Below are 68940 nucleotides of genomic sequence, written 5' to 3'. Positions count from 1 at the left end.
CTGCGCGGAGCTCCATGACCCTGGGTAGAAGGTGCGACTTCATCCCCTTGAAGCCTAACACCTACAAATGTCACAAGTATCAGTAAAACTGGTGCCAGGATGCTGGAAGTAGGCCCAAGGCCTTGCAGGCCTTATTCTGATACTGTAAAGTAGCTAAATACACTTTCCTGAGTATGTGAAGTGTTTTATTTTCACAGCTCAAGCCTGGGGTGGTCCCTGAAATCTTACCCTGCGTGGAGCTCCATGACCCTGGGCAGAAGGTGCGACTTCATGCCCTTGAAGCCTAACACCTACAAATGTCACAAGTATCAGTAAAACTGGTGCCAGGAGGCTGGAAGTAGGCCCAAGGCCTTGCAGGCCTTATTCTGATACTGTAAAGGAGTTAAATACACTTTCCTGAGTGTGTGAAGTGTTTTATTTTCACTCCTCCAGCCTGGGGTGAACCCTGAAATCTTACCCTGCGCGGAGCTCCATGACCCTGGGTAGAAGGTGCGACTTCATGCCCTTGAAGCCTAACACCTACAAATGTCACAAGTATCAGTAAAACTGGTGCCAGGAGGCTGGAAGTAGGCCCAAGGCCTTGCAGGCCTTATTCTGATACTGTAAAGTAGCTAAATACACTTTCCTGAGTATTTGAAGTGTTTTATGTTCACACTTCCATCCAGGGGTGAACCCTGAAATCTCACCCTGCGCGGAGTTCCATAACCCTGGGTAGAAGGTGCGACTTCATCCCCTTGAAGCCTAACACCTGCAAATGTCACAAGTATCAGTAAAACTGGTGCCAGGAGGCTGGAAGTAGGCCCAAGGCCTTGCAGGCCTTATTCTGATACTGTAAAGCAGCTAAATACACTTTCCTGAGTATGTGAAGTGTTTTATGTTCACACTTCCATCCAGGGGTGAACCCTGAAATCTCACCCTGCGCGGAGTTCCATAACCCTGGGTAGAAGGTGCGACTTCATCCCCTTGAAGCCTAACACCTGCAAATGTCACAAGTATCAGTAAAACTGGTGCCAGGAGGCTGGAAGTAGGCCCAAGGCCTTGCAGGCCTTATTCTGATACTGTAAAGGAGTTAAATACACTTTCCTGAGTGTGTGAAGTGTTTTATTTTCACCCCTCCAGCCTGGGGTGAAGCCTGAAATCTTACCCTGCGCGGAGCTCCATGACCCTGGGTAGAAGGTGCGACTTCATCCCCTTGAAGCCTAACACCTGCAAATGTCACAAGTATCAGTAAAACTGGTGCCAGGAGGCTGGAAGTAGGCCCAAGGCCTTGCAGGCCTTATTCTGATACTGTAAAGGAGTTAAATACACTTTCCTGAGTGTGTGAAGTGTTTTATTTTCACCCCTCCAGCCTGGGGTGAAGCCTGAAATCTTACCCTGCGCGGAGCTCCATGACCCTGGGTAGAAGGTGCGACTTCATCCCCTTGATGCCTAACACCTGCAAATGTCACAAGTATCAGTAAAACTGGTGCCAGGAGGCTGGAAGTAGGCCCAAGGCCTTGCAGGCCTTATTCTGATACTGTAAAGCAGCTAAATACACTTTCCTGAGTATGTGAAGTGTTTTATGTTCACACTTCCATCCAGGGGTGAACCCTGAAATCTCACCCTGCGCGGAGCTCCATAACCCTGGGTAGAAGGTGCGACTTCATCCCCTTGAAGCCTAACACCTGCAAATGTCACAAGTATCAGTAAAACTGGTGCCAAGAGGCTGGAAGTAGGCCCAAGGCCTTGCAGGCCTTATTCTGATACTGTAAAGCAGCTAAATACACTTTCCTGAGTATGTGAAGTGTTTTATTCTCACACTTCCATCCAGGGGTGAACCCTGAAATCTCACCCTGCGCGGAGTTCCATAACCCTGGGTAGAAGGTGCAACTTCATCCCCTTGAAGCCTAACACCTGCAAATGTCACAAGTATCAGTAAAACTGGTGCCAGGAGGCTGGAAGTAGGCCCAAGGCCTTGCAGGCCTTGTTCTGATACTGTAAAGGAGTTAAATACACTTTCCTGAGTATGAGAAGTGTTTTATTTTCACACCTCCAGCCAGGGGTGAACCCTGAAATCTTACCCTGCGCGGAGCTCCATAAACCTGGGTAGAAGGTGCGGCTTCATCCCCTTGAAGCCTAACACCTGCAAATGTCACAAGTATCAGTAAAACTGGTTCCAGGAGGCTGGAAGTAGGCCCAAGGCCTTGCAGGCCCTATTCTGATACTGTAAAGGAGCTAAATACACTTTCCTGAGTATGTGAAGTGTTTTATTTTCACACCTGCAGCCAGGGGTGAAGCCTGAAATCTTACCCTGCGCGGAGCTCCATGACCCTGGGTAGAAGGTGCGACTTCATCCCCTTGAAGCCGAACACCTGCAAATGTCACAAGTATCAGTAAAACTGGTGCCAGGAGGCTGGAAGTAGGCCCAAGGCCTTGCAGGCCTTATTCTGATACTGTAAAGCAGCTAAATACACTTTCCTGAGTATGTGAAGTGTTTTATGTTCACACTTCCATCCAGGGGTGAACCCTGAAATCTCACCCTGCGCGGAGCTCCATAACCCTGGGTAGAAGGTGCGACTTCATCCCCTTGAAGCCTAACACCTGCAAATGTCACAAGTATCAGTAAAACTGGTGCCAAGAGGCTGGAAGTAGGCCCAAGGCCTTGCAGGCCTTATTCTGATACTGTAAAGCAGCTAAATATACTTTCCTGAGTATGTGAAGTGTTTTATTCTCACACTTCCATTCAGGGGTGAACCCTGAAATCTCACCCTGCGCGGAGTTCCATAACCCTGGGTAGAAGGTGCAACTTCATCCCCTTGAAGCCTAACACCTGCAAATGTCACAAGTATCAGTAAAACTGGTGCCAGGAGGCTGGAAGTAGGCCCAAGGCCTTGCAGGCCTTGTTCTGATACTGTAAAGGAGTTAAATTCACTTTCCTGAGTATGAGAAGTGTTTTATTTTCACACCTCCAGCCAGGGGTGAAGCCTGAAATCTTACCCTGCGCGGAGCTCCATGACCCTGGGTAGAAGGTGCGACTTCATCCCCTTGAAGCCTAAGACCTGCAAATGTCACAAGTATCAGTAAAACTGGTGCCAGGAGGCTGGAAGTAGGCCCAAGGCCTTGCAGGCCTTATTCTGATACTGTAAAGCAGCTAAATACACTTTCCTGAGTATGTGAAGTGTTTTATTCTCACACTTCCATCCAGGGGTGAACCCTGAAATCTCACCCTGCACGGAGTTCCATAACCCTGGGTAGAAGGTGCGACTTCATCCCCTTGAAGCCTAACACCTGCAAATGTCACAACTTTCAGTAAAACTGGTGCCAGGAGGCTGGAAGTAGGCCCAAGGCCTTGCAGGCCTTATTCTGATACTGTAAATGAGTTAAATACACTTTCCTGAGTGTGTGAAGTGTTTTATTTTCAGTCCTCCAGCCAGGGGTGAAGCCTGAAATCTTACCCTGCGCGGAGCTCCATGACCCTGGGTAGAAGGTGCGACTTCATCCCCTTGAAGCCTAACACCTGCAAATGTCACAAGTATCAGTAAAACTGGTGCCAGGAGGCTGGAAGTAGGCCCAAGGCCTTGCAGGCCTTATTCTGATACTGTAAAGGAGTTAAATACACTTTCCTGAGTGTGTGAAGTGTTTTATTTTCACTCCTCCAGCCTGGGGTGAAGCCTGAAATCTTACCCTGCGCGGAGCTCCATGACCCTGGGTAGAAGGTGCGACTTCATCCCCTTGAAGCCTAAGACCTGCAAATGTCACAAGTATCAGTAAAACTGGTGCCAGGAGGCTGGAAGTAGGCCCAAGGCCTTGCAGGCCTTATTCTGATACTGTAAAGCAGCTAAATACACTTTCCTGAGTATGTGAAGTGTTTTATTCTCACACTTCCATCCAGGGGTGAACCCTGAAATCTCACCCTGCACGGAGTTCCATAACCCTGGGTAGAAGGTGCGACTTCATCCCCTTGAAGCCTAACACCTGCAAATGTCACAACTTTCAGTAAAACTGGTGCCAGGAGGCTGGAAGTAGGCCCAAGGCCTTGCAGGCCTTATTCTGATACTGTAAATGAGTTAAATACACTTTCCTGAGTGTGTGAAGTGTTTTATTTTCAGTCCTCCAGCCAGGGGTGAAGCCTGAAATCTTACCCTGCGCGGAGCTCCATGACCCTGGGTAGAAGGTGCGACTTCATCCCCTTGAAGCCTAACACCTGCAAATGTCACAAGTATCAGTAAAACTGGTGCCAGGAGGCTGGAAGTAGGCCCAAGGCCTTGCAGGCCTTATTCTGATACTGTAAAGGAGTTAAATACACTTTCCTGAGTGTGTGAAGTGTTTTATTTTCACTCCTCCAGCCTGGGGTGAAGCCTGAAATCTTACCCTGCGCGGAGCTCCATGACCCTGGGTAGAAGGTGCGACTTCATCCCCTTGAAGCCTAAGACCTGCAAATGTCACAAGTATCAGTAAAACTGGTGCCAGGAGGCTGGAAGTAGGCCCAAGGCCGTGCAGGCCTTATTCTGATACTGTAAAGCAGCTAAATACACTTTCCTGAGTATGTGAAGTGTTTTATTCTCACACTTCCATCCAGGGGTGAACCCTGAAATCTCACCCTGCGCGGAGTTCCATAACCCTGGGTAGAAGGTGCGACTTCATCCCCTTGAAGCCTAACACCTGCAAATGTCACAAGTATCAGTAAAACTGGTGCCAGGAGGCTGGAAGTAGGCCCAAGGCCTTGCAGGCCTTATTCTGATACTGTAAAGGAGTTAAATACACTTTCCTGAGTGTGTGAAGGGTTTTATTTTCACTCCTCCAGCCTGGGGTGAAGCTTGAAATCTTACCCTGCGCGGAGCTCCATGACCCTGGGTAGAAGGTGCGACTTCATCCCCTTGAAGCCTAACACCTGCAAATGTCACAAGTATCAGTAAAACTGGTGCCAGGAGGCCGGAAGTAGGCCCAAGGCCTTGCAGGCCTTATTCTGATGCTGTAAAGCAGCTAAATACACGTTCCTGAGTATGTGAAGTGTTTTATTCTCACACTTCCATCCAGGGGTGAACCCTGAAATCTCACCCTGCGCGGAGTTCCATAACCCTGGGTAGAAGGTGCGACTTCATCCCCTTGAAGCCTAACACCTGCAAATGTCACACGTATCAGTAAAACTGGTGCCAGGAGGCTGGAAGTAGGCCCAAGGCCTTGCAGGCCTTATTCTGATACTGTAAAGGAGTTAAATACACTTTCCTGAGTGTGTGAAGGGTTTTATTTTCACTCCTCCAGCCTGGGGTGAAGCCTGAAATCTTACCCTGCGCGGAGCTCCATGACCCTGGGTAGAAGGTGCGACTTCATCCCCTTGAAGCCTAACACCTACAAATGTCACAAGTATCAGTAAAACTGGTGCCAGGATGCTGGAAGTAGGCCCAAGGCCTTGCAGGCCTTATTCTGATACTGTAAAGTAGCTAAATACACTTTCCTGAGTATGTGAAGTGTTTTATTTTCACAGCTCAAGCCTGGGGTGGTCCCTGAAATCTTACCCTGCGTGGAGCTCCATGACCCTGGGCAGAAGGTGCGACTTCATGCCCTTGAAGCCTAACACCTACAAATGTCACAAGTATCAGTAAAACTGGTGCCAGGAGGCTGGAAGTAGGCCCAAGGCCTTGCAGGCCTTATTCTGATACTGTAAAGGAGTTAAATACACTTTCCTGAGTGTGTGAAGTGTTTTATTTTCACTCCTCCAGCCTGGGGTGAACCCTGAAATCTTACCCTGCGCGGAGCTCCATGACCCTGGGTAGAAGGTGCGACTTCATGCCCTTGAAGCCTAACACCTACAAATGTCACAAGTATCAGTAAAACTGGTGCCAGGAGGCTGGAAGTAGGCCCAAGGCCTTGCAGGCCTTATTCTGATACTGTAAAGTAGCTAAATACACTTTCCTGAGTATTTGAAGTGTTTTATGTTCACACTTCCATCCAGGGGTGAACCCTGAAATCTCACCCTGCGCGGAGTTCCATAACCCTGGGTAGAAGGTGCGACTTCATCCCCTTGAAGCCTAACACCTGCAAATGTCACAAGTATCAGTAAAACTGGTGCCAGGAGGCTGGAAGTAGGCCCAAGGCCTTGCAGGCCTTATTCTGATACTGTAAAGCAGCTAAATACACTTTCCTGAGTATGTGAAGTGTTTTATGTTCACACTTCCATCCAGGGGTGAACCCTGAAATCTCACCCTGCGCGGAGTTCCATAACCCTGGGTAGAAGGTGCGACTTCATCCCCTTGAAGCCTAACACCTGCAAATGTCACAAGTATCAGTAAAACTGGTGCCAGGAGGCTGGAAGTAGGCCCAAGGCCTTGCAGGCCTTATTCTGATACTGTAAAGGAGTTAAATACACTTTCCTGAGTGTGTGAAGTGTTTTATTTTCACCCCTCCAGCCTGGGGTGAAGCCTGAAATCTTACCCTGCGCGGAGCTCCATGACCCTGGGTAGAAGGTGCGACTTCATCCCCTTGAAGCCTAACACCTGCAAATGTCACAAGTATCAGTAAAACTGGTGCCAGGAGGCTGGAAGTAGGCCCAAGGCCTTGCAGGCCTTATTCTGATACTGTAAAGGAGTTAAATACACTTTCCTGAGTGTGTGAAGTGTTTTATTTTCACCCCTCCAGCCTGGGGTGAAGCCTGAAATCTTACCCTGCGCGGAGCTCCATGACCCTGGGTAGAAGGTGCGACTTCATCCCCTTGATGCCTAACACCTGCAAATGTCACAAGTATCAGTAAAACTGGTGCCAGGAGGCTGGAAGTAGGCCCAAGGCCTTGCAGGCCTTATTCTGATACTGTAAAGCAGCTAAATACACTTTCCTGAGTATGTGAAGTGTTTTATGTTCACACTTCCATCCAGGGGTGAACCCTGAAATCTCACCCTGCGCGGAGCTCCATAACCCTGGGTAGAAGGTGCGACTTCATCCCCTTGAAGCCTAACACCTGCAAATGTCACAAGTATCAGTAAAACTGGTGCCAAGAGGCTGGAAGTAGGCCCAAGGCCTTGCAGGCCTTATTCTGATACTGTAAAGCAGCTAAATACACTTTCCTGAGTATGTGAAGTGTTTTATTCTCACACTTCCATCCAGGGGTGAACCCTGAAATCTCACCCTGCGCGGAGTTCCATAACCCTGGGTAGAAGGTGCAACTTCATCCCCTTGAAGCCTAACACCTGCAAATGTCACAAGTATCAGTAAAACTGGTGCCAGGAGGCTGGAAGTAGGCCCAAGGCCTTGCAGGCCTTGTTCTGATACTGTAAAGGAGTTAAATACACTTTCCTGAGTATGAGAAGTGTTTTATTTTCACACCTCCAGCCAGGGGTGAACCCTGAAATCTTACCCTGCGCGGAGCTCCATAAACCTGGGTAGAAGGTGCGGCTTCATCCCCTTGAAGCCTAACACCTGCAAATGTCACAAGTATCAGTAAAACTGGTTCCAGGAGGCTGGAAGTAGGCCCAAGGCCTTGCAGGCCCTATTCTGATACTGTAAAGGAGCTAAATACACTTTCCTGAGTATGTGAAGTGTTTTATTTTCACACCTGCAGCCAGGGGTGAAGCCTGAAATCTTACCCTGCGCGGAGCTCCATGACCCTGGGTAGAAGGTGCGACTTCATCCCCTTGAAGCCGAACACCTGCAAATGTCACAAGTATCAGTAAAACTGGTGCCAGGAGGCTGGAAGTAGGCCCAAGGCCTTGCAGGCCTTATTCTGATACTGTAAAGCAGCTAAATACACTTTCCTGAGTATGTGAAGTGTTTTATGTTCACACTTCCATCCAGGGGTGAACCCTGAAATCTCACCCTGCGCGGAGCTCCATAACCCTGGGTAGAAGGTGCGACTTCATCCCCTTGAAGCCTAACACCTGCAAATGTCACAAGTATCAGTAAAACTGGTGCCAAGAGGCTGGAAGTAGGCCCAAGGCCTTGCAGGCCTTATTCTGATACTGTAAAGCAGCTAAATATACTTTCCTGAGTATGTGAAGTGTTTTATTCTCACACTTCCATTCAGGGGTGAACCCTGAAATCTCACCCTGCGCGGAGTTCCATAACCCTGGGTAGAAGGTGCAACTTCATCCCCTTGAAGCCTAACACCTGCAAATGTCACAAGTATCAGTAAAACTGGTGCCAGGAGGCTGGAAGTAGGCCCAAGGCCTTGCAGGCCTTGTTCTGATACTGTAAAGGAGTTAAATTCACTTTCCTGAGTATGAGAAGTGTTTTATTTTCACACCTCCAGCCAGGGGTGAAGCCTGAAATCTTACCCTGCGCGGAGCTCCATGACCCTGGGTAGAAGGTGCGACTTCATCCCCTTGAAGCCTAAGACCTGCAAATGTCACAAGTATCAGTAAAACTGGTGCCAGGAGGCTGGAAGTAGGCCCAAGGCCTTGCAGGCCTTATTCTGATACTGTAAAGCAGCTAAATACACTTTCCTGAGTATGTGAAGTGTTTTATTCTCACACTTCCATCCAGGGGTGAACCCTGAAATCTCACCCTGCGCGGAGTTCCATAACCCTGGGTAGAAGGTGCGACTTCATCCCCTTGAAGCCTAACACCTGCAAATGTCACAACTTTCAGTAAAACTGGTGCCAGGAGGCTGGAAGTAGGCCCAAGGCCTTGCAGGCCTTATTCTGATACTGTAAATGAGTTAAATACACTTTCCTGAGTGTGTGAAGTGTTTTATTTTCAGTCCTCCAGCCAGGGGTGAAGCCTGAAATCTTACCCTGCGCGGAGCTCCATGACCCTGGGTAGAAGGTGCGACTTCATCCCCTTGAAGCCTAACACCTGCAAATGTCACAAGTATCAGTAAAACTGGTGCCAGGAGGCTGGAAGTAGGCCCAAGGCCTTGCAGGCCTTATTCTGATACTGTAAAGGAGTTAAATACACTTTCCTGAGTGTGTGAAGTGTTTTATTTTCACTCCTCCAGCCTGGGGTGAAGCCTGAAATCTTACCCTGCGCGGAGCTCCATGACCCTGGGTAGAAGGTGCGACTTCATCCCCTTGAAGCCTAAGACCTGCAAATGTCACAAGTATCAGTAAAACTGGTGCCAGGAGGCTGGAAGTAGGCCCAAGGCCGTGCAGGCCTTATTCTGATACTGTAAAGCAGCTAAATACACTTTCCTGAGTATGTGAAGTGTTTTATTCTCACACTTCCATCCAGGGGTGAACCCTGAAATCTCACCCTGCGCGGAGTTCCATAACCCTGGGTAGAAGGTGCGACTTCATCCCCTTGAAGCCTAACACCTGCAAATGTCACAAGTATCAGTAAAACTGGTGCCAGGAGGCTGGAAGTAGGCCCAAGGCCTTGCAGGCCTTATTCTGATACTGTAAAGGAGTTAAATACACTTTCCTGAGTGTGTGAAGGGTTTTATTTTCACTCCTCCAGCCTGGGGTGAAGCTTGAAATCTTACCCTGCGCGGAGCTCCATGACCCTGGGTAGAAGGTGCGACTTCATCCCCTTGAAGCCTAACACCTGCAAATGTCACAAGTATCAGTAAAACTGGTGCCAGGAGGCTGGAAGTAGGCCCAAGGCCTTGCAGGCCTTATTCTGATGCTGTAAAGCAGCTAAATACACGTTCCTGAGTATGTGAAGTGTTTTATTCTCACACTTCCATCCAGGGGTGAACCCTGAAATCTCACCCTGCGCGGAGTTCCATAACCCTGGGTAGAAGGTGCGACTTCATCCCCTTGAAGCCTAACACCTGCAAATGTCACAAGTATCAGTAAAACTGGTGCCAGGAGGCTGGAAGTAGGCCCAAGGCCTTGCAGGCCTTATTCTGATACTGTAAAGGAGTTAAATACACTTTCCTGAGTGTGTGAAGGGTTTTATTTTCACTCCTCCAGCCTGGGGTGAAGCCTGAAATCTTACCCTGCGCGGAGCTCCATGACCCTGGGTAGAAGGTGCGACTTCATCCCCTTGAAGCCTAACACCTACAAATGTCACAAGTATCAGTAAAACTGGTGCCAGGATGCTGGAAGTAGGCCCAAGGCCTTGCAGGCCTTATTCTGATACTGTAAAGTAGCTAAATACACTTTCCTGAGTATGTGAAGTGTTTTATTTTCACAGCTCAAGCCTGGGGTGGTCCCTGAAATCTTACCCTGCGTGGAGCTCCATGACCCTGGGCAGAAGGTGCGACTTCATGCCCTTGAAGCCTAACACCTACAAATGTCACAAGTATCAGTAAAACTGGTGCCAGGAGGCTGGAAGTAGGCCCAAGGCCTTGCAGGCCTTATTCTGATACTGTAAAGGAGTTAAATACACTTTCCTGAGTGTGTGAAGTGTTTTATTTTCACTCCTCCAGCCTGGGGTGAACCCTGAAATCTTACCCTGCGCGGAGCTCCATGACCCTGGGTAGAAGGTGCGACTTCATGCCCTTGAAGCCTAACACCTACAAATGTCACAAGTATCAGTAAAACTGGTGCCAGGAGGCTGGAAGTAGGCCCAAGGCCTTGCAGGCCTTATTCTGATACTGTAAAGTAGCTAAATACACTTTCCTGAGTATTTGAAGTGTTTTATGTTCACACTTCCATCCAGGGGTGAACCCTGAAATCTCACCCTGCGCGGAGTTCCATAACCCTGGGTAGAAGGTGCGACTTCATCCCCTTGAAGCCTAACACCTGCAAATGTCACAAGTATCAGTAAAACTGGTGCCAGGAGGCTGGAAGTAGGCCCAAGGCCTTGCAGGCCTTATTCTGATACTGTAAAGCAGCTAAATACACTTTCCTGAGTATGTGAAGTGTTTTATGTTCACACTTCCATCCAGGGGTGAACCCTGAAATCTCACCCTGCGCGGAGTTCCATAACCCTGGGTAGAAGGTGCGACTTCATCCCCTTGAAGCCTAACACCTGCAAATGTCACAAGTATCAGTAAAACTGGTGCCAGGAGGCTGGAAGTAGGCCCAAGGCCTTGCAGGCCTTATTCTGATACTGTAAAGGAGTTAAATACACTTTCCTGAGTGTGTGAAGTGTTTTATTTTCACCCCTCCAGCCTGGGGTGAAGCCTGAAATCTTACCCTGCGCGGAGCTCCATGACCCTGGGTAGAAGGTGCGACTTCATCCCCTTGAAGCCTAACACCTGCAAATGTCACAAGTATCAGTAAAACTGGTGCCAGGAGGCTGGAAGTAGGCCCAAGGCCTTGCAGGCCTTATTCTGATACTGTAAAGGAGTTAAATACACTTTCCTGAGTGTGTGAAGTGTTTTATTTTCACCCCTCCAGCCTGGGGTGAAGCCTGAAATCTTACCCTGCGCGGAGCTCCATGACCCTGGGTAGAAGGTGCGACTTCATCCCCTTGATGCCTAACACCTGCAAATGTCACAAGTATCAGTAAAACTGGTGCCAGGAGGCTGGAAGTAGGCCCAAGGCCTTGCAGGCCTTATTCTGATACTGTAAAGCAGCTAAATACACTTTCCTGAGTATGTGAAGTGTTTTATGTTCACACTTCCATCCAGGGGTGAACCCTGAAATCTCACCCTGCGCGGAGCTCCATAACCCTGGGTAGAAGGTGCGACTTCATCCCCTTGAAGCCTAACACCTGCAAATGTCACAAGTATCAGTAAAACTGGTGCCAAGAGGCTGGAAGTAGGCCCAAGGCCTTGCAGGCCTTATTCTGATACTGTAAAGCAGCTAAATACACTTTCCTGAGTATGTGAAGTGTTTTATTCTCACACTTCCATCCAGGGGTGAACCCTGAAATCTCACCCTGCGCGGAGTTCCATAACCCTGGGTAGAAGGTGCAACTTCATCCCCTTGAAGCCTAACACCTGCAAATGTCACAAGTATCAGTAAAACTGGTGCCAGGAGGCTGGAAGTAGGCCCAAGGCCTTGCAGGCCTTGTTCTGATACTGTAAAGGAGTTAAATACACTTTCCTGAGTATGAGAAGTGTTTTATTTTCACACCTCCAGCCAGGGGTGAACCCTGAAATCTTACCCTGCGCGGAGCTCCATAAACCTGGGTAGAAGGTGCGGCTTCATCCCCTTGAAGCCTAACACCTGCAAATGTCACAAGTATCAGTAAAACTGGTTCCAGGAGGCTGGAAGTAGGCCCAAGGCCTTGCAGGCCCTATTCTGATACTGTAAAGGAGCTAAATACACTTTCCTGAGTATGTGAAGTGTTTTATTTTCACACCTGCAGCCAGGGGTGAAGCCTGAAATCTTACCCTGCGCGGAGCTCCATGACCCTGGGTAGAAGGTGCGACTTCATCCCCTTGAAGCCGAACACCTGCAAATGTCACAAGTATCAGTAAAACTGGTGCCAGGAGGCTGGAAGTAGGCCCAAGGCCTTGCAGGCCTTATTCTGATACTGTAAAGCAGCTAAATACACTTTCCTGAGTATGTGAAGTGTTTTATGTTCACACTTCCATCCAGGGGTGAACCCTGAAATCTCACCCTGCGCGGAGCTCCATAACCCTGGGTAGAAGGTGCGACTTCATCCCCTTGAAGCCTAACACCTGCAAATGTCACAAGTATCAGTAAAACTGGTGCCAAGAGGCTGGAAGTAGGCCCAAGGCCTTGCAGGCCTTATTCTGATACTGTAAAGCAGCTAAATATACTTTCCTGAGTATGTGAAGTGTTTTATTCTCACACTTCCATTCAGGGGTGAACCCTGAAATCTCACCCTGCGCGGAGTTCCATAACCCTGGGTAGAAGGTGCAACTTCATCCCCTTGAAGCCTAACACCTGCAAATGTCACAAGTATCAGTAAAACTGGTGCCAGGAGGCTGGAAGTAGGCCCAAGGCCTTGCAGGCCTTGTTCTGATACTGTAAAGGAGTTAAATTCACTTTCCTGAGTATGAGAAGTGTTTTATTTTCACACCTCCAGCCAGGGGTGAAGCCTGAAATCTTACCCTGCGCGGAGCTCCATGACCCTGGGTAGAAGGTGCGACTTCATCCCCTTGAAGCCTAAGACCTGCAAATGTCACAAGTATCAGTAAAACTGGTGCCAGGAGGCTGGAAGTAGGCCCAAGGCCTTGCAGGCCTTATTCTGATACTGTAAAGCAGCTAAATACACTTTCCTGAGTATGTGAAGTGTTTTATTCTCACACTTCCATCCAGGGGTGAACCCTGAAATCTCACCCTGCACGGAGTTCCATAACCCTGGGTAGAAGGTGCGACTTCATCCCCTTGAAGCCTAACACCTGCAAATGTCACAACTTTCAGTAAAACTGGTGCCAGGAGGCTGGAAGTAGGCCCAAGGCCTTGCAGGCCTTATTCTGATACTGTAAATGAGTTAAATACACTTTCCTGAGTGTGTGAAGTGTTTTATTTTCAGTCCTCCAGCCAGGGGTGAAGCCTGAAATCTTACCCTGCGCGGAGCTCCATGACCCTGGGTAGAAGGTGCGACTTCATCCCCTTGAAGCCTAACACCTGCAAATGTCACAAGTATCAGTAAAACTGGTGCCAGGAGGCTGGAAGTAGGCCCAAGGCCTTGCAGGCCTTATTCTGATACTGTAAAGGAGTTAAATACACTTTCCTGAGTGTGTGAAGTGTTTTATTTTCACTCCTCCAGCCTGGGGTGAAGCCTGAAATCTTACCCTGCGCGGAGCTCCATGACCCTGGGTAGAAGGTGCGACTTCATCCCCTTGAAGCCTAAGACCTGCAAATGTCACAAGTATCAGTAAAACTGGTGCCAGGAGGCTGGAAGTAGGCCCAAGGCCTTGCAGGCCTTATTCTGATACTGTAAAGCAGCTAAATACACTTTCCTGAGTATGTGAAGTGTTTTATTCTCACACTTCCATCCAGGGGTGAACCCTGAAATCTCACCCTGCACGGAGTTCCATAACCCTGGGTAGAAGGTGCGACTTCATCCCCTTGAAGCCTAACACCTGCAAATGTCACAACTTTCAGTAAAACTGGTGCCAGGAGGCTGGAAGTAGGCCCAAGGCCTTGCAGGCCTTATTCTGATACTGTAAATGAGTTAAATACACTTTCCTGAGTGTGTGAAGTGTTTTATTTTCAGTCCTCCAGCCAGGGGTGAAGCCTGAAATCTTACCCTGCGCGGAGCTCCATGACCCTGGGTAGAAGGTGCGACTTCATCCCCTTGAAGCCTAACACCTGCAAATGTCACAAGTATCAGTAAAACTGGTGCCAGGAGGCTGGAAGTAGGCCCAAGGCCTTGCAGGCCTTATTCTGATACTGTAAAGGAGTTAAATACACTTTCCTGAGTGTGTGAAGTGTTTTATTTTCACTCCTCCAGCCTGGGGTGAAGCCTGAAATCTTACCCTGCGCGGAGCTCCATGACCCTGGGTAGAAGGTGCGACTTCATCCCCTTGAAGCCTAAGACCTGCAAATGTCACAAGTATCAGTAAAACTGGTGCCAGGAGGCTGGAAGTAGGCCCAAGGCCGTGCAGGCCTTATTCTGATACTGTAAAGCAGCTAAATACACTTTCCTGAGTATGTGAAGTGTTTTATTCTCACACTTCCATCCAGGGGTGAACCCTGAAATCTCACCCTGCGCGGAGTTCCATAACCCTGGGTAGAAGGTGCGACTTCATCCCCTTGAAGCCTAACACCTGCAAATGTCACAAGTATCAGTAAAACTGGTGCCAGGAGGCTGGAAGTAGGCCCAAGGCCTTGCAGGCCTTATTCTGATACTGTAAAGGAGTTAAATACACTTTCCTGAGTGTGTGAAGGGTTTTATTTTCACTCCTCCAGCCTGGGGTGAAGCTTGAAATCTTACCCTGCGCGGAGCTCCATGACCCTGGGTAGAAGGTGCGACTTCATCCCCTTGAAGCCTAACACCTGCAAATGTCACAAGTATCAGTAAAACTGGTGCCAGGAGGCCGGAAGTAGGCCCAAGGCCTTGCAGGCCTTATTCTGATGCTGTAAAGCAGCTAAATACACGTTCCTGAGTATGTGAAGTGTTTTATTCTCACACTTCCATCCAGGGGTGAACCCTGAAATCTCACCCTGCGCGGAGTTCCATAACCCTGGGTAGAAGGTGCGACTTCATCCCCTTGAAGCCTAACACCTGCAAATGTCACACGTATCAGTAAAACTGGTGCCAGGAGGCTGGAAGTAGGCCCAAGGCCTTGCAGGCCTTATTCTGATACTGTAAAGGAGTTAAATACACTTTCCTGAGTGTGTGAAGGGTTTTATTTTCACTCCTCCAGCCTGGGGTGAAGCCTGAAATCTTACCCTGCGCGGAGCTCCATGACCCTGGGTAGAAGGTGCGACTTCATCCCCTTGAAGCCTAACACCTACAAATGTCACAAGTATCAGTAAAACTGGTGCCAGGATGCTGGAAGTAGGCCCAAGGCCTTGCAGGCCTTATTCTGATACTGTAAAGTAGCTAAATACACTTTCCTGAGTATGTGAAGTGTTTTATTTTCACAGCTCAAGCCTGGGGTGGTCCCTGAAATCTTACCCTGCGTGGAGCTCCATGACCCTGGGCAGAAGGTGCGACTTCATGCCCTTGAAGCCTAACACCTACAAATGTCACAAGTATCAGTAAAACTGGTGCCAGGAGGCTGGAAGTAGGCCCAAGGCCTTGCAGGCCTTATTCTGATACTGTAAAGGAGTTAAATACACTTTCCTGAGTGTGTGAAGTGTTTTATTTTCACTCCTCCAGCCTGGGGTGAACCCTGAAATCTTACCCTGCGCGGAGCTCCATGACCCTGGGTAGAAGGTGCGACTTCATGCCCTTGAAGCCTAACACCTACAAATGTCACAAGTATCAGTAAAACTGGTGCCAGGAGGCTGGAAGTAGGCCCAAGGCCTTGCAGGCCTTATTCTGATACTGTAAAGTAGCTAAATACACTTTCCTGAGTATTTGAAGTGTTTTATGTTCACACTTCCATCCAGGGGTGAACCCTGAAATCTCACCCTGCGCGGAGTTCCATAACCCTGGGTAGAAGGTGCGACTTCATCCCCTTGAAGCCTAACACCTGCAAATGTCACAAGTATCAGTAAAACTGGTGCCAGGAGGCTGGAAGTAGGCCCAAGGCCTTGCAGGCCTTATTCTGATACTGTAAAGCAGCTAAATACACTTTCCTGAGTATGTGAAGTGTTTTATGTTCACACTTCCATCCAGGGGTGAACCCTGAAATCTCACCCTGCGCGGAGTTCCATAACCCTGGGTAGAAGGTGCGACTTCATCCCCTTGAAGCCTAACACCTGCAAATGTCACAAGTATCAGTAAAACTGGTGCCAGGAGGCTGGAAGTAGGCCCAAGGCCTTGCAGGCCTTATTCTGATACTGTAAAGGAGTTAAATACACTTTCCTGAGTGTGTGAAGTGTTTTATTTTCACCCCTCCAGCCTGGGGTGAAGCCTGAAATCTTACCCTGCGCGGAGCTCCATGACCCTGGGTAGAAGGTGCGACTTCATCCCCTTGATGCCTAACACCTGCAAATGTCACAAGTATCAGTAAAACTGGTGCCAGGAGGCTGGAAGTAGGCCCAAGGCCTTGCAGGCCTTATTCTGATACTGTAAAGCAGCTAAATACACTTTCCTGAGTATGTGAAGTGTTTTATGTTCACACTTCCATCCAGGGGTGAACCCTGAAATCTCACCCTGCGCGGAGCTCCATAACCCTGGGTAGAAGGTGCGACTTCATCCCCTTGAAGCCTAACACCTGCAAATGTCACAAGTATCAGTAAAACTGGTGCCAAGAGGCTGGAAGTAGGCCCAAGGCCTTGCAGGCCTTATTCTGATACTGTAAAGCAGCTAAATACACTTTCCTGAGTATGTGAAGTGTTTTATTCTCACACTTCCATCCAGGGGTGAACCCTGAAATCTCACCCTGCGCGGAGTTCCATAACCCTGGGTAGAAGGTGCAACTTCATCCCCTTGAAGCCTAACACCTGCAAATGTCACAAGTATCAGTAAAACTGGTGCCAGGAGGCTGGAAGTAGGCCCAAGGCCTTGCAGGCCTTGTTCTGATACTGTAAAGGAGTTAAATACACTTTCCTGAGTATGAGAAGTGTTTTATTTTCACACCTCCAGCCAGGGGTGAACCCTGAAATCTTACCCTGCGCGGAGCTCCATAAACCTGGGTAGAAGGTGCGGCTTCATCCCCTTGAAGCCTAACACCTGCAAATGTCACAAGTATCAGTAAAACTGGTTCCAGGAGGCTGGAAGTAGGCCCAAGGCCTTGCAGGCCCTATTCTGATACTGTAAAGGAGCTAAATACACTTTCCTGAGTATGTGAAGTGTTTTATTTTCACACCTGCAGCCAGGGGTGAAGCCTGAAATCTTACCCTGCGCGGAGCTCCATGACCCTGGGTAGAAGGTGCGACTTCATCCCCTTGAAGCCGAACACCTGCAAATGTCACAAGTATCAGTAAAACTGGTGCCAGGAGGCTGGAAGTAGGCCCAAGGCCTTGCAGGCCTTATTCTGATACTGTAAAGCAGCTAAATACACTTTCCTGAGTATGTGAAGTGTTTTATGTTCACACTTCCATCCAGGGGTGAACCCTGAAATCTCACCCTGCGCGGAGCTCCATAACCCTGGGTAGAAGGTGCGACTTCATCCCCTTGAAGCCTAACACCTGCAAATGTCACAAGTATCAGTAAAACTGGTGCCAGGAGGCCGGAAGTAGGCCCAAGGCCTTGCAGGCCTTATTGTGATACTGTAAAGGAGTTAAATACACTTTCCTGAGTGTGTGAAGTGTTTTATTTTCACAGCTCAAGCCTGGGATGAACCCTGAAATCTCACCCTGCGCGGAGTTCCATAACCCTGGGTAGAAGGTGCGACTTCATCCCCTTGAAGCCTAACACCTACAAATGTCACAAGTATCAGTAAAACTGGTGCCAGGAGGCTGGAAGTAGGCCCAAGGCCTTGCAGGCCTTATTCTGATACTGTAAAGGAGCTAAATACACTTTCCTGAGTATGTGAAGTGTTTTGTTTTCACACCTGCAGCCAGGGGTGAAACCTGAAATCTTACCCTGGGCGGAGCTCCATGACCCTGGGTAGAAGGTGCGACTTCATCCCCTTGAAGCCGAACACCTGCAAATGTCACAAGTATCAGTAAAACTGGTGCCAGGAGGCTGGAAGTAGGCCCAAGGCCTTGCAGGCCTTATTCTGATACTGTAAAGCAGCTAAATACACTTTCCTGAGTATGTGAAGTGTTTTATGTTCACACTTCCATCCAGGGGTGAACCCTGAAATCTCACCCTGCGCGGAGCTCCATAACCCTGGGTAGAAGGTGCGACTTCATCCCCTTGAAGCCTAACACCTGCAAATGTCACAAGTATCAGTAAAACTGGTGCCAGGAGGCCGGAAGTAGGCCCAAGGCCTTGCAGGCCTTATTGTGATACTGTAAAGGAGTTAAATACACTTTCCTGAGTGTGTGAAGTGTTTTATTTTCACAGCTCAAGCCTGGGATGAACCCTGAAATCTCACCCTGCGCGGAGTTCCATAACCCTGGGTAGAAGGTGCGACTTCATCCCCTTGAAGCCTAACACCTACAAATGTCACAAGTATCAGTAAAACTGGTGCCAGGAGGCTGGAAGTAGGCCCAAGGCCTTGCAGGCCTTATTCTGATACTGTAAAGGAGCTAAATACACTTTCCTGAGTATGTGAAGTGTTTTGTTTTCACACCTGCAGCCAGGGGTGAAACCTGAAATCTTACCCTGGGCGGAGCTCCATGACCCTGGGTAGAAGGTGCGACTTCATCCCCTTGAAGCCGAACACCTGCAAATGTCACAAGTATCAGTAAAACTGGTGCCAGGAGGCTGGAAGTAGGCCCAAGGCCTTGCAGGCCTTATTCTGATACTGTAAAGCAGCTAAATACACTTTCCTGAGTATGTGAAGTGTTTTATGTTCACACTTCCATCCAGGGGTGAACCCTGAAATCTCACCCTGCGCGGAGCTCCATAACCCTGGGTAGAAGGTGCGACTTCATCCCCTTGAAGCCTAACACCTGCAAATGTCACAAGTATCAGTAAAACTGGTGCCAGGAGGCCGGAAGTAGGCCCAAGGCCTTGCAGGCCTTATTGTGATACTGTAAAGGAGTTAAATACACTTTCCTGAGTGTGTGAAGTGTTTTATTTTCACAGCTCAAGCCTGGGATGAACCCTGAAATCTCACCCTGCGCGGAGTTCCATAACCCTGGGTAGAAGGTGCGACTTCATCCCCTTGAAGCCTAACACCTACAAATGTCACAAGTATCAGTAAAACTGGTGCCAGGAGGCTGGAAGTAGGCCCAAGGCCTTGCAGGCCTTATTCTGATACTGTAAAGTAGCTAAATACACTTTCCTGAGTATTTGAAGTGTTTTATGTTCACACTTCCATCCAGGGGTGAACCCTGAAATCTCACCCTGCGCGGAGTTCCATAACCCTGGGTAGAAGGTGCGACTTCATCCCCTTGAAGCCTAACACCTGCAAATGTCACAAGTATCAGTAAAACTGGTGCCAGGAGGCTGGAAGTAGGCCCAAGGCCTTGCAGGCCTTATTCTGATACTGTAAAGCAGCTAAATACACTTTCCTGAGTATGTGAAGTGTTTTATGTTCACACTTCCATCCAGGGGTGAACCCTGAAATCTCACCCTGCGCGGAGTTCCATAACCCTGGGTAGAAGGTGCGACTTCATCCCCTTGAAGCCTAACACCTGCAAATGTCACAAGTATCAGTAAAACTGGTGCCAGGAGGCTGGAAGTAGGCCCAAGGCCTTGCAGGCCTTATTCTGATACTGTAAAGGAGTTAAATACACTTTCCTGAGTGTGTGAAGTGTTTTATTTTCACCCCTCCAGCCTGGGGTGAAGCCTGAAATCTTACCCTGCGCGGAGCTCCATGACCCTGGGTAGAAGGTGCGACTTCATCCCCTTGATGCCTAACACCTGCAAATGTCACAAGTATCAGTAAAACTGGTGCCAGGAGGCTGGAAGTAGGCCCAAGGCCTTGCAGGCCTTATTCTGATACTGTAAAGCAGCTAAATACACTTTCCTGAGTATGTGAAGTGTTTTATGTTCACACTTCCATCCAGGGGTGAACCCTGAAATCTCACCCTGCGCGGAGCTCCATAACCCTGGGTAGAAGGTGCGACTTCATCCCCTTGAAGCCTAACACCTGCAAATGTCACAAGTATCAGTAAAACTGGTGCCAAGAGGCTGGAAGTAGGCCCAAGGCCTTGCAGGCCTTATTCTGATACTGTAAAGCAGCTAAATACACTTTCCTGAGTATGTGAAGTGTTTTATTCTCACACTTCCATCCAGGGGTGAACCCTGAAATCTCACCCTGCGCGGAGTTCCATAACCCTGGGTAGAAGGTGCGACTTCATCCCCTTGATGCCTAACACCTGCAAATGTCACAAGTATCAGTAAAACTGGTGCCAGGAGGCTGGAAGTAGGCCCAAGGCCTTGCAGGCCTTATTCTGATACTGTAAAGGAGTTAAATAAACTTTCCTGAGCATGTGAAGTGTTTTATTTTCTCACCTCCAGCCAAGGGGTGAACCCTGACATCGCACCCTGCGCAGAGCTCCATAACCCTGGGTAGAAGGTGCGACTTCATCCCCTTGAAGCCTAACACCTTTAAATGTCACAAGTATCAGTAAAACTGGTGCCAGGAGGCTGGAAACACACCCAAGGCCTTGCAGGCCCTATTCTGATACTGTAAAGCAGCTAAATACACTTTCCTGAGTATGTGAAGTGTTTTATGTTCACACTTCCATCCAGGGGTGAACCCTGAAATCTCACCCTGCGCGGAGTTCCATAACCCTGGGTGGAAGGTGCGACTTCATCCCCTTGAAGCATGACATCTCCCAGTGTCACAAGTATCAGTACAACTGGTGCCTTGAGGCTGGAAACATACCCACGGCCTTGCAGGCCTTGTTCTGATACTGTAAATGAGTGAAATAAACTTTCCTGAGCATGTGAAGTGTTTTATTTTCTCACCTCCAGCCAAGGGGTGAACCCTGACATCGCACCCTGCGCAGAGCTCCATAACCCTGGGTAGAAGGTGCGACTTCATCCCCTTGAAGCCTTACACCTTTAAATGTCACAAGTATCAGTAAAACTGGTGCCAGGAGGCTGGAAACACACCCAAGGCCTTGCAGGCCCTATTCTGATACTGTAAAGCAGCTAAATACACTTTCCTGAGTATGTGAAGTGTTTTATGTTCACACTTCCATCCAGGGGTGAACCCTGAAATCTCACCCTGCGCGGAGTTCCATAACCCTGGGTGGAAGGTGCGACTTCATCCCCTTGAAGCCTAACACCTGCAAATGTCACAAGTATCAGTAAAACTGGTTCCAGGAGGCTGGAAGTAGGCCCAAGGCCTTGCAGGCCTTATTCTGATACTGTAAAGCAGCTAAATACACTTTCCTGAGTATGTGAAGTGTTTTATCTTCACAGCTCAAGCCTGGGGTGAACCCTGAAATCTTATCCTGCGCGGAGCTCCATGACCCTGGGTAGAAGGTGCGACTTCATCCCCTTGAAGCATGACATCTCCCAGTGTCACAAGTATCAGTACAACTGGTGCCTTGAGGCTGGAAACATACCCAAGGCCTTGCAGGCCTTGTTCTGATACTGTAAATGAGTGAAATAAACTTTCCTGAGCATGTGAAGTGTTTTATTTTCACACCTCCAGCCAGGGGCGAAACCTGAAATCTTACCCTGCGCGGAGCTCCATAGCCCTGGGTAGAAGGAGATACTGTGTCCCCTTAAACCTGTAAATTTCAAAATGTCATATAAAGAATAAAACAAGCGCCTGGAGGCTAGAAATGGGCCCGAGACACTGAAGTCTTGGATCTGATAATGTAAAGGGCTTTGTGTACCTTTTGAGTGAAGTTTTTTTTCCCACCTCCATCCGAGGGGTAAATCCTGAAATATTACCCCAATCGAAGCTCCATAGCCCTGGGTTGAAAAAGTGACTTTGTTCCCTTGGACCTAAAATTTTAGTACATTTTTGTTATTTTTTTATTAAACATTGTTAAAGGGATGACTGGAGGCTAATAAAATGGACCAGATACTGTGAAGGACTTTATTTCATTTTTGGGCGAAAAAAAAAATATTTAAAAAATATGTATGTATTATATTATTATTGCAATTTTTTTTTTTTTTTTTTTTGTGGGCCTATCTCTGGCTAAGGGGGAAAACCTGAAATGTTACCCGAAGCGGAGCTCCATTGCCCTGGGTAAAAGTAGTGCCATGGTCCCCTTGAACCAAAATAATAAATAAATAAAAAAAAGTACTAAAACAGGTGCTTAAAGGCCCCGAAATCGGTCACGATCGTTCACAAAAAAAAATTAGGATCCCACACCCCATGGGCCTGCATGGGAACTCTATCTTACCGACTATTAAGCCCCCACGAAGTGGGGGCTTACAGCGCCCGAGTGGGAGACAAAAGTTAGAGTTAGCGCGGCCGTTCCGCCGCCCGGCCATCTGGTCGCGCAACCCGGCGACCAGATGGCCGGCGGCGCGCCCGGCGCCGCCAACTCTACCCTTTGTCCCTCATCCGTGTTCTGTAAGCCCCCACTACGTGGGGGCTTAATAGTCGAGGGGAATGGCCGGCACTGAGCTGGGCCGGGCCAAACTCGCCTTGGGTCCCCAGTCCAGGGATCCAGGATGGCGGGCCCCCGGGCCGGGCTATACCCGCCTTATGTCCCCAGTGCAAGGCTCCAGGATGGCGGGCCCCTGGGCCCGGCTATACCCGCCTTATCTCCCCAGTACAAGGCTCCAGGATGGCGGGCCCCTGGGCCGGGCTATACCCGCCTTAGGTCGCCAGTACAAGGCTCCAGGATGGCGGGCCCCTGGGCCGGGCTATACCCGCCTTAGGTCGCCAGTACAGGGCATCAGGACCCCCGTGGGCTGGACTGGGATGAACGCGCCCCTGGACCCCCCCATGCCGGGGCTCCAGGAAGGCGCCCTGGCCCCGGGACAGTGCCTTGCATTGCAGCGAAATCCCCCTGGTGCCCCCCCCTCACCCGACCGGCTGTGGGCCTAGAAAGCAGCCCTGCGGGAACCCTAGCGCATAGACACAGCTCTCCCATGACATCGTGGTCGGCTCTTAAAAGAGCCTTTGGGTTGTGGTGTTTTGTGTTTTTCTCCGTGGGCAAGCCGAGTGTTTAACCGCCGAATCCGTAGAGGGTGCGGCCCTGGCGCTTCAGGGCGTAGACCACATCCATGGCGGTGACGGTCTTCCTCTTGGCGTGCTCGGTGTAGGTGACGGCGTCCCGGATCACGTTCTCCAGGAAAACCTTCAGCACCCCGCGGGTCTCCTCGTAGATGAGGCCGGAGATGCGCTTGACCCCGCCACGGCGCGCCAGGCGGCGGATGGCCGGCTTGGTGATGCCCTGGATGTTGTCCCGGAGCACCTTGCGGTGCCTCTTGGCGCCGCCTTTGCCGAGCCCCTTCCCTCCTTTGCCGCGTCCAGACATGTTCTCCTGTCGGTGCTGTGACTGAGCAGAACTGAGGGCGAGGCCAGCGGCGGCTGCTTATATAGAGGAGCTGCGGCGGACCAGCTAGGGCGCATCAAGCCGCCCACGTGACTGAACGGAAGGCGAGAGGGAGCCCGGCCCCGGCAGGGAGCGGCCGTTGCCGTTTGAAAAAGAGCGCGCTCCCAGCCGCCTCTTTGTCGTGGGCTCAGCAGCTGCCGCCGGGGCACGGATCACAGTCAAGCACACACACACGCCTCCCTTCCCGGCCCCCACTCGTCACCGCGGCCCGCCCAACCCTGGCGCTCGGTGCCCGTTCCCACTATGAACATAAGGCTCTGAAATGTTCTAATGGAGCCATCACATTAACGGCCTCACCGGCACCACCCCGCTGTGTGCGGCCGCCTGCAACCCCGTAACACTGTCCACATGTCACGCCCGGTTGTGGCAAGTCTGTAATCTGCCCCTATAAAAATTTATTTTTTTTAACAAAAACATTATTGTCGGCCTCAAGCTAGGTTTTGGGACGGGGGTGACATTTATGTGTACGTCAGAGGGCTTGGGCATGCCCTCCTATGTAGCGACGGTGCGGGCGCTGCCGCAACTATGAAGCCGCCAGAGTAACATCTTGGCACGGACACGCTCTTTGATGGAGTCTGTGGTTGGCCCTGAAAAGAGCCTTTGTGTTTAGGGTGTGTTTCCACGGTGGTCTGCGGGCCTTTACTTGCTTGCTTTGCCCCCTGCCTTGTGGCTCTCGGTTTTCTTGGGCAGCAGCACGGCCTGGATGTTGGGCAGGACTCCTCCCTGGGCGATGGTGACTCGGCCCAGCAGCTTGTTCAGCTCCTCGTCGTTGCGGATGGCCAGCTGGAGGTGTCTGGGGATGATGCGGGTCTTCTTGTTGTCCCGGGCCGCGTTGCCGGCCAGCTCCAGGATCTCAGCGGTCAGGTACTCCAGGACTGCAGCCAGATAGACTGGGGCACCGGCGCCCACCCTCTCGGCGTAGCTTCCCTTCCGGAGCAGCCTGTGCACACGGCCCACGGGGAACTGGAGCCCGGCTCTTGAAGAGCGTGTCTTGGCCTTAGCGCGGGCCTTTCCTCCTTGCTTTCCGCGTCCAGACATGGCGATCGATGCAGGGGCTCACTCACACAACAGAGAGAATGATACTGCTGTTCTGCGGGACTCCGGCGATATAAAGACTTCGGGTGCGTCTGATTGGTTGACAGCTAGGCGCTGATAGTACTTCTCATTGGAGGGAGGAGGGCTTCTGTTTCACCAATCAGAGTCCCAGAACCGCAGTACACTAGGAGGTGGGGGGCTTGCCTTTGCCTGCCAATGAGAAGGGAGAGCAGAGAAGCAGCTACTTTACACGCCCAGCCTATAAATACAAGTGCCGGGCACGTCTGCCTTATTTCTCTCGGCTCCACAGGAAGCGGTGCAGATTGTCGACCATGCCTGAACCAGCCAAGTCCGCGCCGGCTCCCAAGAAGGGCTCCAAGAAAGCGCTCTCCAAGCCGCCCAAGAAGGACGGGAAGAAGCGCAAGAGGAGCAGGAAGGAAAGCTATGCCATCTACATTTACAAAGTGATGAAGCAGGTGCACCCGGACACCGGCATCTCCTCCAAGGCCATGGGCATCATGAACTCCTTCGTGAACGACATCTTCGAGCGCATCGCCGGGGAAGCTTCCCGCCTGGCCCACTACAACTCGCGGCGCACCATCACCTCCCGGGAGATCCAGACCGCAGTGCGTCTGCTGCTGCCCGGAGAGCTGGCCAAGCACGCCGTGTCCGAGGGCACCAAGGCCGTCACCAAGTACACCAGCGCCAAGTAAGGCTTCGAGGCGTATCCCCAACGAACACAACGGCTCTTTTAAGGGCCACTCACGTCCTCCCCTAAGAGCTAATGTGCTTCATTTATGACCGGAGAAAAAAAGTGTTTTAAACGGTAATTTTGAGCGCACAAGACCTGCTTTCACGGGGCTTGCTGCAGACCGAGGGACGATGGAGCGGGCAACCCGTTTTAATAAACATGTTTATATGAATGAGCCCTCTTTGGGACCAAGTGTCACACAAGCTCTGTAATGTAACGGTGACGTTAAATAAAGCCCGCGCGGAACTCGCACGGTTGCCCCCGGGCTTATTGTTTTCCATGTTTCGGGTGACCAGTTTTAAGTGTGTGCGTGGGGCCACGTTCTGTTTGTACTGTAAGACCAAGGGCAACGGCTCCCGAAATCGGAGACATGAACCCGATGTACCGGGAGCACAGATGCCCCACAGCGCTGGCTTGTGACCAGCGGATCCCAACACGACCCTCTACCCAAACAAAGCTCTTTATTAATTGAAGAGGTGGCCGTGCACTGTGAACACGGAGTGCTCTGGTTTCCCTGCGCCGGTATAAGTTACCCAGTACTCGTGGTACTCCCAGCCAACCCACCCTAACCTGTAGAACATGCCATGGCAGACAAGAGAAGCTCGTAGGTGACAGGGTGGTGGCCCTTAAAAGAGCCGTTGTGGTGGTTGATCGGGTCGGTGTGCCTCCTTAGGCCCTCTCGCCTCGGATACGACGGGCCAGCTGGATGTCCTTGGGCATGATGGTCACCCTCTTGGCGTGGATGGCGCACAGGTTGGTGTCCTCGAAGAGCCCGACCAGGTAGGCCTCGCTGGCCTCCTGCAGGGCCATGACGGCGGAGCTCTGGAAGCGCAGGTCGGTCTTGAAGTCCTGGGCGATCTCCCTCACCAAGCGCTGGAACGGCAGCTTGCGGATGAGGAGCTCGGTGGACTTCTGGTAGCGGCGGATCTCGCGGAGAGCCACGGTGCCCGGTCGGTAGCGGTGAGGCTTCTTGACGCCGCCGGTGGCAGGCGCGCTCTTGCGGGCAGCCTTGGTGGCCAGCTGCTTGCGAGGCGCTTTGCCGCCGGTGGACTTGCGGGCTGTCTGCTTGGTGCGGGCCATGGCGGGAGCGGTCTCTTTCAACGACGAGCGAGGAAGAATGGCGTTCAAGCAGGCAAGAGCCCTATTTATGCACTCGAAGACGGAGGGCTGCTCTGGTTGGCTGAAGCTCCCGCCCCACGTTCGAAAATAGCCCGCGGTGTGCAACGATTGGCTACTCAACCTGAGGCTGCAGACTGTCTCTCCAATGAGCTGTGGAGAAAAGGGAACCCTCCGGATTGGATGATGTACGTTGGAGCCGAAGCCGGCGCTTCGGTCAGCCTTTGTCTCAGTGTCCATCCATTCATTTGTAGTCACACGAACCCCTCGCCCCCCTTCTCGACCCTGGTCAACTGGGCGAGCAGCCCAGGATGTTATAAGTGTACCGCCCTTGGTCACCCTGGAACACGCCGCCGTTCACTGCGCTCGATTTCACTTTCACAATCGTCTGCTTTATGCAGACACCACTTCGAGTCTGCCCGGTTACAGTGAAAGCACCAAGGCACACGTTATCTCACATTTATTATGAACTGAGGTCTAATAACTCCCAGACCCCCTTCTTTCTTTGTTATAAAGATTCCAATCCACGCAACACCAAAAGAGCCTTTCATATGACCAAGATCACACACGGCACTCGCGTGCGGAAAGGCGCGCTATGGATTTACTGTGCCGTTTATTATCATAGAGAAGTGTGCACGCGGGGTGCAAGGGTGGGGACGAACAAGCTCTCTTCTGGACCGGGTGGATGGCTCTTAAAAGAGCCGTTGTGTTTGCAGTGTCTCGGTGCAAGCCCTTACTTCTTCTTGGGCGCTGCCTTCTTGGGCTTGGCTGCTTTGGGCTTGGCTGCCTTGGGTTTGACTACCTTGGCAGGGCTTTTCTTGGCCACTTTGGGCTTCGCCGCCTTGGCTTTCGCTGGGCTCTTGGCAGCCTTCTTGGCGGGGGCAGCCTTGGGCTTCTTGGGGCTCTTTGCTGCCGCTGGCTTCTTGACCTTCTTCGGGCTCTTCTTGACCCCCGCGGGAGCCTTTTTGGGCTTCTTGGCGGCTGGGGCAGCTTTCTTGGCCGCTGGTTTCTTGGTCTTGGCGGCCGCCTTCTTGGCCGCCTTCTTGCCCTCCAGCTGCTTCTTGTTCACCTTGAAGGATCCGGAGGCCCCGGTGCCCTTCAGCTGGGCCAGGGCGCCTTTGCTGACCAGGCTCTTGACGGAGGCCTTGACCCGGCTCTTGTTCTTGTCCACATCGTAGCCCTCGGCGACCAGCCCCTTCTTCATGGCCGACAGGGAGACTCCCTTCCTCTCGGCAGAGGCGGTCACCACCTTCAGGATCAGATCGGCCACGCTGGGGCCGGAAGGCTTCTTGGCCTTGGAGGCCCCCGCTGTCTTCTTCTGCTGCTTTTTCTTGGGGGCGACCTCAGCGGGAGGCGCCGCGGCGGCTGGAGCGGTTTCGGCCATTGTAATGCGAGTCTCGGCGCGGGCGCTGTCACTGAAAAGAAATGTCCCTCCCAGACCCGAGCCCCGTGATTATATACAGGGAGGAGCCGGCCTCTGATTGGTCCCGAGCAGACAGGGCTGTGCGAGGCACACTCGGCTCTCTGCTCCCAGCTGACTTTTGTGTTTCCTACCTTCGGATTATCCACGTTTTAAAACACAATCAGTTAAACACGCGCTTCCACGCATACATGACCAGGAGCCCAGCTTCGGCCCTCTCCCGCGCCTGCCCCCGTTTCGGATCCACCCCTCGTCCCTGGCTTGTGATCCGCGGGGAGACTCGGCGCTCCCCCGACGGCGGGCGCCTCCATGCCTGAAATCCCGGGCTCCGGGCCCCTTTTCCCCGGTCCACTCTCGACTCCTGCGGCCGGGAGCGGCGGCCCGCGGGAGGGAGGGGGCTCCTGCAGGGAGCGGGCCCTGTGGCGTCACAGTGGGGCTGCGGGGGCCGCGGGGAGCGCGTTCTGGAACGGGCCAAAGTAACACAGGGCTCCGCCGGCCGAGCGCGGGGTGGAAACAATGCCAGGGAGCCCCCGGCCCGGGGGCCAGGGGGCCCTCCCCGCGCGCCTGCACCCTCGGCTGTGGCACCCTCGGCTCGGGGCTTACAAGCAGCGGGGCACGGCCCTGGCTCCAGCCTCGCACGCATCACCAGGCGGCCGTGTGCTGGCAGCTTCACATGCAGGCAGAGGGCATTCACTGCCGAGCGCCGAGCCAGACTCAATACAATAAATACACAGTGACACAATGAAGGAAGGCGGCCGAGTTAGGCCTACATGTTTAAAGACACCCCAAGTGAGAGCAGAGGGTGTGAATGCACCTGAAATGGTGACCCCAGTACCGGCATGGAGGCACTCTGCTGAGCTGATTTTTACAGCTGGAGCTAGGTGTACGTCTGAGGTGACATCTGTAGACAGAGTGAGTTACTGTATGTCAGACGCTGAGCCTATGACCGGGGGAGGCCCACTGCGGAACTGAATAGTACAGTACAGAGTGAGGCCTGTGACTACCACTGTTCTACTCAGCCCTATCGCTGGAGTGGGGACCACTCCTGAATCCAATGGTATGTCACGAGGGAGACCTGAGACCAGAAATCATATTCTGCGCCCTGTAGCCTGATCGAGGCCTGCTGCTAATTTGGATGGAGGTAGGGGAAGGAAACAAAACACTTCCCATAGTCCAGAACGTACATGAACACCATTCACAGTATCATATCTTAGCCTTCAGGATCTCCGGCCCATCCCTAGCTTCCAGGTACATGTTTTAGTAAAATGTGTGACATTTGGAGGTTTACAGCTTAAAGGGGATGAAGTCGCACCTTCTACCCAGGGTTATGGAGCTCCGCGCAGGGTGAGATTTCAGGGTTCACCCCTGGCTGGAGGTGTGAAAACAAAACAATCCACATAGTCACACCTCCAGCCAGGGGTGAACCCTGAAATCTCACCCTGCGCGGAGTTCCATAACCCTGGGTAGAAGGTGCGACTTCATCCCCTTGAAGCCTAACACCTACAAATGTCACAAGTATCAGTAAAACTGGTGCCAGGAGGCTGGAAGTAGGCCCAAGGCCTTGCAGGCCTTATTCTGATACTGTAAAGGAGCTAAATACACTTTCCTGAGTATGTGAAGTGTTTTGTTTTCACACCTGCAGCCAGGGGTGAAACCTGAAATCTTACCCTGGGCGGAGCTCCATAACCCTGGGTAGAAGGTGCGACTTCGTCCCCTTGAAGCCTAACACCTGCAAATGTCACAAGTATCAGTACAACTGGTGCCAGGAGGCTGGAAGTAGGCCCAAGGCCTTGCAGGCCTTTTTCTGATACTGTAAAGGGGTTAAATACACTTTACTGAGTATGTGAAGTGTTTTGTTTTCACACCTGCAGCCAGGGGTGAAACCTGAAATCGTATCCTGCGCGGAGCTCCATAACCCTGGGTAGAAGGTTTGACTTTGTTCCCTTGAAGCTTGACACCTCCAAGTGTCACAAGTATCAGTAAAACTGGTGCCTGGAGGCTGGAAACACACCCATGGCCTGGCAGGCCTTGTTCTGATACTGTAAAGGAGTTAAATACACTTTCCTGAGTATGTGAAGTGTTTTATTCTCACACTTCCATCCAGGGGTGAACCCTGAAATCTCACCCTGCGCGGAGTTCCATAACCCTGGGTAGAAGGTGCGACTTCATCCCCTTGAAGCCTAACACCTGCAAATGTCACAAGTATCAGTAAAACTGGTGCCAGGAGGCTGGAAGTAGGCCCAAGGCCTTGCAGGCCTTATTCTGATACTGTAAAGCAGCTAAATACACTTTCCTGAGTATGTGAAGTGTTTTATTCTCACACTTCCATCCAGGGGTGAACCCTGAAATCTCACCCTGCGCGGAGTTCCATAAAGCTGGGTAGAAGGTGCGACTTCATCCCCTTGAAGCCTAACACCTGCAAATGTCACAAGTATCAGTAAAACTGGTGCCAGGAGGCTGGGAGTAGGCCCAAGGCCTTGCAGGCCTTATTCTGATACTGTAAAGGAGTTAAATACACTTTCCTGAGTGTGTGAAGTGTTTTATTTTCACTCCTCCAGCCTGGGGTGAAGCCTGAAATCTTACCCTGCGCGGAGCTCCATGACCCTGGGTAGAAGGTGCGACTTCATCCCCTTGAAGCCTAAGACCTGCAAATGTCACAAGTATCAGTAAAACTGGTGCCAGGAGGCTGGAAGTAGGCCCAAGGCCTTGCAGGCCTTATTCTGATACTGTAAAGCAGCTAAATACACTTTCCTGAGTATGTGAAGTGTTTTATTCTCACACTTCCATCCAGGGGTGAACCCTGAAATCTCACCCTGCGCGGAGTTCCATAACCCTGGGTAGAAGGTGCGACTTCATCCCCTTGAAGCCTAACACCTGCAAATGTCACAACTTTCAGTAAAACTGGTGCCAGGAGGCTGGAAGTAGGCCCAAGGCCTTGCAGGCCTTATTCTGATACTGTAAATGAGTTAAATACACTTTCCTGAGTGTGTGAAGTGTTTTATTTTCAGTCCTCCAGCCAGGGGTGAAGCCTGAAATCTTACCCTGCGCGGAGCTCCATGACCCTGGGTAGAAGGTGCGACTTCATCCCCTTGAAGCCTAACACCTGCAAATGTCACAAGTATCAGTAAAACTGGTGCCAGGAGGCTGGAAGTAGGCCCAAGGCCTTGCAGGCCTTATTCTGATACTGTAAAGGAGTTAAATACACTTTCCTGAGTGTGTGAAGTGTTTTATTTTCACTCCTCCAGCCTGGGGTGAAGCCTGAAATCTTACCCTGCGCGGAGCTCCATGACCCTGGGTAGAAGGTGCGACTTCATCCCCTTGAAGCCTAAGACCTGCAAATGTCACAAGTATCAGTAAAACTGGTGCCAGGAGGCTGGAAGTAGGCCCAAGGCCGTGCAGGCCTTATTCTGATACTGTAAAGCAGCTAAATACACTTTCCTGAGTATGTGAAGTGTTTTATTCTCACACTTCCATCCAGGGGTGAACCCTGAAATCTCACCCTGCGCGGAGTTCCATAACCCTGGGTAGAAGGTGCGACTTCATCCCCTTGAAGCCTAACACCTGCAAATGTCACAAGTATCAGTAAAACTGGTGCCAGGAGGCTGGAAGTAGGCCCAAGGCCTTGCAGGCCTTATTCTGATACTGTAAAGGAGTTAAATACACTTTCCTGAGTGTGTGAAGGGTTTTATTTTCACTCCTCCAGCCTGGGGTGAAGCTTGAAATCTTACCCTGCGCGGAGCTCCATGACCCTGGGTAGAAGGTGCGACTTCATCCCCTTGAAGCCTAACACCTGCAAATGTCACAAGTATCAGTAAAACTGGTGCCAGGAGGCTGGAAGTAGGCCCAAGGCCTTGCAGGCCTTATTCTGATGCTGTAAAGCAGCTAAATACACGTTCCTGAGTATGTGAAGTGTTTTATTCTCACACTTCCATCCAGGGGTGAACCCTGAAATCTCACCCTGCGCGGAGTTCCATAACCCTGGGTAGAAGGTGCGACTTCATCCCCTTGAAGCCTAACACCTGCAAATGTCACAAGTATCAGTAAAACTGGTGCCAGGAGGCTGGAAGTAGGCCCAAGGCCTTGCAGGCCTTATTCTGATACTGTAAAGGAGTTAAATACACTTTCCTGAGTGTGTGAAGGGTTTTATTTTCACTCCTCCAGCCTGGGGTGAAGCCTGAAATCTTACCCTGCGCGGAGCTCCATGACCCTGGGTAGAAGGTGCGACTTCATCCCCTTGAAGCCTAACACCTACAAATGTCACAAGTATCAGTAAAACTGGTGCCAGGATGCTGGAAGTAGGCCCAAGGCCTTGCAGGCCTTATTCTGATACTGTAAAGTAGCTAAATACACTTTCCTGAGTATGTGAAGTGTTTTATTTTCACAGCTCAAGCCTGGGGTGGTCCCTGAAATCTTACCCTGCGTGGAGCTCCATGACCCTGGGCAGAAGGTGCGACTTCATGCCCTTGAAGCCTAACACCTACAAATGTCACAAGTATCAGTAAAACTGGTGCCAGGAGGCTGGAAGTAGGCCCAAGGCCTTGCAGGCCTTATTCTGATACTGTAAAGGAGTTAAATACACTTTCCTGAGTGTGTGAAGTGTTTTATTTTCACTCCTCCAGCCTGGGGTGAACCCTGAAATCTTACCCTGCGCGGAGCTCCATGACCCTGGGTAGAAGGTGCGACTTCATGCCCTTGAAGCCTAACACCTACAAATGTCACAAGTATCAGTAAAACTGGTGCCAGGAGGCTGGAAGTAGGCCCAAGGCCTTGCAGGCCTTATTCTGATACTGTAAAGTAGCTAAATACACTTTCCTGAGTATTTGAAGTGTTTTATGTTCACACTTCCATCCAGGGGTGAACCCTGAAATCTCACCCTGCGCGGAGTTCCATAACCCTGGGTAGAAGGTGCGACTTCATCCCCTTGAAGCCTAACACCTGCAAATGTCACAAGTATCAGTAAAACTGGTGCCAGGAGGCTGGAAGTAGGCCCAAGGCCTTGCAGGCCTTATTCTGATACTGTAAAGCAGCTAAATACACTTTCCTGAGTATGTGAAGTGTTTTATGTTCACACTTCCATCCAGGGGTGAACCCTGAAATCTCACCCTGCGCGGAGTTCCATAACCCTGGGTAGAAGGTGCGACTTCATCCCCTTGAAGCCTAACACCTGCAAATGTCACAAGTATCAGTAAAACTGGTGCCAGGAGGCTGGAAGTAGGCCCAAGGCCTTGCAGGCCTTATTCTGATACTGTAAAGGAGTTAAATACACTTTCCTGAGTGTGTGAAGTGTTTTATTTTCACCCCTCCAGCCTGGGGTGAAGCCTGAAATCTTACCCTGCGCGGAGCTCCATGACCCTGGGTAGAAGGTGCGACTTCATCCCCTTGAAGCCTAACACCTGCAAATGTCACAAGTATCAGTAAAACTGGTGCCAGGAGGCTGGAAGTAGGCCCAAGGCCTTGCAGGCCTTATTCTGATACTGTAAAGGAGTTAAATACACTTTCCTGAGTGTGTGAAGTGTTTTATTTTCACCCCTCCAGCCTGGGGTGAAGCCTGAAATCTTACCCTGCGCGGAGCTCCATGACCCTGGGTAGAAGGTGCGACTTCATCCCCTTGATGCCTAACACCTGCAAATGTCACAAGTATCAGTAAAACTGGTGCCAGGAGGCTGGAAGTAGGCCCAAGGCCTTGCAGGCCTTATTCTGATACTGCAAAGCAGCTAAATACACTTTCCTGAGTATGTGAAGTGTTTTATGTTCACACTTCCATCCAGGGGTGAACCCTGAAATCTCACCCTGCGCGGAGCTCCATAACCCTGGGTAGAAGGTGCGACTTCATCCCCTTGAAGCCTAACACCTGCAAATGTCACAAGTATCAGTAAAACTGGTGCCAAGAGGCTGGAAGTAGGCCCAAGGCCTTGCAGGCCTTATTCTGATACTGTAAAGCAGCTAAATACACTTTCCTGAGTATGTGAAGTGTTTTATTCTCACACTTCCATCCAGGGGTGAACCCTGAAATCTCACCCTGCGCGGAGTTCCATAACCCTGGGTAGAAGGTGCAACTTCATCCCCTTGAAGCCTAACACCTGCAAATGTCACAAGTATCAGTAAAACTGGTGCCAGGAGGCTGGAAGTAGGCCCAAGGCCTTGCAGGCCTTGTTCTGATACTGTAAAGGAGTTAAATACACTTTCCTGAGTATGAGAAGTGTTTTATTTTCACACCTCCAGCCAGGGGTGAACCCTGAAATCTTACCCTGCGCGGAGCTCCATAAACCTGGGTAGAAGGTGCGGCTTCATCCCCTTGAAGCCTAACACCTGCAAATGTCACAAGTATCAGTAAAACTGGTTCCAGGAGGCTGGAAGTAGGCCCAAGGCCTTGCAGGCCCTATTCTGATACTGTAAAGGAGCTAAATACACTTTCCTGAGTATGTGAAGTGTTTTATTTTCACACCTGCAGCCAGGGGTGAAGCCTGAAATCTTACCCTGCGCGGAGCTCCATGACCCTGGGTAGAAGGTGCGACTTCATCCCCTTGAAGCCGAACACCTGCAAATGTCACAAGTATCAGTAAAACTGGTGCCAGGAGGCTGGAAGTAGGCCCAAGGCCTTGCAGGCCTTATTCTGATACTGTAAAGCAGCTAAATACACTTTCCTGAGTATGTGAAGTGTTTTATGTTCACACTTCCATCCAGGGGTGAACCCTGAAATCTCACCCTGCGCGGAGCTCCATAACCCTGGGTAGAAGGTGCGACTTCATCCCCTTGAAGCCTAACACCTGCAAATGTCACAAGTATCAGTAAAACTGGTGCCAAGAGGCTGGAAGTAGGCCCAAGGCCTTGCAGGCCTTATTCTGATACTGTAAAGCAGCTAAATATACTTTCCTGAGTATGTGAAGTGTTTTATTCTCACACTTCCATTCAGGGGTGAACCCTGAAATCTCACCCTGCGCGGAGTTCCATAACCCTGGGTAGAAGGTGCAACTTCATCCCCTTGAAGCCTAACACCTGCAAATGTCACAAGTATCAGTAAAACTGGTGCCAGGAGGCTGGAAGTAGGCCCAAGGCCTTGCAGGCCTTGTTCTGATACTGTAAAGGAGTTAAATTCACTTTCCTGAGTATGAGAAGTGTTTTATTTTCACACCTCCAGCCAGGGGTGAAGCCTGAAATCTTACCCTGCGCGGAGCTCCATGACCCTGGGTAGAAGGTGCGACTTCATCCCCTTGAAGCCTAAGACCTGCAAATGTCACAAGTATCAGTAAAACTGGTGCCAGGAGGCTGGAAGTAGGCCCAAGGCCTTGCAGGCCTTATTCTGATACTGTAAAGCAGCTAAATACACTTTCCTGAGTATGTGAAGTGTTTTATTCTCACACTTCCATCCAGGGGTGAACCCTGAAATCTCACCCTGCACGGAGTTCCATAACCCTGGGTAGAAGGTGCGACTTCATCCCCTTGAAGCCTAACACCTGCAAATGTCACAACTTTCAGTAAAACTGGTGCCAGGAGGCTGGAAGTAGGCCCAAGGCCTTGCAGGCCTTATTCTGATACTGTAAATGAGTTAAATACACTTTCCTGAGTGTGTGAAGTGTTTTATTTTCAGTCCTCCAGCCAGGGGTGAAGCCTGAAATCTTACCCTGCGCGGAGCTCCATGACCCTGGGTAGAAGGTGCGACTTCATCCCCTTGAAGCCTAACACCTGCAAATGTCACAAGTATCAGTAAAACTGGTGCCAGGAGGCTGGAAGTAGGCCCAAGGCCTTGCAGGCCTTATTCTGATACTGTAAAGGAGTTAAATACACTTTCCTGAGTGTGTGAAGTGTTTTATTTTCACTCCTCCAGCCTGGGGTGAAGCCTGAAATCTTACCCTGCGCGGAGCTCCATGACCCTGGGTAGAAGGTGCGACTTCATCCCCTTGAAGCCTAAGACCTGCAAATGTCACAAGTATCAGTAAAACTGGTGCCAGGAGGCTGGAAGTAGGCCCAAGGCCTTGCAGGCCTTATTCTGATACTGTAAAGCAGCTAAATACACTTTCCTGAGTATGTGAAGTGTTTTATTCTCACACTTCCATCCAGGGGTGAACCCTGAAATCTCACCCTGCACGGAGTTCCATAACCCTGGGTAGAAGGTGCGACTTCATCCCCTTGAAGCCTAACACCTGCAAATGTCACAACTTTCAGTAAAACTGGTGCCAGGAGGCTGGAAGTAGGCCCAAGGCCTTGCAGGCCTTATTCTGATACTGTAAATGAGTTAAATACACTTTCCTGAGTGTGTGAAGTGTTTTATTTTCAGTCCTCCAGCCAGGGGTGAAGCCTGAAATCTTACCCTGCGCGGAGCTCCATGACCCTGGGTAGAAGGTGCGACTTCATCCCCTTGAAGCCTAACACCTGCAAATGTCACAAGTATCAGTAAAACTGGTGCCAGGAGGCTGGAAGTAGGCCCAAGGCCTTGCAGGCCTTATTCTGATACTGTAAAGGAGTTAAATACACTTTCCTGAGTGTGTGAAGTGTTTTATTTTCACTCCTCCAGCCTGGGGTGAAGCCTGAAATCTTACCCTGCGCGGAGCTCCATGACCCTGGGTAGAAGGTGCGACTTCATCCCCTTGAAGCCTAAGACCTGCAAATGTCACAAGTATCAGTAAAACTGGTGCCAGGAGGCTGGAAGTAGGCCCAAGGCCGTGCAGGCCTTATTCTGATACTGTAAAGCAGCTAAATACACTTTCCTGAGTATGTGAAGTGTTTTATTCTCACACTTCCATCCAGGGGTGAACCCTGAAATCTCACCCTGCGCGGAGTTCCATAACCCTGGGTAGAAGGTGCGACTTCATCCCCTTGAAGCCTAACACCTGCAAATGTCACAAGTATCAGTAAAACTGGTGCCAGGAGGCTGGAAGTAGGCCCAAGGCCTTGCAGGCCTTATTCTGATACTGTAAAGGAGTTAAATACACTTTCCTGAGTGTGTGAAGGGTTTTATTTTCACTCCTCCAGCCTGGGGTGAAGCTTGAAATCTTACCCTGCGCGGAGCTCCATGACCCTGGGTAGAAGGTGCGACTTCATCCCCTTGAAGCCTAACACCTGCAAATGTCACAAGTATCAGTAAAACTGGTGCCAGGAGGCCGGAAGTAGGCCCAAGGCCTTGCAGGCCTTATTCTGATGCTGTAAAGCAGCTAAATACACGTTCCTGAGTATGTGAAGTGTTTTATTCTCACACTTCCATCCAGGGGTGAACCCTGAAATCTCACCCTGCGCGGAGTTCCATAACCCTGGGTAGAAGGTGCGACTTCATCCCCTTGAAGCCTAACACCTGCAAATGTCACACGTATCAGTAAAACTGGTGCCAGGAGGCTGGAAGTAGGCCCAAGGCCTTGCAGGCCTTATTCTGATACTGTAAAGGAGTTAAATACACTTTCCTGAGTGTGTGAAGGGTTTTATTTTCACTCCTCCAGCCTGGGGTGAAGCCTGAAATCTTACCCTGCGCGGAGCTCCATGACCCTGGGTAGAAGGTGCGACTTCATCCCCTTGAAGCCTAACACCTACAAATGTCACAAGTATCAGTAAAACTGGTGCCAGGATGCTGGAAGTAGGCCCAAGGCCTTGCAGGCCTTATTCTGATACTGTAAAGTAGCTAAATACACTTTCCTGAGTATGTGAAGTGTTTTATTTTCACAGCTCAAGCCTGGGGTGGTCCCTGAAATCTTACCCTGCGTGGAGCTCCATGACCCTGGGCAGAAGGTGCGACTTCATGCCCTTGAAGCCTAACACCTACAAATGTCACAAGTATCAGTAAAACTGGTGCCAGGAGGCTGGAAGTAGGCCCAAGGCCTTGCAGGCCTTATTCTGATACTGTAAAGGAGTTAAATACACTTTCCTGAGTGTGTGAAGTGTTTTATTTTCACTCCTCCAGCCTGGGGTGAACCCTGAAATCTTACCCTGCGCGGAGCTCCATGACCCTGGGTAGAAGGTGCGACTTCATGCCCTTGAAGCCTAACACCTACAAATGTCACAAGTATCAGTAAAACTGGTGCCAGGAGGCTGGAAGTAGGCCCAAGGCCTTGCAGGCCTTATTCTGATACTGTAAAGTAGCTAAATACACTTTCCTGAGTATTTGAAGTGTTTTATGTTCACACTTCCATCCAGGGGTGAACCCTGAAATCTCACCCTGCGCGGAGTTCCATAACCCTGGGTAGAAGGTGCGACTTCATCCCCTTGAAGCCTAACACCTGCAAATGTCACAAGTATCAGTAAAACTGGTGCCAGGAGGCTGGAAGTAGGCCCAAGGCCTTGCAGGCCTTATTCTGATACTGTAAAGCAGCTAAATACACTTTCCTGAGTATGTGAAGTGTTTTATGTTCACACTTCCATCCAGGGGTGAACCCTGAAATCTCACCCTGCGCGGAGTTCCATAACCCTGGGTAGAAGGTGCGACTTCATCCCCTTGAAGCCTAACACCTGCAAATGTCACAAGTATCAGTAAAACTGGTGCCAGGAGGCTGGAAGTAGGCCCAAGGCCTTGCAGGCCTTATTCTGATACTGTAAAGGAGTTAAATACACTTTCCTGAGTGTGTGAAGTGTTTTATTTTCACCCCTCCAGCCTGGGGTGAAGCCTGAAATCTTACCCTGCGCGGAGCTCCATGACCCTGGGTAGAAGGTGCGACTTCATCCCCTTGATGCCTAACACCTGCAAATGTCACAAGTATCAGTAAAACTGGTGCCAGGAGGCTGGAAGTAGGCCCAAGGCCTTGCAGGCCTTATTCTGATACTGTAAAGCAGCTAAATACACTTTCCTGAGTATGTGAAGTGTTTTATGTTCACACTTCCATCCAGGGGTGAACCCTGAAATCTCACCCTGCGCGGAGCTCCATAACCCTGGGTAGAAGGTGCGACTTCATCCCCTTGAAGCCTAACACCTGCAAATGTCACAAGTATCAGTAAAACTGGTGCCAAGAGGCTGGAAGTAGGCCCAAGGCCTTGCAGGCCTTATTCTGATACTGTAAAGCAGCTAAATACACTTTCCTGAGTATGTGAAGTGTTTTATTCTCACACTTCCATCCAGGGGTGAACCCTGAAATCTCACCCTGCGCGGAGTTCCATAACCCTGGGTAGAAGGTGCAACTTCATCCCCTTGAAGCCTAACACCTGCAAATGTCACAAGTATCAGTAAAACTGGTGCCAGGAGGCTGGAAGTAGGCCCAAGGCCTTGCAGGCCTTGTTCTGATACTGTAAAGGAGTTAAATACACTTTCCTGAGTATGAGAAGTGTTTTATTTTCACACCTCCAGCCAGGGGTGAACCCTGAAATCTTACCCTGCGCGGAGCTCCATAAACCTGGGTAGAAGGTGCGGCTTCATCCCCTTGAAGCCTAACACCTGCAAATGTCACAAGTATCAGTAAAACTGGTTCCAGGAGGCTGGAAGTAGGCCCAAGGCCTTGCAGGCCCTATTCTGATACTGTAAAGGAGCTAAATACACTTTCCTGAGTATGTGAAGTGTTTTATTTTCACACCTGCAGCCAGGGGTGAAGCCTGAAATCTTACCCTGCGCGGAGCTCCATGACCCTGGGTAGAAGGTGCGACTTCATCCCCTTGAAGCCGAACACCTGCAAATGTCACAAGTATCAGTAAAACTGGTGCCAGGAGGCTGGAAGTAGGCCCAAGGCCTTGCAGGCCTTATTCTGATACTGTAAAGCAGCTAAATACACTTTCCTGAGTATGTGAAGTGTTTTATGTTCACACTTCCATCCAGGGGTGAACCCTGAAATCTCACCCTGCGCGGAGCTCCATAACCCTGGGTAGAAGGTGCGACTTCATCCCCTTGAAGCCTAACACCTGCAAATGTCACAAGTATCAGTAAAACTGGTGCCAGGAGGCCGGAAGTAGGCCCAAGGCCTTGCAGGCCTTATTGTGATACTGTAAAGGAGTTAAATACACTTTCCTGAGTGTGTGAAGTGTTTTATTTTCACAGCTCAAGCCTGGGATGAACCCTGAAATCTCACCCTGCGCGGAGTTCCATAACCCTGGGTAGAAGGTGCGACTTCATCCCCTTGAAGCCTAACACCTACAAATGTCACAAGTATCAGTAAAACTGGTGCCAGGAGGCTGGAAGTAGGCCCAAGGCCTTGCAGGCCTTATTCTGATACTGTAAAGGAGCTAAATACACTTTCCTGAGTATGTGAAGTGTTTTGTTTTCACACCTGCAGCCAGGGGTGAAACCTGAAATCTTACCCTGGGCGGAGCTCCATGACCCTGGGTAGAAGGTGCGACTTCATCCCCTTGAAGCCGAACACCTGCAAATGTCACAAGTATCAGTAAAACTGGTGCCAGGAGGCTGGAAGTAGGCCCAAGGCCTTGCAGGCCTTATTCTGATACTGTAAAGCAGCTAAATACACTTTCCTGAGTATGTGAAGTGTTTTATGTTCACACTTCCATCCAGGGGTGAACCCTGAAATCTCACCCTGCGCGGAGCTCCATAACCCTGGGTAGAAGGTGCGACTTCATCCCCTTGAAGCCTAACACCTGCAAATGTCACAAGTATCAGTAAAACTGGTGCCAGGAGGCCGGAAGTAGGCCCAAGGCCTTGCAGGCCTTATTGTGATACTGTAAAGGAGTTAAATACACTTTCCTGAGTGTGTGAAGTGTTTTATTTTCACAGCTCAAGCCTGGGATGAACCCTGAAATCTCACCCTGCGCGGAGTTCCATAACCCTGGGTAGAAGGTGCGACTTCATCCCCTTGAAGCCTAACACCTACAAATGTCACAAGTATCAGTAAAACTGGTGCCAGGAGGCTGGAAGTAGGCCCAAGGCCTTGCAGGCCTTATTCTGATACTGTAAAGTAGCTAAATACACTTTCCTGAGTATTTGAAGTGTTTTATGTTCACACTTCCATCCAGGGGTGAACCCTGAAATCTCACCCTGCGCGGAGTTCCATAACCCTGGGTAGAAGGTGCGACTTCATCCCCTTGAAGCCTAACACCTGCAAATGTCACAAGTATCAGTAAAACTGGTGCCAGGAGGCTGGAAGTAGGCCCAAGGCCTTGCAGGCCTTATTCTGATACTGTAAAGCAGCTAAATACACTTTCCTGAGTATGTGAAGTGTTTTATGTTCACACTTCCATCCAGGGGTGAACCCTGAAATCTCACCCTGCGCGGAGTTCCATAACCCTGGGTAGAAGGTGCGACTTCATCCCCTTGAAGCCTAACACCTGCAAATGTCACAAGTATCAGTAAAACTGGTGCCAGGAGGCTGGAAGTAGGCCCAAGGCCTTGCAGGCCTTATTCTGATACTGTAAAGGAGTTAAATACACTTTCCTGAGTGTGTGAAGTGTTTTATTTTCACCCCTCCAGCCTGGGGTGAAGCCTGAAATCTTACCCTGCGCGGAGCTCCATGACCCTGGGTAGAAGGTGCGACTTCATCCCCTTGATGCCTAACACCTGCAAATGTCACAAGTATCAGTAAAACTGGTGCCAGGAGGCTGGAAGTAGGCCCAAGGCCTTGCAGGCCTTATTCTGATACTGTAAAGCAGCTAAATACACTTTCCTGAGTATGTGAAGTGTTTTATGTTCACACTTCCATCCAGGGGTGAACCCTGAAATCTCACCCTGCGCGGAGCTCCATAACCCTGGGTAGAAGGTGCGACTTCATCCCCTTGAAGCCTAACACCTGCAAATGTCACAAGTATCAGTAAAACTGGTGCCAAGAGGCTGGAAGTAGGCCCAAGGCCTTGCAGGCCTTATTCTGATACTGTAAAGCAGCTAAATACACTTTCCTGAGTATGTGAAGTGTTTTATTCTCACACTTCCATCCAGGGGTGAACCCTGAAATCTCACCCTGCGCGGAGTTCCATAACCCTGGGTAGAAGGTGCAACTTCATCCCCTTGAAGCCTAACACCTGCAAATGTCACAAGTATCAGTAAAACTGGTGCCAGGAGGCTGGAAGTAGGCCCAAGGCCTTGCAGGCCTTGTTCTGATACTGTAAAGGAGTTAAATACACTTTCCTGAGTATGAGAAGTGTTTTATTTTCACACCTCCAGCCAGGGGTGAACCCTGAAATCTTACCCTGCGCGGAGCTCCATAAACCTGGGTAGAAGGTGCGGCTTCATCCCCTTGAAGCCTAACACCTGCAAATGTCACAAGTATCAGTAAAACTGGTTCCAGGAGGCTGGAAGTAGGCCCAAGGCCTTGCAGGCCCTATTCTGATACTGTAAAGGAGCTAAATACACTTTCCTGAGTATGTGAAGTGTTTTATTTTCACACCTGCAGCCAGGGGTGAAGCCTGAAATCTTACCCTGCGCGGAGCTCCATGACCCTGGGTAGAAGGTGCGACTTCATCCCCTTGAAGCCGAACACCTGCAAATGTCACAAGTATCAGTAAAACTGGTGCCAGGAGGCTGGAAGTAGGCCCAAGGCCTTGCAGGCCTTATTCTGATACTGTAAAGCAGCTAAATACACTTTCCTGAGTATGTGAAGTGTTTTATGTTCACACTTCCATCCAGGGGTGAACCCTGAAATCTCACCCTGCGCGGAGCTCCATAACCCTGGGTAGAAGGTGCGACTTCATCCCCTTGAAGCCTAACACCTGCAAATGTCACAAGTATCAGTAAAACTGGTGCCAGGAGGCCGGAAGTAGGCCCAAGGCCTTGCAGGCCTTATTGTGATACTGTAAAGGAGTTAAATACACTTTCCTGAGTGTGTGAAGTGTTTTATTTTCACAGCTCAAGCCTGGGATGAACCCTGAAATCTCACCCTGCGCGGAGTTCCATAACCCTGGGTAGAAGGTGCGACTTCATCCCCTTGAAGCCTAACACCTACAAATGTCACAAGTATCAGTAAAACTGGTGCCAGGAGGCTGGAAGTAGGCCCAAGGCCTTGCAGGCCTTATTCTGATACTGTAAAGGAGCTAAATACACTTTCCTGAGTATGTGAAGTGTTTTGTTTTCACACCTGCAGCCAGGGGTGAAACCTGAAATCTTACCCTGGGCGGAGCTCCATAACCCTGGGTAGAAGGTGCGACTTCGTCCCCTTGAAGCCTAACACCTGCAAATGTCACAAGTATCAGTACAACTGGTGCCAGGAGGCTGGAAGTAGGCCCAAGGCCTTGCAGGCCTTTTTCTGATACTGTAAAGGGGTTAAATACACTTTACTGAGTATGTGAAGTGTTTTGTTTTCACACCTGCAGCCAGGGGTGAAACCTGAAATCGTATCCTGCGCGGAGCTCCATAACCCTGGGTAGAAGGTTTGACTTTGTTCCCTTGAAGCTTGACACCTCCAAGTGTCACAAGTATCAGTAAAACTGGTGCCTGGAGGCTGGAAACACACCCATGGCCTGGCAGGCCTTGTTCTGATACTGTAAAGGAGTTAAATACACTTTCCTGAGTATGTGAAGTGTTTTATTCTCACACTTCCATCCAGGGGTGAACCCTGAAATCTCACCCTGCGCGGAGTTCCATAACCCTGGGTAGAAGGTGCGACTTCATCCCCTTGAAGCCTAACACCTGCAAATGTCACAAGTATCAGTAAAACTGGTGCCAGGAGGCTGGAAGTAGGCCCAAGGCCTTGCAGGCCTTATTCTGATACTGTAAAGCAGCTAAATACACTTTCCTGAGTATGTGAAGTGTTTTATTCTCACACTTCCATCCAGGGGTGAACCCTGAAATCTCACCCTGCGCGGAGTTCCATAATGCTGGGTAGAAGGTGCGACTTCATCCCCTTGAAGCCTAACACCTGCAAATGTCACAAGTATCAGTAAAACTGGTGCCAGGAGGCTGGGAGTAGGCCCAAGGCCTTGCAGGCCTTATTCTGATACTGTAAAGGAGTTAAATACACTTTCCTGAGTGTGTGAAGTGTTTTATTTTCACTCCTCCAGCCTGGGGTGAAGCCTGAAATCTTACCCTGCGCGGAGCTCCATGACCCTGGGTAGAAGGTGCGACTTCATCCCCTTGAAGCCTAAGACCTGCAAATGTCACAAGTATCAGTAAAACTGGTGCCAGGAGGCTGGAAGTAGGCCCAAGGCCTTGCAGGCCTTATTCTGATACTGTAAAGCAGCTAAATACACTTTCCTGAGTATGTGAAGTGTTTTATTCTCACACTTCCATCCAGGGGTGAACCCTGAAATCTCACCCTGCGCGGAGTTCCATAACCCTGGGTAGAAGGTGCGACTTCATCCCCTTGAAGCCTAACACCTGCAAATGTCACAACTTTCAGTAAAACTGGTGCCAGGAGGCTGGAAGTAGGCCCAAGGCCTTGCAGGCCTTATTCTGATACTGTAAATGAGTTAAATACACTTTCCTGAGTGTGTGAAGTGTTTTATTTTCAGTCCTCCAGCCAGGGGTGAAGCCTGAAATCTTACCCTGCGCGGAGCTCCATGACCCTGGGTAGAAGGTGCGACTTCATCCCCTTGAAGCCTAACACCTGCAAATGTCACAAGTATCAGTAAAACTGGTGCCAGGAGGCTGGAAGTAGGCCCAAGGCCTTGCAGGCCTTATTCTGATACTGTAAAGGAGTTAAATACACTTTCCTGAGTGTGTGAAGTGTTTTATTTTCACTCCTCCAGCCTGGGGTGAAGCCTGAAATCTTACCCTGCGCGGAGCTCCATGACCCTGGGTAGAAGGTGCGACTTCATCCCCTTGAAGCCTAAGACCTGCAAATGTCACAAGTATCAGTAAAACTGGTGCCAGGAGGCTGGAAGTAGGCCCAAGGCCGTGCAGGCCTTATTCTGATACTGTAAAGCAGCTAAATACACTTTCCTGAGTATGTGAAGTGTTTTATTCTCACACTTCCATCCAGGGGTGAACCCTGAAATCTCACCCTGCGCGGAGTTCCATAACCCTGGGTAGAAGGTGCGACTTCATCCCCTTGAAGCCTAACACCTGCAAATGTCACAAGTATCAGTAAAACTGGTGCCAGGAGGCTGGAAGTAGGCCCAAGGCCTTGCAGGCCTTATTCTGATACTGTAAAGGAGTTAAATACACTTTCCTGAGTGTGTGAAGGGTTTTATTTTCACTCCTCCAGCCTGGGGTGAAGCTTGAAATCTTACCCTGCGCGGAGCTCCATGACCCTGGGTAGAAGGTGCGACTTCATCCCCTTGAAGCCTAACACCTGCAAATGTCACAAGTATCAGTAAAACTGGTGCCAGGAGGCTGGAAGTAGGCCCAAGGCCTTGCAGGCCTTATTCTGATGCTGTAAAGCAGCTAAATACACGTTCCTGAGTATGTGAAGTGTTTTATTCTCACACTTCCATCCAGGGGTGAACCCTGAAATCTCACCCTGCGCGGAGTTCCATAACCCTGGGTAGAAGGTGCGACTTCATCCCCTTGAAGCCTAACACCTGCAAATGTCACAAGTATCAGTAAAACTGGTGCCAGGAGGCTGGAAGTAGGCCCAAGGCCTTGCAGGCCTTATTCTGATACTGTAAAGGAGTTAAATACACTTTCCTGAGTGTGTGAAGGGTTTTATTTTCACTCCTCCAGCCTGGGGTGAAGCCTGAAATCTTACCCTGCGCGGAGCTCCATGACCCTGGGTAGAAGGTGCGACTTCATCCCCTTGAAGCCTAACACCTACAAATGTCACAAGTATCAGTAAAACTGGTGCCAGGATGCTGGAAGTAGGCCCAAGGCCTTGCAGGCCTTATTCTGATACTGTAAAGTAGCTAAATACACTTTCCTGAGTATGTGAAGTGTTTTATTTTCACAGCTCAAGCCTGGGGTGGTCCCTGAAATCTTACCCTGCGTGGAGCTCCATGACCCTGGGCAGAAGGTGCGACTTCATGCCCTTGAAGCCTAACACCTACAAATGTCACAAGTATCAGTAAAACTGGTGCCAGGAGGCTGGAAGTAGGCCCAAGGCCTTGCAGGCCTTATTCTGATACTGTAAAGGAGTTAAATACACTTTCCTGAGTGTGTGAAGTGTTTTATTTTCACTCCTCCAGCCTGGGGTGAACCCTGAAATCTTACCCTGCGCGGAGCTCCATGACCCTGGGTAGAAGGTGCGACTTCATGCCCTTGAAGCCTAACACCTACAAATGTCACAAGTATCAGTAAAACTGGTGCCAGGAGGCTGGAAGTAGGCCCAAGGCCTTGCAGGCCTTATTCTGATACTGTAAAGTAGCTAAATACACTTTCCTGAGTATTTGAAGTGTTTTATGTTCACACTTCCATCCAGGGGTGAACCCTGAAATCTCACCCTGCGCGGAGTTCCATAACCCTGGGTAGAAGGTGCGACTTCATCCCCTTGAAGCCTAACACCTGCAAATGTCACAAGTATCAGTAAAACTGGTGCCAGGAGGCTGGAAGTAGGCCCAAGGCCTTGCAGGCCTTATTCTGATACTGTAAAGCAGCTAAATACACTTTCCTGAGTATGTGAAGTGTTTTATGTTCACACTTCCATCCAGGGGTGAACCCTGAAATCTCACCCTGCGCGGAGTTCCATAACCCTGGGTAGAAGGTGCGACTTCATCCCCTTGAAGCCTAACACCTGCAAATGTCACAAGTATCAGTAAAACTGGTGCCAGGAGGCTGGAAGTAGGCCCAAGGCCTTGCAGGCCTTATTCTGATACTGTAAAGCAGCTAAATACACTTTCCTGAGTATGTGAAGTGTTTTATGTTCACACTTCCATCCAGGGGTGAACCCTGAAATCTCACCCTGCGCGGAGTTCCATAACCCTGGGTAGAAGGTGCGACTTCATCCCCTTGAAGCCTAACACCTGCAAATGTCACAAGTATCAGTAAAACTGGTGCCAGGAGGCTGGAAGTAGGCCCAAGGCCTTGCAGGCCTTATTCTGATACTGTAAAGGAGTTAAATACACTTTCCTGAGTGTGTGAAGTGTTTTATTTTCACCCCTCCAGCCTGGGGTGAAGCCTGAAATCTTACCCTGCGCGGAGCTCCATGACCCTGGGTAGAAGGTGCGACTTCATCCCCTTGATGCCTAACACCTGCAAATGTCACAAGTATCAGTAAAACTGGTGCCAGGAGGCTGGAAGTAGGCCCAAGGCCTTGCAGGCCTTATTCTGATACTGTAAAGCAGCTAAATACACTTTCCTGAGTATGTGAAGTGTTTTATGTTCACACTTCCATCCAGGGGTGAACCCTGAAATCTCACCCTGCGCGGAGCTCCATAACCCTGGGTAGAAGGTGCGACTTCATCCCCTTGAAGCCTAACACCTGCAAATGTCACAAGTATCAGTAAAACTGGTGCCAAGAGGCTGGAAGTAGGCCCAAGGCCTTGCAGGCCTTATTCTGATACTGTAAAGCAGCTAAATACACTTTCCTGAGTATGTGAAGTGTTTTATTCTCACACTTCCATCCAGGGGTGAACCCTGAAATCTCACCCTGCGCGGAGTTCCATAACCCTGGGTAGAAGGTGCAACTTCATCCCCTTGAAGCCTAACACCTGCAAATGTCACAAGTATCAGTAAAACTGGTGCCAGGAGGCTGGAAGTAGGCCCAAGGCCTTGCAGGCCTTGTTCTGATACTGTAAAGGAGTTAAATACACTTTCCTGAGTATGAGAAGTGTTTTATTTTCACACCTCCAGCCAGGGGTGAACCCTGAAATCTTACCCTGCGCGGAGCTCCATAAACCTGGGTAGAAGGTGCGGCTTCATCCCCTTGAAGCCTAACACCTGCAAATGTCACAAGTATCAGTAAAACTGGTTCCAGGAGGCTGGAAGTAGGCCCAAGGCCTTGCAGGCCCTATTCTGATACTGTAAAGGAGCTAAATACACTTTCCTGAGTATGTGAAGTGTTTTATTTTCACACCTGCAGCCAGGGGTGAAGCCTGAAATCTTACCCTGCGCGGAGCTCCATGACCCTGGGTAGAAGGTGCGACTTCATCCCCTTGAAGCCGAACACCTGCAAATGTCACAAGTATCAGTAAAACTGGTGCCAGGAGGCTGGAAGTAGGCCCAAGGCCTTGCAGGCCTTATTCTGATACTGTAAAGCAGCTAAATACACTTTCCTGAGTATGTGAAGTGTTTTATGTTCACACTTCCATCCAGGGGTGAACCCTGAAATCTCACCCTGCGCGGAGCTCCATAACCCTGGGTAGAAGGTGCGACTTCATCCCCTTGAAGCCTAACACCTGCAAATGTCACAAGTATCAGTAAAACTGGTGCCAAGAGGCTGGAAGTAGGCCCAAGGCCTTGCAGGCCTTATTCTGATACTGTAAAGCAGCTAAATATACTTTCCTGAGTATGTGAAGTGTTTTATTCTCACACTTCCATCCAGGGGTGAACCCTGAAATCTCACCCTGCGCGGAGTTCCATAACCCTGGGTAGAAGGTGCAACTTCATCCCCTTGAAGCCTAACACCTGCAAATGTCACAAGTATCAGTAAAACTGGTGCCAGGAGGCTGGAAGTAGGCCCAAGGCCTTGCAGGCCTTGTTCTGATACTGTAAAGGAGTTAAATACACTTTCCTGAGTATGAGAAGTGTTTTATTTTCACACCTCCAGCCAGGGGTGAACCCTGAAATCTTACCCTGCGCGGAGCTCCATAAACCTGGGTAGAAGGTGCGGCTTCATCCCCTTGAAGCCTAACACCTGCAAATGTCACAAGTATCAGTAAAACTGGTTCCAGGAGGCTGGAAGTAGGCCCAAGGCCTTGCAGGCCCTATTCTGATACTGTAAAGGAGCTAAATACACTTTCCTGAGTATGTGAAGTGTTTTATTTTCACACCTGCAGCCAGGGGTGAAGCCTGAAATCTTACCCTGCGCGGAGCTCCATGACCCTGGGTAGAAGGTGCGACTTCATCCCCTTGAAGCCGAACACCTGCAAATGTCACAAGTATCAGTAAAACTGGTGCCAGGAGGCTGGAAGTAGGCCCAAGGCCTTGCAGGCCTTATTCTGATACTGTAAAGGAGTTAAATACACTTTCCTGAGTGTGTGAAGTGTTTTATTTTCACTCCTCCAGCCTGGGGTGAAGCCTGAAATCTTACCCTGCGCGGAGCTCCATGACCCTGGGTAGAAGGTGCGACTTCATCCCCTTGATGCCTAACACCTGCAAATGTCACAAGTATCAGTAAAACTGGTGCCAGGAGGCTGGAAGTAGGCCCAAGGCCTTGCAGGCCTTATTCTGATACTGTAAAGGAGTTAAATACACTTTCCTGAGTGTGTGAAGTGTTTTATTTTCACTCCTCCAGCCTGGGGTGAAGCCTGAAATCTTACCCTGCGCGGAGCTCCATGACCCTGGGTAGAAGGTGCGACTTCATCCCCTTGAAGCCTAAGACCTGCAAATGTCACAAGTATCAGTAAAACTGGTGCCAGGAGGCTGGAAGTAGGCCCAAGGCCTTGCAGGCCTTATTCTGATACTGTAAAGCAGCTAAATACACTTTCCTGAGTATGTGAAGTGTTTTATTCTCACACTTCCATCCAGGGGTGAACCCTGAAATCTCACCCTGCACGGAGTTCCATAACCCTGGGTAGAAGGTGCGACTTCATCCCCTTGAAGCCTAACACCTGCAAATGTCACAACTTTCAGTAAAACTGGTGCCAGGAGGCTGGAAGTAGGCCCAAGGCCTTGCAGGCCTTATTCTGATACTGTAAATGAGTTAAATACACTTTCCTGAGTGTGTGAAGTGTTTTATTTTCAGTCCTCCAGCCAGGGGTGAAGCCTGAAATCTTACCCTGCGCGGAGCTCCATGACCCTGGGTAGAAGGTGCGACTTCATCCCCTTGAAGCCTAACACCTGCAAATGTCACAAGTATCAGTAAAACTGGTGCCAGGAGGCTGGAAGTAGGCCCAAGGCCTTGCAGGCCTTATTCTGATACTGTAAAGGAGTTAAATACACTTTCCTGAGTGTGTGAAGTGTTTTATTTTCACTCCTCCAGCCTGGGGTGAAGCCTGAAATCTTACCCTGCGCGGAGCTCCATGACCCTGGGTAGAAGGTGCGACTTCATCCCCTTGAAGCCTAAGACCTGCAAATGTCACAAGTATCAGTAAAACTGGTGCCAGGAGGCTGGAAGTAGGCCCAAGGCCGTGCAGGCCTTATTCTGATACTGTAAAGCAGCTAAATACACTTTCCTGAGTATGTGAAGTGTTTTATTCTCACACTTCCATCCAGGGGTGAACCCTGAAATCTCACCCTGCGCGGAGTTCCATAACCCTGGGTAGAAGGTGCGACTTCATCCCCTTGAAGCCTAACACCTGCAAATGTCACAAGTATCAGTAAAACTGGTGCCAGGAGGCTGGAAGTAGGCCCAAGGCCTTGCAGGCCTTATTCTGATACTGTAAAGGAGTTAAATACACTTTCCTGAGTGTGTGAAGGGTTTTATTTTCACTCCTCCAGCCTGGGGTGAAGCTTGAAATCTTACCCTGCGCGGAGCTCCATGACCCTGGGTAGAAGGTGCGACTTCATCCCCTTGAAGCCTAACACCTGCAAATGTCACAAGTATCAGTAAAACTGGTGCCAGGAGGCCGGAAGTAGGCCCAAGGCCTTGCAGGCCTTATTCTGATGCTGTAAAGCAGCTAAATACACGTTCCTGAGTATGTGAAGTGTTTTATTCTCACACTTCCATCCAGGGGTGAACCCTGAAATCTCACCCTGCGCGGAGTTCCATAACCCTGGGTAGAAGGTGCGACTTCATCCCCTTGAAGCCTAACACCTGCAAATGTCACACGTATCAGTAAAACTGGTGCCAGGAGGCTGGAAGTAGGCCCAAGGCCTTGCAGGCCTTATTCTGATACTGTAAAGGAGTTAAATACACTTTCCTGAGTGTGTGAAGGGTTTTATTTTCACTCCTCCAGCCTGGGGTGAAGCCTGAAATCTTACCCTGCGCGGAGCTCCATGACCCTGGGTAGAAGGTGCGACTTCATCCCCTTGAAGCCTAACACCTACAAATGTCACAAGTATCAGTAAAACTGGTGCCAGGATGCTGGAAGTAGGCCCAAGGCCTTGCAGGCCTTATTCTGATACTGTAAAGTAGCTAAATACACTTTCCTGAGTATGTGAAGTGTTTTATTTTCACAGCTCAAGCCTGGGGTGGTCCCTGAAATCTTACCCTGCGTGGAGCTCCATGACCCTGGGCAGAAGGTGCGACTTCATGCCCTTGAAGCCTAACACCTACAAATGTCACAAGTATCAGTAAAACTGGTGCCAGGAGGCTGGAAGTAGGCCCAAGGCCTTGCAGGCCTTATTCTGATACTGTAAAGGAGTTAAATACACTTTCCTGAGTGTGTGAAGTGTTTTATTTTCACTCCTCCAGCCTGGGGTGAACCCTGAAATCTTACCCTGCGCGGAGCTCCATGACCCTGGGTAGAAGGTGCGACTTCATGCCCTTGAAGCCTAACACCTACAAATGTCACAAGTATCAGTAAAACTGGTGCCAGGAGGCTGGAAGTAGGCCCAAGGCCTTGCAGGCCTTATTCTGATACTGTAAAGTAGCTAAATACACTTTCCTGAGTATTTGAAGTGTTTTATGTTCACACTTCCATCCAGGGGTGAACCCTGAAATCTCACCCTGCGCGGAGTTCCATAACCCTGGGTAGAAGGTGCGACTTCATCCCCTTGAAGCCTAACACCTGCAAATGTCACAAGTATCAGTAAAACTGGTGCCAGCAGGCTGGAAGTAGGCCCAAGGCCTTGCAGGCCTTATTCTGATACTGTAAAGCAGCTAAATACACTTTCCTGAGTATGTGAAGTGTTTTATGTTCACACTTCCATCCAGGGGTGAACCCTGAAATCTCACCCTGCGCGGAGTTCCATAACCCTGGGTAGAAGGTGCGACTTCATCCCCTTGAAGCCTAACACCTGCAAATGTCACAAGTATCCGTAAAACTGGTGCCAGGAGGCTGGAAGTAGGCCCAAGGCCTTGCAGGCCTTATTCTGATACTGTAAATGAGTTAAATACACTTTCCTGAGTGTGTGAAGTGTTTTATTTTCACCCCTCCAGCCTGGGGTGAAGCCTGAAATCTTACCCTGCGCGGAGCTCCATGACCCTGGGTAGAAGGTGCGACTTCATCCCCTTGATGCCTAACACCTGCAAATGTCACAAGTATCAGTAAAACTGGTGCCAGGAGGCTGGAAGTAGGCCCAAGGCCTTGCAGGCCTTATTCTGATACTGTAAAGCAGCTAAATACACTTTCCTGAGTATGTGAAGTGTTTTATGTTCACACTTCCATCCAGGGGTGAACCCTGAAATCTCACCCTGCGCGGAGCTCCATAACCCTGGGTAGAAGGTGCGACTTCATCCCCTTGAAGCCTAACACCTGCAAATGTCACAAGTATCAGTAAAACTGGTGCCAAGAGGCTGGAAGTAGGCCCAAGGCCTTGCAGGCCTTATTCTGATACTGTAAAGCAGCTAAATACACTTTCCTGAGTATGTGAAGTGTTTTATTCTCACACTTCCATCCAGGGGTGAACCCTGAAATCTCACCCTGCGCGGAGTTCCATAACCCTGGGTAGAAGGTGCAACTTCATCCCCTTGAAGCCTAACACCTGCAAATGTCACAAGTATCAGTAAAACTGGTGCCAGGAGGCTGGAAGTAGGCCCAAGGCCTTGCAGGCCTTGTTCTGATACTGTAAAGGAGTTAAATACACTTTCCTGAGTATGAGAAGTGTTTTATTTTCACACCTCCAGCCAGGGGTGAACCCTGAAATCTTACCCTGCGCGGAGCTCCATAAACCTGGGTAGAAGGTGCGGCTTCATCCCCTTGAAGCCTAACACCTGCAAATGTCACAAGTATCAGTAAAACTGGTTCCAGGAGGCTGGAAGTAGGCCCAAGGCCTTGCAGGCCCTATTCTGATACTGTAAAGGAGCTAAATACACTTTCCTGAGTATGTGAAGTGTTTTATTTTCACACCTGCAGCCAGGGGTGAAGCCTGAAATCTTACCCTGCGCGGAGCTCCATGACCCTGGGTAGAAGGTGCGACTTCATCCCCTTGAAGCCGAACACCTGCAAATGTCACAAGTATCAGTAAAACTGGTGCCAGGAGGCTGGAAGTAGGCCCAAGGCCTTGCAGGCCTTATTCTGATACTGTAAAGCAGCTAAATACACTTTCCTGAGTATGTGAAGTGTTTTATGTTCACACTTCCATCCAGGGGTGAACCCTGAAATCTCACCCTGCGCGGAGCTCCATAACCCTGGGTAGAAGGTGCGACTTCATCCCCTTGAAGCCTAACACCTGCAAATGTCACAAGTATCAGTAAAACTGGTGCCAAGAGGCTGGAAGTAGGCCCAAGGCCTTGCAGGCCTTATTCTGATACTGTAAAGCAGCTAAATATACTTTCCTGAGTATGTGAAGTGTTTTATTCTCACACTTCCATCCAGGGGTGAACCCTGAAATCTCACCCTGCGCGGAGTTCCATAACCCTGGGTAGAAGGTGCAACTTCATCCCCTTGAAGCCTAACACCTGCAAATGTCACAAGTATCAGTAAAACTGGTGCCAGGAGGCTGGAAGTAGGCCCAAGGCCTTGCAGGCCTTGTTCTGATACTGTAAAGGAGTTAAATACACTTTCCTGAGTATGAGAAGTGTTTTATTTTCACACCTCCAGCCAGGGGTGAACCCTGAAATCTTACCCTGCGCGGAGCTCCATAAACCTGGGTAGAAGGTGCGGCTTCATCCCCTTGAAGCCTAACACCTGCAAATGTCACAAGTATCAGTAAAACTGGTTCCAGGAGGCTGGAAGTAGGCCCAAGGCCTTGCAGGCCCTATTCTGATACTGTAAAGGAGCTAAATACACTTTCCTGAGTATGTGAAGTGTTTTATTTTCACACCTGCAGCCAGGGGTGAAGCCTGAAATCTTACCCTGCGCGGAGCTCCATGACCCTGGGTAGAAGGTGCGACTTCATCCCCTTGAAGCCGAACACCTGCAAATGTCACAAGTATCAGTAAAACTGGTGCCAGGAGGCTGGAAGTAGGCCCAAGGCCTTGCAGGCCTTATTCTGATACTGTAAAGGAGTTAAATACACTTTCCTGAGTGTGTGAAGTGTTTTATTTTCACTCCTCCAGCCTGGGGTGAAGCCTGAAATCTTACCCTGCGCGGAGCTCCATGACCCTGGGTAGAAGGTGCGACTTCATCCCCTTGATGCCTAACACCTGCAAATGTCACAAGTATCAGTAAAACTGGTGCCAGGAGGCTGGAAGTAGGCCCAAGGCCTTGCAGGCCTTATTCTGATACTGTAAAGGAGTTAAATAAACTTTCCTGAGCATGTGAAGTGTTTTATTTTCTCACCTCCAGCCAAGGGGTGAACCCTGACATCGCACCCTGCGCAGAGCTCCATAACCCTGGGTAGAAGGTGCGACTTCATCCCCTTGAAGCCTAACACCTTTAAATGTCACAAGTATCAGTAAAACTGGTGCCAGGAGGCTGGAAACACACCCAAGGCCTTGCAGGCCCTATTCTGATACTGTAAAGCAGCTAAATACACTTTCCTGAGTATGTGAAGTGTTTTATGTTCACACTTCCATCCAGGGGTGAACCCTGAAATCTCACCCTGCGCGGAGTTCCATAACCCTGGGTGGAAGGTGCGACTTCATCCCCTTGAAGCATGACATCTCCCAGTGTCACAAGTATCAGTACAACTGGTGCCTTGAGGCTGGAAACATACCCACGGCCTTGCAGGCCTTGTTCTGATACTGTAAATGAGTGAAATAAACTTTCCTGAGCATGTGAAGTGTTTTATTTTCTCACCTCCAGCCAAGGGGTGAACCCTGACATCGCACCCTGCGCAGAGCTCCATAACCCTGGGTAGAAGGTGCGACTTCATCCCCTTGAAGCCTTACACCTTTAAATGTCACAAGTATCAGTAAAACTGGTGCCAGGAGGCTGGAAACACACCCAAGGCCTTGCAGGCCCTATTCTGATACTGTAAAGCAGCTAAATACACTTTCCTGAGTATGTGAAGTGTTTTATGTTCACACTTCCATCCAGGGGTGAACCCTGAAATCTCACCCTGCGCGGAGTTCCATAACCCTGGGTGGAAGGTGCGACTTCATCCCCTTGAAGCCTAACACCTGCAAATGTCACAAGTATCAGTAAAACTGGTTCCAGGAGGCTGGAAGTAGGCCCAAGGCCTTGCAGGCCTTATTCTGATACTGTAAAGCAGCTAAATACACTTTCCTGAGTATGTGAAGTGTTTTATCTTCACAGCTCAAGCCTGGGGTGAACCCTGAAATCTTATCCTGCGCGGAGCTCCATGACCCTGGGTAGAAGGTGCGACTTCATCCCCTTGAAGCATGACATCTCCCAGTGTCACAAGTATCAGTACAACTGGTGCCTTGAGGCTGGAAACATACCCAAGGCCTTGCAGGCCTTGTTCTGATACTGTAAATGAGTGAAATAAACTTTCCTGAGCATGTGAAGTGTTTTATTTTCACACCTCCAGCCAGGGGCGAAACCTGAAATCTTACCCTGCGCGGAGCTCCATAGCCCTGGGTAGAAGGAGATACTGTGTCCCCTTAAACCTGTAAATTTCAAAATGTCATATAAAGAATAAAACAAGCGCCTGGAGGCTAGAAATGGGCCCGAGACACTGAAGTCTTGGATCTGATAATGTAAAGGGCTTTGTGTACCTTTTGAGTGAAGTTTTTTTTCCCACCTCCATCCGAGGGGTAAATCCTGAAATATTACCCCAATCGAAGCTCCATAGCCCTGGGTTGAAAAAGTGACTTTGTTCCCTTGGACCTAAAATTTTAGTACATTTTTGTTATTTTTTTATTAAACATTGTTAAAGGGATGACTGGAGGCTAATAAAATGGACCAGATACTGTGAAGGACTTTATTTCATTTTTGGGCGAAAAAAAAAATATTTAAAAAATATGTATGTATTATATTATTATTGCAATTTTTTTTTTTTTTTTTTTTTTGTGGGCCTATCTCTGGCTAAGGGGGAAAACCTGAAATGTTACCCGAAGCGGAGCTCCATTGCCCTGGGTAAAAGTAGTGCCATGGTCCCCTTGAACCAAAATAATAAATAAATAAAAAAAAGTACTAAAACAGGTGCTTAAAGGCCCCGAAATCGGTCACGATCGTTCACAAAAAAAAATTAGGATCCCACACCCCATGGGCCTGCATGGGAACTCTATCTTACCGACTATTAAGCCCCCACGAAGTGGGGGCTTACAGCGCCCGAGTGGGAGACAAAAGTTAGAGTTAGCGCGGCCGTTCCGCCGCCCGGCCATCTGGTCGCGCAACCCGGCGACCAGATGGCCGGCGGCGCGCCCGGCGCCGCCAACTCTACCCTTTGTCCCTCATCCGTGTTCTGTAAGCCCCCACTACGTGGGGGCTTAATAGTCGAGGGGAATGGCCGACACTGAGCTGGGCCGGGCCAAACTCGCCTTGGGTCCCCAGTCCAGGGATCCAGGATGGCGGGCCCCCGGGCCGGGCTATACCCGCCTTATGTCCCCAGTGCAAGGCTCCAGGATGGCGGGCCCCTGGGCCCGGCTATACCCGCCTTATCTCCCCAGTACAAGGCTCCAGGATGGCGGGCCCCTGGGCCGGGCTATACCCGCCTTAGGTCGCCAGTACAAGGCTCCAGGATGGCGGGCCCCTGGGCCGGGCTATACCCGCCTTAGGTCGCCAGTACAGGGCATCAGGACCCCCGTGGGCTGGACTGGGATGAACGCGCCCCTGGACCCCCCCATGCCGGGGCTCCAGGAAGGCGCCCTGGCCCCGGGACAGTGCCTTGCATTGCAGCGAAATCCCCCTGGTGCCCCCCCCTCACCCGACCGGCTGTGGGCCTAGAAAGCAGCCCTGCGGGAACCCTAGCGCATAGACACAGCTCTCCCATGACATCGTGGTCGGCTCTTAAAAGAGCCTTTGGGTTGTGGTGTTTTGTGTTTTTCTCCGTGGGCAAGCCGAGTGTTTAACCGCCGAATCCGTAGAGGGTGCGGCCCTGGCGCTTCAGGGCGTAGACCACATCCATGGCGGTGACGGTCTTCCTCTTGGCGTGCTCGGTGTAGGTGACGGCGTCCCGGATCACGTTCTCCAGGAAAACCTTCAGCACCCCGCGGGTCTCCTCGTAGATGAGGCCGGAGATGCGCTTGACCCCGCCACGGCGCGCCAGGCGGCGGATGGCCGGCTTGGTGATGCCCTGGATGTTGTCCCGGAGCACCTTGCGGTGCCTCTTGCCGAGCCCCTTCCCTCCTTTGCCGCGTCCAGACATGTTCTCCTGTCGGTGCTGTGACTGAGCAGAACTGAGGGCGAGGCCAGCGGCGGCTGCTTATATAGAGGAGCTGCGGCGGACCAGCTAGGGCGCATCAAGCCGCCCACGTGACTGAACGGAAGGCGAGAGGGAGCCCGGCCCCGGCAGGGAGCGGCCGTTGCCGTTTGAAAAAGAGCGCGCTCCCAGCCGCCTCTTTGTCGTGGGCTCAGCAGCTGCCGCCGGGGCACGGATCACAGTCAAGCACACACACACGCCTCCCTTCCCGGCCCCCACTCGTCACCGCGGCCCGCCTGACCCTGGCGCTCGGTGCCCGTTCCCACTATGAACATAAGGCTCTGAAATGTTCTAATGGAGCCATCACATTAACGGCCTCACCGGCACCACCCCGCTGTGTGCGGCCGCCTGCAACCCCGTAACACTGTCCACATGTCACGCCCGGTTGTGGCAAGTCTGTAATCTGCCCCTATAAAAATTTATTTTTTTTAACAAAAACATTATTGTCGGCCTCAAGCTAGGTTTTGGGACGGGGGTGACATTTATGTGTACGTCAGAGGGCTTGGGCATGCCCTCCTATGTAGCGACGGTGCGGGCGCTGCCGCAACTATGAAGCCGCCAGAGTAACATCTTGGCACGGACACGCTCTTTGATGGAGTCTGTGGTTGGCCCTGAAAAGAGCCTTTGTGTTTAGGGTGTGTTTCCACGGTGGTCTGCGGGCCTTTACTTGCTTGCTTTGCCCCCTGCCTTGTGGCTCTCGGTTTTCTTGGGCAGCAGCACGGCCTGGATGTTGGGCAGGACTCCTCCCTGGGCGATGGTGACTCGGCCCAGCAGCTTGTTCAGCTCCTCGTCGTTGCGGATGGCCAGCTGGAGGTGTCTGGGGATGATGCGGGTCTTCTTGTTGTCCCGGGCCGCGTTGCCGGCCAGCTCCAGGATCTCAGCGGTCAGGTACTCCAGGACTGCAGCCAGATAGACTGGGGCACCGGCGCCCACCCTCTCGGCGTAGCTTCCCTTCCGGAGCAGCCTGTGCACACGGCCCACGGGGAACTGGAGCCCGGCTCTTGAAGAGCGTGTCTTGGCCTTAGCGCGGGCCTTTCCTCCTTGCTTTCCGCGTCCAGACATGGCGATCGATGCAGGGGCTCACTCACACAACAGAGAGAATGATACTGCTGTTCTGCGGGACTCCGGCGATATAAAGACTTCGGGTGCGTCTGATTGGTTGACAGCTAGGCGCTGATAGTACTTCTCATTGGAGGGAGGAGGGCTTCTGTTTCACCAATCAGAGTCCCAGAACCGCAGTACACTAGGAGGTGGGGGGCTTGCCTTTGCCTGCCAATGAGAAGGGAGAGCAGAGAAGCAGCTACTTTACACGCCCAGCCTATAAATACAAGTGCCGGGCACGTCTGCCTTATTTCTCTCGGCTCCACAGGAAGCGGTGCAGATTGTCGACCATGCCTGAACCAGCCAAGTCCGCGCCGGCTCCCAAGAAGGGCTCCAAGAAAGCGCTCTCCAAGCCGCCCAAGAAGGACGGGAAGAAGCGCAAGAGGAGCAGGAAGGAAAGCTATGCCATCTACATTTACAAAGTGATGAAGCAGGTGCACCCGGACACCGGCATCTCCTCCAAGGCCATGGGCATCATGAACTCCTTCGTGAACGACATCTTCGAGCGCATCGCCGGGGAAGCTTCCCGCCTGGCCCACTACAACTCGCGGCGCACCATCACCTCCCGGGAGATCCAGACCGCAGTGCGTCTGCTGCTGCCCGGAGAGCTGGCCAAGCACGCCGTGTCCGAGGGCACCAAGGCCGTCACCAAGTACACCAGCGCCAAGTAAGGCTTCGAGGCGTATCCCCAACGAACACAACGGCTCTTTTAAGGGCCACTCACGTCCTCCCCTAAGAGCTAATGCGCTTCATTTATGACCGGAGAAAAAAGTGTTTTAAACGGTAATTTTGAGCGCACAAGACCTGCTTTCACGGGGCTTGCTGCAGACCGAGGGACGATGGAGCGGGCAACCCGTTTTAATAAACATGTTTATATGAATGAGCCCTCTTTGGGACCAAGTGTCACACAAGCTCTGTAATGTAACGGTGACGTTAAATAAAGCCCGCGCGGAACTCGCACGGTTGCCCCCGGGCTTATTGTTTTCCATGTTTCGGGTGACCAGTTTTAAGTGTGTGCGTGGGGCCACGTTCTGTTTGTACTGTAAGACCAAGGGCAACGGCTCCCGAAATCGGAGACATGAACCCGATGTACCGGGAGCACAGATGCCCCACAGCGCTGGCTTGTGACCAGCGGATCCCAACACGACCCTCTACCCAAACAAAGCTCTTTATTAATTGAAGAGGTGGCCGTGCACTGTGAACACGGAGTGCTCTGGTTTCCCTGCGCCGGTATAAGTTACCCAGTACTCGTGGTACTCCCAGCCAACCCACCCTAACCTGTAGAACATGCCATGGCAGACAAGAGAAGCTCGTAGGTGACAGGGTGGTGGCCCTTAAAAGAGCCGTTGTGGTGGTTGATCGGGTCGGTGTGCCTCCTTAGGCCCTCTCGCCTCGGATACGACGGGCCAGCTGGATGTCCTTGGGCATGATGGTCACCCTCTTGGCGTGGATGGCGCACAGGTTGGTGTCCTCGAAGAGCCCGACCAGGTAGGCCTCGCTGGCCTCCTGCAGGGCCATGACGGCGGAGCTCTGGAAGCGCAGGTCGGTCTTGAAGTCCTGGGCGATCTCCCTCACCAAGCGCTGGAACGGCAGCTTGCGGATGAGGAGCTCGGTGGACTTCTGGTAGCGGCGGATCTCGCGGAGAGCCACGGTGCCCGGTCGGTAGCGGTGAGGCTTCTTGACGCCGCCGGTGGCAGGCGCGCTCTTGCGGGCAGCCTTGGTGGCCAGCTGCTTGCGAGGCGCTTTGCCGCCGGTGGACTTGCGGGCTGTCTGCTTGGTGCGGGCCATGGCGGGAGCGGTCTCTTTCAACGACGAGCGAGGAAGAATGGCGTTCAAGCAGGCAAGAGCCCTATTTATGCACTCGAAGACGGAGGGCTGCTCTGGTTGGCTGAAGCTCCCGCCCCACGTTCGAAAATAGCCCGCGGTGTGCAACGATTGGCTACTCAACCTGAGGCTGCAGACTGTCTCTCCAATGAGCTGTGGAGAAAAGGGAACCCTCCGGATTGGATGATGTACGTTGGAGCCGAAGCCGGCGCTTCGGTCAGCCTTTGTCTCAGTGTCCATCCATTCATTTGTAGTCACACGAACCCCTCGCCCCCCTTCTCGACCCTGGTCAACTGGGCGAGCAGCCCAGGATGTTATAAGTGTACCGCCCTTGGTCACCCTGGAACACGCCGCCGTTAACTGCGCTCGATTTCACTTTCACAATCGTCTGCTTTATGCAGACACCACTTCGAGTCTGCCCGGTTACAGTGAAAGCACCAAGGCACACGTTATCTCACATTTATTATGAACTGAGGTCTAATAACTCCCAGACCCCCTTCTTTCTTTGTTATAAAGATTCCAATCCACGCAACACCAAAAGAGCCTTTCATATGACCAAGATCACACACGGCACTCGCGTGCGGAAAGGCGCGCTATGGATTTACTGTGCCGTTTATTATCATAGAGAAGTGTGCACGCGGGGTGCAAGGGTGGGGACGAACAAGCTCTCTTCTGGACCGGGTGGATGGCTCTTAAAAGAGCCGTTGTGTTTGCAGTGTCTCGGTGCAAGCCCTTACTTCTTCTTGGGCGCTGCCTTCTTGGGCTTGGCTGCTTTGGGCTTGGCTGCCTTGGGTTTGACTACCTTGGCAGGGCTTTTCTTGGCCACTTTGGGCTTCGCCGCCTTGGCTTTCGCTGGGCTCTTGGCAGCCTTCTTGGCGGGGGCAGCCTTGGGCTTCTTGGGGCTCTTTGCTGCCGCTGGCTTCTTGACCTTCTTCGGGCTCTTCTTGACCCCCGCGGGAGCCTTTTTGGGCTTCTTGGCGGCTGGGGCAGCTTTCTTGGCCGCTGGTTTCTTGGTCTTGGCGGCCGCCTTCTTGGCCGCCTTCTTGCCCTCCAGCTGCTTCTTGTTCACCTTGAAGGATCCGGAGGCCCCGGTGCCCTTCAGCTGGGCCAGGGCGCCTTTGCTGACCAGGCTCTTGACGGAGGCCTTGACCCGGCTCTTGTTCTTGTCCACATCGTAGCCCTCGGCGACCAGCCCCTTCTTCATGGCCGACAGGGAGACTCCCTTCCTCTCGGCAGAGGCGGTCACCACCTTCAGGATCAGATCGGCCACGCTGGGGCCGGAAGGCTTCTTGGCCTTCGAGGCCCCCGCTGTCTTCTTCTGCTGCTTTTTCTTGGGGGCGACCTCAGCGGGAGGCGCCGCGGCGGCTGGAGCGGTTTCGGCCATTGTAATGCGAGTCTCGGCGCGGGCGCTGTCACTGAAAAGAAATGTCCCTCCCAGACCCGAGCCCCGTGATTATATACAGGGAGGAGCCGGCCTCTGATTGGTCCCGAGCAGACAGGGCTGTGCGAGGCACACTCGGCTCTCTGCTCCCAGCTGACTTTTGTGTTTCCTACCTTCGGATTATCCACGTTTTAAAACACAATCAGTTAAACACGCGCTTCCACGCATACATGACCAGGAGCCCAGCTTCGGCCCTCTCCCGCGCCTGCCCCCGTTTCGGATCCACCCCTCGTCCCTGGCTTGTGATCCGCGGGGAGACTCGGCGCTCCCCCGACGGCGGGCGCCTCCATGCCTGAAATCCCGGGCTCCGGGCCCCTTTTCCCCGGTCCACTCTCGACTCCTGCGGCCGGGAGCGGCGGCCCGCGGGAGGGAGGGGGCTCCTGCAGGGAGCGGGCCCTGTGGCGTCACAGTGGGGCTGCGGGGGCCGCGGGGAGCGCGTTCTGGAACGGGCCAAAGTAACACAGGGCTCCGCCGGCCGAGCGCGGGGTGGAAACAATGCCAGGGAGCCCCCGGCCCGGGGGCCAGGGGGCCCTCCCCGCGCGCCTGCACCCTCGGCTGTGGCACCCTCGGCTCGGGGCTTACAAGCAGCGGGGCACGGCCCTGGCTCCAGCCTCGCACGCATCACCAGGCGGCCGTGTGCTGGCAGCTTCACATGCAGGCAGAGGGCATTCACTGCCGAGCGCCGAGCCAGACTCAATACAATAAATACACAGTGACACAATGAAGGAAGGCGGCCGAGTTAGGCCTACATGTTTAAAGACACCCCAAGTGAGAGCAGAGGGTGTGAATGCACCTGAAATGGTGACCCCAGTACCGGCATGGAGGCACTCTGCTGAGCTGATTTTTACAGCTGGAGCTAGGTGTACGTCTGAGGTGACATCTGTAGACAGAGTGAGTTACTGTATGTCAGACGCTGAGCCTATGACCGGGGGAGGCCCACTGCGGAACTGAATAGTACAGTACAGAGTGAGGCCTGTGACTACCACTGTTCTACTCAGCCCTATCGCTGGAGTGGGGACCACTCCTGAATCCAATGGTATGTCACGAGGGAGACCTGAGACCAGAAATCATATTCTGCGCCCTGTAGCCTGATCGAGGCCTGCTGCTAATTTGGATGGAGGTAGGGGAAGGAAACAAAACACTTCCCATAGTCCAGAACGTACATGAACACCATTCACAGTATCATATCTTAGCCTTCAGGATCTCCGGCCCATCCCTAGCTTCCAGGTACATGTTTTAGTAAAATGTGTGACATTTGGAGGTTTACAGCTTAAAGGGGATGAAGTCGCACCTTCTACCCAGGGTTATGGAGCTCCGCGCAGGGTGAGATTTCAGGGTTCACCCCTGGCTGGAGGTGTGAAAACAAAACAATCCACATAGTCACACCTCCAGCCAGGGGTGAACCCTGAAATCTCACCCTGCGCGGAGTTCCATAACCCTGGGTAGAAGGTGCGACTTCATCCCCTTGAAGCCTAACACCTACAAATGTCACAAGTATCAGTAAAACTGGTGCCAGGAGGCTGGAAGTAGGCCCAAGGCCTTGCAGGCCTTATTCTGATACTGTAAAGGAGCTAAATACACTTTCCTGAGTATGTGAAGTGTTTTGTTTTCACACCTGCAGCCAGGGGTGAAACCTGAAATCTTACCCTGGGCGGAGCTCCATAACCCTGGGTAGAAGGTGCGACTTCGTCCCCTTGAAGCCTAACACCTGCAAATGTCACAAGTATCAGTACAACTGGTGCCAGGAGGCTGGAAGTAGGCCCAAGGCCTTGCAGGCCTTTTTCTGATACTGTAAAGGGGTTAAATACACTTTACTGAGTATGTGAAGTGTTTTGTTTTCACACCTGCAGCCAGGGGTGAAACCTGAAATCGTATCCTGCGCGGAGCTCCATAACCCTGGGTAGAAGGTTTGACTTTGTTCCCTTGAAGCTTGACACCTCCAAGTGTCACAAGTATCAGTAAAACTGGTGCCTGGAGGCTGGAAACACACCCATGGCCTGGCAGGCCTTGTTCTGATACTGTAAAGGAGTTAAATACACTTTCCTGAGTATGTGAAGTGTTTTATTCTCACACTTCCATCCAGGGGTGAACCCTGAAATCTCACCCTGCGCGGAGTTCCATAACCCTGGGTAGAAGGTGCGACTTCATCCCCTTGAAGCCTAACACCTGCAAATGTCACAAGTATCAGTAAAACTGGTGCCAGGAGGCTGGAAGTAGGCCCAAGGCCTTGCAGGCCTTATTCTGATACTGTAAAGGAGTTAAATACACTTTCCTGAGTGTGTGAAGTGTTTTATTTTCACTCCTCCAGCCTGGGGTGAAGCCTGAAATCTTACCCTGCGCGGAGCTCCATGACCCTGGGTAGAAGGTGCGACTTCATCCCCTTGAAGCCTAAGACCTGCAAATGTCACAAGTATCAGTAAAACTGGTGCCAGGAGGCTGGAAGTAGGCCCAAGGCCTTGCAGGCCTTATTCTGATACTGTAAAGCAGCTAAATACACTTTCCTGAGTATGTGAAGTGTTTTATTCTCACACTTCCATCCAGGGGTGAACCCTGAAATCTCACCCTGCGCGGAGTTCCATAACCCTGGGTAGAAGGTGCGACTTCATCCCCTTGAAGCCTAACACCTGCAAATGTCACAACTTTCAGTAAAACTGGTGCCAGGAGGCTGGAAGTAGGCCCAAGGCCTTGCAGGCCTTATTCTGATACTGTAAATGAGTTAAATACACTTTCCTGAGTGTGTGAAGTGTTTTATTTTCAGTCCTCCAGCCAGGGGTGAAGCCTGAAATCTTACCCTGCGCGGAGCTCCATGACCCTGGGTAGAAGGTGCGACTTCATCCCCTTGAAGCCTAACACCTGCAAATGTCACAAGTATCAGTAAAACTGGTGCCAGGAGGCTGGAAGTAGGCCCAAGGCCTTGCAGGCCTTATTCTGATACTGTAAAGGAGTTAAATACACTTTCCTGAGTGTGTGAAGTGTTTTATTTTCACTCCTCCAGCCTGGGGTGAAGCCTGAAATCTTACCCTGCGCGGAGCTCCATGACCCTGGGTAGAAGGTGCGACTTCATCCCCTTGAAGCCTAAGACCTGCAAATGTCACAAGTATCAGTAAAACTGGTGCCAGGAGGCTGGAAGTAGGCCCAAGGCCGTGCAGGCCTTATTCTGATACTGTAAAGCAGCTAAATACACTTTCCTGAGTATGTGAAGTGTTTTATTCTCACACTTCCATCCAGGGGTGAACCCTGAAATCTCACCCTGCGCGGAGTTCCATAACCCTGGGTAGAAGGTGCGACTTCATCCCCTTGAAGCCTAACACCTGCAAATGTCACAAGTATCAGTAAAACTGGTGCCAGGAGGCTGGAAGTAGGCCCAAGGCCTTGCAGGCCTTATTCTGATACTGTAAAGGAGTTAAATACACTTTCCTGAGTGTGTGAAGGGTTTTATTTTCACTCCTCCAGCCTGGGGTGAAGCTTGAAATCTTACCCTGCGCGGAGCTCCATGACCCTGGGTAGAAGGTGCGACTTCATCCCCTTGAAGCCTAACACCTGCAAATGTCACAAGTATCAGTAAAACTGGTGCCAGGAGGCTGGAAGTAGGCCCAAGGCCTTGCAGGCCTTATTCTGATGCTGTAAAGCAGCTAAATACACGTTCCTGAGTATGTGAAGTGTTTTATTCTCACACTTCCATCCAGGGGTGAACCCTGAAATCTCACCCTGCGCGGAGTTCCATAACCCTGGGTAGAAGGTGCGACTTCATCCCCTTGAAGCCTAACACCTGCAAATGTCACAAGTATCAGTAAAACTGGTGCCAGGAGGCTGGAAGTAGGCCCAAGGCCTTGCAGGCCTTATTCTGATACTGTAAAGGAGTTAAATACACTTTCCTGAGTGTGTGAAGGGTTTTATTTTCACTCCTCCAGCCTGGGGTGAAGCCTGAAATCTTACCCTGCGCGGAGCTCCATGACCCTGGGTAGAAGGTGCGACTTCATCCCCTTGAAGCCTAACACCTACAAATGTCACAAGTATCAGTAAAACTGGTGCCAGGATGCTGGAAGTAGGCCCAAGGCCTTGCAGGCCTTATTCTGATACTGTAAAGTAGCTAAATACACTTTCCTGAGTATGTGAAGTGTTTTATTTTCACAGCTCAAGCCTGGGGTGGTCCCTGAAATCTTACCCTGCGTGGAGCTCCATGACCCTGGGCAGAAGGTGCGACTTCATGCCCTTGAAGCCTAACACCTACAAATGTCACAAGTATCAGTAAAACTGGTGCCAGGAGGCTGGAAGTAGGCCCAAGGCCTTGCAGGCCTTATTCTGATACTGTAAAGGAGTTAAATACACTTTCCTGAGTGTGTGAAGTGTTTTATTTTCACTCCTCCAGCCTGGGGTGAACCCTGAAATCTTACCCTGCGCGGAGCTCCATGACCCTGGGTAGAAGGTGCGACTTCATGCCCTTGAAGCCTAACACCTACAAATGTCACAAGTATCAGTAAAACTGGTGCCAGGAGGCTGGAAGTAGGCCCAAGGCCTTGCAGGCCTTATTCTGATACTGTAAAGTAGCTAAATACACTTTCCTGAGTATTTGAAGTGTTTTATGTTCACACTTCCATCCAGGGGTGAACCCTGAAATCTCACCCTGCGCGGAGTTCCATAACCCTGGGTAGAAGGTGCGACTTCATCCCCTTGAAGCCTAACACCTGCAAATGTCACAAGTATCAGTAAAACTGGTGCCAGGAGGCTGGAAGTAGGCCCAAGGCCTTGCAGGCCTTATTCTGATACTGTAAAGCAGCTAAATACACTTTCCTGAGTATGTGAAGTGTTTTATGTTCACACTTCCATCCAGGGGTGAACCCTGAAATCTCACCCTGCGCGGAGTTCCATAACCCTGGGTAGAAGGTGCGACTTCATCCCCTTGAAGCCTAACACCTGCAAATGTCACAAGTATCAGTAAAACTGGTGCCAGGAGGCTGGAAGTAGGCCCAAGGCCTTGCAGGCCTTATTCTGATACTGTAAAGGAGTTAAATACACTTTCCTGAGTGTGTGAAGTGTTTTATTTTCACCCCTCCAGCCTGGGGTGAAGCCTGAAATCTTACCCTGCGCGGAGCTCCATGACCCTGGGTAGAAGGTGCGACTTCATCCCCTTGAAGCCTAACACCTGCAAATGTCACAAGTATCAGTAAAACTGGTGCCAGGAGGCTGGAAGTAGGCCCAAGGCCTTGCAGGCCTTATTCTGATACTGTAAAGGAGTTAAATACACTTTCCTGAGTGTGTGAAGTGTTTTATTTTCACCCCTCCAGCCTGGGGTGAAGCCTGAAATCTTACCCTGCGCGGAGCTCCATGACCCTGGGTAGAAGGTGCGACTTCATCCCCTTGATGCCTAACACCTGCAAATGTCACAAGTATCAGTAAAACTGGTGCCAGGAGGCTGGAAGTAGGCCCAAGGCCTTGCAGGCCTTATTCTGATACTGCAAAGCAGCTAAATACACTTTCCTGAGTATGTGAAGTGTTTTATGTTCACACTTCCATCCAGGGGTGAACCCTGAAATCTCACCCTGCGCGGAGCTCCATAACCCTGGGTAGAAGGTGCGACTTCATCCCCTTGAAGCCTAACACCTGCAAATGTCACAAGTATCAGTAAAACTGGTGCCAAGAGGCTGGAAGTAGGCCCAAGGCCTTGCAGGCCTTATTCTGATACTGTAAAGCAGCTAAATACACTTTCCTGAGTATGTGAAGTGTTTTATTCTCACACTTCCATCCAGGGGTGAACCCTGAAATCTCACCCTGCGCGGAGTTCCATAACCCTGGGTAGAAGGTGCAACTTCATCCCCTTGAAGCCTAACACCTGCAAATGTCACAAGTATCAGTAAAACTGGTGCCAGGAGGCTGGAAGTAGGCCCAAGGCCTTGCAGGCCTTGTTCTGATACTGTAAAGGAGTTAAATACACTTTCCTGAGTATGAGAAGTGTTTTATTTTCACACCTCCAGCCAGGGGTGAACCCTGAAATCTTACCCTGCGCGGAGCTCCATAAACCTGGGTAGAAGGTGCGGCTTCATCCCCTTGAAGCCTAACACCTGCAAATGTCACAAGTATCAGTAAAACTGGTTCCAGGAGGCTGGAAGTAGGCCCAAGGCCTTGCAGGCCCTATTCTGATACTGTAAAGGAGCTAAATACACTTTCCTGAGTATGTGAAGTGTTTTATTTTCACACCTGCAGCCAGGGGTGAAGCCTGAAATCTTACCCTGCGCGGAGCTCCATGACCCTGGGTAGAAGGTGCGACTTCATCCCCTTGAAGCCGAACACCTGCAAATGTCACAAGTATCAGTAAAACTGGTGCCAGGAGGCTGGAAGTAGGCCCAAGGCCTTGCAGGCCTTATTCTGATACTGTAAAGCAGCTAAATACACTTTCCTGAGTATGTGAAGTGTTTTATGTTCACACTTCCATCCAGGGGTGAACCCTGAAATCTCACCCTGCGCGGAGCTCCATAACCCTGGGTAGAAGGTGCGACTTCATCCCCTTGAAGCCTAACACCTGCAAATGTCACAAGTATCAGTAAAACTGGTGCCAAGAGGCTGGAAGTAGGCCCAAGGCCTTGCAGGCCTTATTCTGATACTGTAAAGCAGCTAAATATACTTTCCTGAGTATGTGAAGTGTTTTATTCTCACACTTCCATTCAGGGGTGAACCCTGAAATCTCACCCTGCGCGGAGTTCCATAACCCTGGGTAGAAGGTGCAACTTCATCCCCTTGAAGCCTAACACCTGCAAATGTCACAAGTATCAGTAAAACTGGTGCCAGGAGGCTGGAAGTAGGCCCAAGGCCTTGCAGGCCTTGTTCTGATACTGTAAAGGAGTTAAATTCACTTTCCTGAGTATGAGAAGTGTTTTATTTTCACACCTCCAGCCAGGGGTGAAGCCTGAAATCTTACCCTGCGCGGAGCTCCATGACCCTGGGTAGAAGGTGCGACTTCATCCCCTTGAAGCCTAAGACCTGCAAATGTCACAAGTATCAGTAAAACTGGTGCCAGGAGGCTGGAAGTAGGCCCAAGGCCTTGCAGGCCTTATTCTGATACTGTAAAGCAGCTAAATACACTTTCCTGAGTATGTGAAGTGTTTTATTCTCACACTTCCATCCAGGGGTGAACCCTGAAATCTCACCCTGCACGGAGTTCCATAACCCTGGGTAGAAGGTGCGACTTCATCCCCTTGAAGCCTAACACCTGCAAATGTCACAACTTTCAGTAAAACTGGTGCCAGGAGGCTGGAAGTAGGCCCAAGGCCTTGCAGGCCTTATTCTGATACTGTAAATGAGTTAAATACACTTTCCTGAGTGTGTGAAGTGTTTTATTTTCAGTCCTCCAGCCAGGGGTGAAGCCTGAAATCTTACCCTGCGCGGAGCTCCATGACCCTGGGTAGAAGGTGCGACTTCATCCCCTTGAAGCCTAACACCTGCAAATGTCACAAGTATCAGTAAAACTGGTGCCAGGAGGCTGGAAGTAGGCCCAAGGCCTTGCAGGCCTTATTCTGATACTGTAAAGGAGTTAAATACACTTTCCTGAGTGTGTGAAGTGTTTTATTTTCACTCCTCCAGCCTGGGGTGAAGCCTGAAATCTTACCCTGCGCGGAGCTCCATGACCCTGGGTAGAAGGTGCGACTTCATCCCCTTGAAGCCTAAGACCTGCAAATGTCACAAGTATCAGTAAAACTGGTGCCAGGAGGCTGGAAGTAGGCCCAAGGCCTTGCAGGCCTTATTCTGATACTGTAAAGCAGCTAA

At 50.9% G+C, this 68940-nt stretch overlaps 6 protein-coding genes and 2 pseudogenes across 8 annotated transcripts; 2 read left to right on the top strand and 6 right to left on the bottom strand.

The window, feature by feature from the left end:
• Positions 1-22914: 22914 nt before the first annotated feature.
• LOC146830074 (histone H4) lies at positions 22915-23298 on the bottom strand. Its single transcript, XM_085604295.1, has one exon. The coding sequence runs from the start codon at positions 23289-23291 to the stop codon at positions 22980-22982; it is 312 nt and encodes a 103-aa protein (XP_085460421.1). The 5' UTR covers positions 23292-23298; the 3' UTR covers positions 22915-22979.
• Positions 23299-24605: 1307 nt separating this feature from the next.
• Positions 24606-25493, top strand: LOC146830073 (histone H2B 1.2-like; annotated as a pseudogene). The gene has a single exon (XR_014961357.1). The product of XR_014961357.1 is annotated as a histone H2B 1.2-like (transcript).
• Positions 25494-25772: 279 nt separating this feature from the next.
• LOC146830072 (histone H3-like) lies at positions 25773-26641 on the bottom strand. The gene has a single exon (XM_085604294.1). It carries the CDS (start codon positions 26509-26511, stop codon positions 25825-25827), a length of 687 nt encoding a protein of 228 aa, XP_085460420.1. The 5' UTR covers positions 26512-26641; the 3' UTR covers positions 25773-25824.
• Positions 26642-27003: 362 nt separating this feature from the next.
• LOC146830071 (histone H1.3-like) lies at positions 27004-27691 on the bottom strand. The gene has a single exon (XM_085604296.1). It carries the CDS (start codon positions 27653-27655, stop codon positions 27005-27007), a length of 651 nt encoding a protein of 216 aa, XP_085460422.1. The 5' UTR covers positions 27656-27691; the 3' UTR covers position 27004.
• Positions 27692-56462: 28771 nt separating this feature from the next.
• Positions 56463-56762, bottom strand: LOC146830070 (histone H4-like). The gene has a single exon (XM_085603689.1). It carries the CDS (start codon positions 56760-56762, stop codon positions 56463-56465), a length of 300 nt encoding a protein of 99 aa, XP_085459815.1.
• A 1314-nt stretch (positions 56763-58076) lies between these two features.
• On the top strand, positions 58077-58963 carry LOC146830069 (histone H2B 1.2-like; annotated as a pseudogene). Its single transcript, XR_014961356.1, has one exon. The product of XR_014961356.1 is annotated as a histone H2B 1.2-like (transcript).
• A 279-nt stretch (positions 58964-59242) lies between these two features.
• LOC146830068 (histone H3-like) lies at positions 59243-60137 on the bottom strand. Its single transcript, XM_085604291.1, has one exon. It carries the CDS (start codon positions 59979-59981, stop codon positions 59295-59297), a length of 687 nt encoding a protein of 228 aa, XP_085460417.1. The 5' UTR covers positions 59982-60137; the 3' UTR covers positions 59243-59294.
• A 336-nt stretch (positions 60138-60473) lies between these two features.
• On the bottom strand, positions 60474-61355 carry LOC146830067 (histone H1.3-like). The gene has a single exon (XM_085604292.1). The coding sequence runs from the start codon at positions 61123-61125 to the stop codon at positions 60475-60477; it is 651 nt and encodes a 216-aa protein (XP_085460418.1). The 5' UTR covers positions 61126-61355; the 3' UTR covers position 60474.
• Between the last annotated feature and the right edge of the window lie 7585 nt (positions 61356-68940).

The sequence above is a fragment of the Triturus cristatus genome, chromosome 5_1, assembly GCF_964204655.1.
Source record: "Triturus cristatus chromosome 5_1, aTriCri1.1, whole genome shotgun sequence".
Lineage (NCBI taxonomy): Eukaryota > Metazoa > Chordata > Amphibia > Caudata > Salamandridae > Triturus > Triturus cristatus.
Note: the sequence above shows the minus strand (reverse complement) of the source record. Positions and strands in the feature narration are given on the sequence as shown.

What these genes read in the sequence shown, in the direction of transcription:
- LOC146830074 (XM_085604295.1), bottom strand. Translation starts at nt 23,291, where the DNA reads ATGTCTGGACGCGGCAAAGGAGGGAAGGGGCTCGGCAAAGGCGGCGCC.
- LOC146830072 (XM_085604294.1), bottom strand. Translation starts at nt 26,511, where the DNA reads ATGGACACTGAGACAAAGGCTGACCGAAGCGCCGGCTTCGGCTCCAAC.
- LOC146830071 (XM_085604296.1), bottom strand. Translation starts at nt 27,655, where the DNA reads ATGGCCGAAACCGCTCCAGCCGCCGCGGCGCCTCCCGCTGAGGTCGCC.
- LOC146830070 (XM_085603689.1), bottom strand. Translation starts at nt 56,762, where the DNA reads ATGTCTGGACGCGGCAAAGGAGGGAAGGGGCTCGGCAAGAGGCACCGC.
- LOC146830068 (XM_085604291.1), bottom strand. Translation starts at nt 59,981, where the DNA reads ATGGACACTGAGACAAAGGCTGACCGAAGCGCCGGCTTCGGCTCCAAC.
- LOC146830067 (XM_085604292.1), bottom strand. Translation starts at nt 61,125, where the DNA reads ATGGCCGAAACCGCTCCAGCCGCCGCGGCGCCTCCCGCTGAGGTCGCC.